At 41.7% G+C, this 72,089-nt stretch overlaps 1 protein-coding gene and 2 long non-coding RNA genes across 3 annotated transcripts in view; 2 read left to right on the top strand and 1 right to left on the bottom strand.

Moving 5' to 3' along the window:
* Positions 1 to 32,115: 32,115 nt before the first annotated feature.
* LOC118496531 lies at positions 32,116 to 51,889 on the top strand. The gene is made up of 3 exons (XR_004899097.1): positions 32,116 to 32,125; positions 37,524 to 37,528; positions 51,468 to 51,889. It is a non-coding gene; the product is annotated as an uncharacterized LOC118496531 (long non-coding RNA).
* Positions 51,890 to 60,783: 8,894 nt separating this feature from the next.
* pim1 (Pim-1 proto-oncogene, serine/threonine kinase) lies at positions 60,784 to 65,025 on the top strand. Its single transcript, XM_031286600.2, has 6 exons — positions 60,784 to 61,222; positions 61,507 to 61,613; positions 61,721 to 61,771; positions 61,916 to 62,282; positions 62,873 to 63,049; positions 63,174 to 65,025. Exons 1-6 carry the CDS (start codon positions 61,141 to 61,143, stop codon positions 63,386 to 63,388), a joined length of 999 nt encoding a protein of 332 aa, XP_031142460.1. The 5' UTR covers positions 60,784 to 61,140; the 3' UTR covers positions 63,389 to 65,025.
* Positions 65,026 to 71,682: 6,657 nt separating this feature from the next.
* Positions 71,683 to 72,089, bottom strand: part of LOC116040954 — a 19,068-nt gene continuing 18,661 nt past the window's right edge. Inside the window, exon 3 of the long non-coding RNA XR_004102802.1 lies at positions 71,683 to 71,814. This is a non-coding gene — a long non-coding RNA (uncharacterized LOC116040954). The remainder of the gene's footprint in view (positions 71,815 to 72,089) is intronic.

Below are 72,089 nucleotides of genomic sequence, written 5' to 3'. Positions count from 1 at the left end.
TTATTATATAATGAAAACAAATAAATGAAAGAGTGAAACAGTTTTGACCATATTCTGTAACCCGTGAGCTTTGTCCTCTTGGCAAAATGCATTTCATACCTCCTTTGTTGCCTCGTAGTGTACTGCAAATGAATTCTTCAGTTCTTAAAGGTTATTAACCCCCCACCCTCCTTACATTTAATTTTGATAAATTGTTTGACATGATACACAATAATAGAAAAAAAATCCTGGTGATATCGTTACATTTCTTGTTTTGTCTGACCAACCCCAAACACAGTATGCAATTGACAATGATATTCTCACATTTGAGAAGCTAGAACCAGAAAAGATTTGGCACTTTTGCTTAAAAAATACCTGAAACAAATAATCAATTATCAGAATAGTTCCAGAATACTTCTTTTTATTATCTAGCGGTTTATTAGTTTATTAATCGTGGCAGTTTTAATGTTATGCAGTCTATGTATGATAAACTGTTTTTTTATGTTTTCAGTCAGTTTGAAGTGAAACAAGGTCATCCAACAGGCCTGTATGTATCTTGAGCTGTAAATGCTGCAGAGCTTTGCATCCTCTGTTGGGGATTTCTGTGCTACCCAAGTGGATCTCTTCTGCTTACATACATGACTATACAGTACATGCCACATGTCTGACAATGTATAATTCATAGATGCATAATCAACCTTTGATCTCTGAGGACTGCAGATAGTATCAGGTCAATTTTCTGCAAGAGGATTTGAAGATGAGTTTTCCGTGTGTTTAAGTAGCAGCACTTTGATTCGCTCTCCACGGAAAGCATTTAAAAAAAGTCAAGTTGTTGATGCAAGCTGCTTGGCTTTGAACCACTTTACATGGAGAGGAGAGCCAAAGAGAGGAAAGTGAGAAGAGACCCTGGACCCAACCAAGGACTGATTGACTGACTGACATATACCGATTTTCACCAAGGGCTCAAGGGTTGAACCAGGGTTCTACATTTCTTCTTTTAAAAACATTGTTGGTAAAAGCATGAACTGACTCTGTGTTCCATCAGAGCTTGAGACTGTAGCACAGTCTCTCTATTTCTCTATTTCATCCCCTTTTTGTTGAGATATGTCAGTCAGAACCAAAGTGGTGGATCAACCGACTGTAAGTCAGTAAGTGAACACAGTAATTCAAATATCATAATAAAAGAAGTCACTTTTCTGTCTTTCTTTCGGTGTTTTTACCTTTTCGTCATTATTTGTAAAATGATAAATAAAATTAGCTGGAGCCCAGCTGCAGCCCAGTGTCATGGCAGTTCGTGAAATAGTAACGTTCCAATTTCGTGGTGACCAGCATGAAATAAAGTAGAAAATCGTTTCCCTGTACACGAATCAATAGATCAAAATAACGTCACCATTTCACGTACTGCCGTGAGACCGGGTTGCAAAATGAGCTAAACTAAAGGTGTGGAAGCACTCTGGGCCCTATCTTGCACACAGCGCAATTGACTTTGTACACCGACGCATATATCATTCCTATTTTGCACCCAAGGCACAGCGGACTTTTCCCCCCCAGACTCACGTCGGTAAATTAGGGAATGAACTTGCGCTCCCGGGGGCGGTTCAGCAAAAAGAGGAGGCGTGTTCCGGCGCAAACGTTCCCTTGTAATATTTTGCAGTTTCAGAAAACAATTCCGCCACAGACCAGGAAAAATCTAGTCTAAAGTCAGTGGCGCGTTATTCAGATGCTATTTTAAGGGCGCATGCGTGGCTGTAATGTAGAGTGTGCACACCGCGCATACTCTTTGGTTCTCTCATCTCACAGACCCAGCAGTTCCCATTTTTGCAAACCATACATAAATACAAGAAAAAATATGACCTTGTTTTACACAACATTTCCATGAATCATGGATGTGTTGATGACATAAATGAGGAAATATTAGAGGACTTAAGGAGATGTGATGTTGAACTGCATGTGCCGATGCCACTTAACCCAAATGCCCCAGCAGCAGCACGGGAGAGGAGAGACAGAAGAGCTGCATCGTCTATAGGGAGGTAATCTCGGTCTAATGTTAGTCTACATTGCAAAAATATCACCATGCATTCATAACCTTGTGATTCAGTGAGAGTGAACCCAAAACATCGGAAAGTATGTTTTTGTGACATTTCTTTATTTACATTTTGTCAAAAAGAAAAATCAATAGCAAACGTCGGTCTGCTCGGCTGTGAACCGCTCCTGGCGTGCACCCATGGATGTATTAAGAGCGTGCGCCTAGCAAATCTGCCATTATAATAGCAATCCGCCACGCTCTGATTGGTTTATTGCATGTTACGCCCAAACCACACCTATGAGTAATGTAGCTACTTCAGACCAACCCATTTTAGATTTGCGTCGGACACAAGAGTCATTTATCCCGCCGGTATAATAGCAACAGCGCCCGAGATCCACCCACAAAGCTACTTGCGTTTGGCGTTTGATACTTGCGTTTTAGATCGTTAAAATAGGGCCCTTAGTGTTATCAAAAGATATTGTCTATAGTCTTGCATTGCCAGACCTTTCTTTTCTTCACAGCGCTGTGTCAGTGCTGAAGTATGGTCTGGCTACACCACATATCTGTTCTGGGATATAGGGAAAATTGTCTGTGACAGCAAATGCAACGTAAATGCTGGCAGATGGGAAAGTGTTTATATAAAGTACATATATTCAGTCACGATCATTTAGCCTCAACTTCCTTTCTTGTGCATAATTTAATGTTTGCATGCATCAACTACAGGAAAAAGCATGCCCTGAGGATTTGCTATCCTCAACTAACCCAAGATTTATGTTTGTTTGTTTGTGTGTGTATGTTTTGTCTATTTATGTATTCACATGTGCTTATAATTGAATGACCCAACATGCCATCTGCACAAATCTGATTATAGAAATGCTGGCAATAGGCATGAACCAATAAAAGCCTGGGCATTGTCAAGAGACAAAATTGTCATTGGAACGGAAAGTAGAAACTTAGTAAAAGCCTAACCAAAAGAGATGCAATACATTTTTTCAAAAACTTTTTTCATAATTATTTTTTAGGGCTTGTATTGCCTTTTTATTAAAGCAACTGAAAAAGGGGGAGGGAGTGGATAACACGCAACATAGGGCTGTGGGTCGTATTTGAACCATAGACTGTGAAAATAAAAATAATAGAGCAAAGCTTCCTGGTATGAAAAGTAAAGCCAATGCAGAAGTGCCTTAAACCTGCATTCTATATAATGTCCAGCAGGGGGCGACTCCACTGGTTACAAAAAGAAGTCGGTCATCGCAGTTTCAGAGACTCAAACTGTATTTTTGTAACAAACCTGCTAGCTGCATCTGCATGCTAGCCCGATATGAGGCCACCTTGTTATTGTAGAGTTCAAATTCATGAACACAAGTAATGAGTTTTTTGTCAACAGTGGTCGCAACCCACCACATACACGATGTAGGAGGCACGCAAAAGCTGTTTGTGATATGCCATTAAACATGAATTTTATATACCATGGACATGCTAGGCATATAAACATGCTGTGTGGAGTTTACTGACATCATCTCAAAGGGCTCTTGTGTGTTTGAGTTCCTATGTGCTCTCATGTTTTGAGAGAGATATTGCTTTATGAAGGAAAAGATGCTTTTTCTCAATCTCTGGTCCCTTCTGTCCTGCCTGCCCCTTACTCTCCTCTCTCCTTCTCTGCACCCATCGCTCTAAAGTGTACCTTTGTCATTTCTATCAAAAGGTTCAAGCAGGATCATTCTCAATATCTTAAGCTCCGGACTTGACATGCTACCTGACATTACAGTAGGTAAAGCACATAATATTCCCAGGGCGGGTCTACATGGGTTGAGTGTGTGTGTGTGAGAGAGAGAGAGAGAGAGAGAGAGAGAGAGAGAGCGAGAGAGAGAGAGAGAGAGAGCATGATGATAAGAGTTCATAGGTTATATATCTAACATGGTTGCTTGTATTGATTTTGCAACACATAATGCAAGGTTCAAGGCTTTTATCCTGGGCTTCACAAACGTTCAGTCATTATTGGACTTTTTTTTAAGTTGAACTGAACTGCGTAAAGAACTATCTTAAAACTGCAAGCTATTGTGCACAAGTTTCCATCTCTGGAATCTGTGTGTGTGTTTGTGTATTTATGTGCATCTGTCTTTGAAATATCTCATGAACCGTTCATCCAATCTACTTCACACTTGGTTTCCTGGCTACCCAATGAACTTGAGGTTTGGAATTTGGAGCAATTTGGACAGCGTTGGATATTGAATATTAATAAACTGTGATTTAAACTAAACGACCGAACAATAAAGGTTGGGGAAAAAATGCGTTGCCATAACGCTGGCTCTACCGTACCTACTCTTCACAATAAAATCCCAGCTTAAACTCACTCAACATTTCGCTGAGAGGAAACTCAATAAAAATTAATTTTCTAATAATGACGAGACGGCACCACCGTCATTAAACACTGACTGTCTACATGTGATATTGTTGACAAAAAAGACAACTCTAAAATCTAGTTAAACAAAAACTCTCCTTATTTGCATTCTTGGGCCGCATGGGTGGCATATTGCCATGAGCCGTATTTTGTTAGTAAATCTGAATCTGCGACATTCTCTGCCAGGTAAATGTAGTACAATGTTTTCCTCTGAAGCAGAAGTACACAATAAGTCAGTAGTAGGCTATACAGTGTGGTTGCATATTAAGTGCTTTGGGGTCCTTCTGTAAGTACATTTGGGGTACAATGGTTCTGGAGCTTCTACAAGCAGCAATTACACAGGCCAAGCAATCGGCCCGTTCCAAACATGCGCATTTTGAACGGGCACTGTACTAGTCATTTTCAAAAATGATACAATGGTTTTTAATGATTTAATATAATTAAATATAAGCTTTAGGCCTCTGAGCAGCCTAACAGAGAGCACTTTTACACATTTGAGAGCCTGCGTTGCTAGGATATGCACCATCAACTTTGTGCGCTATGGAGTAGAGCATGTTGAAATTTTTTGTTACCCTTATCAGTAAGACAACATAGCACTGGTTATATACTGCTAATGATTTCAGCCATTTGTCCTTTACCACTATTAAAATCACAAGACTGAGGCTACATCCACACCGCTATGTTTTCATTTTTAAACGAAAACGATCTCCGTTCTCAGTGTTTTAGCACTGTTTCAGAATGAATCTCCCATCAGGCTTGAAAACGCATATCACAGACCATTCGTGTACACTGGTCATGCATATGCCAGTTAGGCTGATAATGCTACTGGACATGGGAATTGTTGCAAATCGCTGAAATGACATGTATGCAGTAGTAGCATTATAAAATGCAAAATGTAACCGCACTAGCTTCTGGCATTGACAACAAGGTCAGAAATGGCTGTAATTTGTTATCCATGTTAAATTAACCACAGGTAGTCAAGGCTGATGTCGTTTGTTCTCTTCCGGAAAAGGTTAATGTGATAGAGGTGTGAAAAATAACGGAAAGACACATCAGGACTGATAAGACCCAATCAGTAAGCGAATGTGTGTCTGTTTCATCATTTTTCAAAGGTCTTCGTTTCAGCTAGGGGTGTGCAAAGCAGCCGGTATTTGTATCTGTATTTGTATTTGTTGAGGGGGGAAAAGTATTTGTATTTGTATTTGTATTCGAGTAAAATTCAAAATAGGCGTAAAAATCCAGTTTTTTTTTTGCATTACACTTCTAGTTTACGTTATAGTGTAAGTATTCTTTAATTATATCCATTATTATCCATCATTGGGGGGATTTGTGCTTGTGGGGGGGTTGGCAGACAGTACCAGATGAGGATGCTTTAAGTGCATGTGATTATGCATAGCAGATGTTGACAGATGTTTGATATCTCTGCCTCTGCTGATTTGACTGTTGCACACATTACATATCACTTTGGTTTTATCTGCAGCACTGACTGTAAAATGCTTCCACACAGAACTTGAGCAAGTTTTTTTGGCTGGTGGAGGACCAAGAGATGGCTCAGCAGCAGCAGCCACACTCTTTTCTATTTGGTTGCCCAAATCCATGTGGGGAGTTTCAGCTAAGTTAATGAGTGACGGGAAGCTATGCTAAGGTTAACTAGCCTAGCCTATAGCCTACATTTTGCTGTCTGCAAAAGACTTAAACTTAAACTTAAACGTACCATATAACTCCCACAAGTGCATACAATTCGACACAACTACACAAGCATTTTTTTAACCTTTTTAACCGAACGTTAACGTTACTCTGTCAACAGCCTATTGTCTAAATGAACGAGCTAACAGAGCTAGCTACGTAAACAGAGCGAACATGAGAGCACCCAACTGCAGACGTCAATAATGCAGCATAATAGAATAATCTCACGATCAAACTCAAAGTTATAAACTGCCTCCGGAACCCAGTTAAGGTACAAAAAAATCTATTCAACAAAAATAGTGATGCAGTTAAGTGTTTTTTCGCTCAGCCGAGCCCTTTCTGTTGCTGTGTGGAGCAGCCTGTGTCAGTCACCTCTTTTAAAGAGAAGACACACCAGCCCGATAATCGGCCGTCGGACCGTCTGGCAAGGTCGGTGACTCGAGTCTGTTCGGTGTGTCCCGTGCCGTCGGCCGTCCGAGGAGCCGTCGGCCTTTATTTTGGCCGACCCGACATGTTCAGTCGGGAGACAGGGCAGTCGGGACTCACCCGGAAATGGGGAGCGGATGAGCCGCTCAAAATCTGACGAAAATCTTTTAAACTGACCTTTGTCATTCTGAAATGAAGACAGATTCAGCAACTGCGTGGCCTATTTCTCGCTTAAAATGTTTTCAGAAACACGTTTCGGTGAACTATTTTAGTACAATATGAGATCGTATTCTGAACAAGCCGCCATGACAGTCTGGCTGTGAATTTCCCAAGGGGGTAAGCCTCTCCTCGGACTGCGAACCTTGTATGGCGCCATTTTAATGCTACAAAGCGATCACCCCCCGTTAGCATTCCATTGACTGCCATTCATTTTGGCGGCACTTTGACAGCGAATAACTTTACATCTGAAGCGTTTAAAGACTCTATTTGTCCATTGTTTATTTCTAAAGAAACACGACAATGTATAAAAGGCTCCATTACCTTGTATCTCACGTTATGGCTCCGTAGCAGACGTTTTTATAAAAATAGGCTAACGATTGTGTCATAACCACTCGACTTACTGTCGCATAGTAGAGAAATTACCATATAGTACAGGAGAAGCGCGCAGGCAGTTTCGTCTCACATTAGCTGTTTAAGTGTAATTATTAATGTTAACTAGCATTTTAGTTAGCAATAATTAGCCTGTGTCTATGTTATCTCCTTACATATACCTACACTCTCCGTCTCTGCAAGATTGGGAATGATTGAGATTTCTCTTGGCACAGTTACCAGAAGACTTACAACTTTCAGACACACGTTGCTCACGGCACATTTACGGCCTTCACTGGTCTCCGTCAAGAGCAACGGGATCTGTTGGTCCATTCTTATATACAGTCTATGGAATTTCCGGAGAAAAAAGAACCACGTCACGCGTTCGTCCAATCAGCTGCCGGTTTTCATTTTCTGGGAAATAATCAGACTGTTAATGGAAACAATACAGAGCAGCGCCGCCTGCTACTATGGAGACGTATTACGTTTTGCGCACGCGCAGAGCGTACGCTCAAGTCGGCGTCGCCTCAGTGTGTTCTGAGGCATTTTTTGGACCTCGGGGACCCGACTGATCAGTCCGACTGCCTTTTCTGCCGACGGTCGGCCCGTCTGGTTGGTGTGTCAGGGCCCTTACTCTTTTCCCCTCCCCCTACTCCTGAACGTCACTCACTCACTCACTCATCCGGGCATGCACTGCGGTCTCATGAGGAAACGTAGCTTTTTGATATAAAGTTTTTCTTGTTCCCGAATACAAATATTTTTTAAAGTATTTGTTCGAAATAAGTATTCGTAAAAACCACGTTATTTGTGCCTTTCCGAATACCGTATTCGGGTTCAGCTCCACCCGTAGTTTCAGCCCATCCAGACTAAAACGCAACCACAGAGTTTTCAAACTAAAACGGGTTCAGCAGCGTTTTAGGGGCTCGGAAAGGCCGGAGTAGCGTGGACAGGAGACGTAAACGTAGCAAAATATATGCGTTTTAAAACGAAAACGGGTTTTTGGTTTGGATGTAGCCTGAGTAACTAATGTACGGATATACAGAGTAACATAGGTAGTAGTCTCGCTATGCCAGACCTGGTGCTTCGCTAATACTGAGCACTCGGTTATGTGTCAGGGGGGAAACGGGGGATGATAAGGATCTATCGGAGATTTACCACAACTTTTGGACTGCTCTCAGAATTGCACTTACTCTGTCAGTCACTGTGGCTCAAGCAGAGAGGAGCTTTTCAAAACTAAAGATGATCAAGTCATACCTGAGGTCAACCATGTCCCAGGAACGGCTCACTGGCTCACTGGCCTTTCCGTCAGTCCCTCAAAGGGGATCTCGCCTGGGGTGTAATTCAATATAGAACCGCTATTGGCGATGGGCGGCGCTAAGCGCCTTACAGTGCCACGGTGCTGCTACAAAATAGACTCAGGAAGGAACTTGTTTTGGTGGAACGTGTACGTTCAAAAGTAGTTTTAGTCATGCAACAGAAAACTCAGATTGTTCAGATAGTCTAGCTAGCTGTCTGAATTTACCCTGCAGAGATCTGATGAGCAGTTAACCATAGAATTCCAACACAAAGAAAGTTGAAGGTACCGGACATCCGGCCGAAAAGAGTGAAATCCGGTAGAATTTTCGGAGACAACGGAGCAATCCCGGAAGTGGAACGTCATGGATATAGACTTCATTGGGAGTAACAGTTATCTACATCAGCCCTTTAGCTGATTATCTATTGGTACAGAATTGATATTACATATTGCACCGATCAAATACTGACGATAAGTAGTCAGGCCCCCTAGCAAACACTAATGAATAATATGGCAGAAAAGTAAATCTTAAATTTCTTCTTTTTGGTAATAACAATTTTGAGCGAGTTGCTGAATGGGGTATTACATGCAAGTGTGTATGCATGCACAGTATATGTGTGTATGCATTTATAATTCTACATGCATGTACTGTATGATGAGCCCATGAAGCACTGCTGTTAAAAATGTAAATTCACTGCTGCCTTCCTATTCCCCCTCAAAGTGCCTCATTACCTGTGCATAGTAAATCAGCAGGCTGATTAATTCCATATATGTTTTCATGAGGAATGGCATGCACGCAGAGCTCTTAGACACTGCGTGACATAAACCACACCCTAAAATATTGATCAAAGTCTGTGCAACTTCAGATAGAAAGACACAGACAATGAATATGAATGCTTCTTAGATAGTTGCAATCGAGGGATTCAGGGTGGATTTTCCAAAATGAAGAGGCTCTATAGAGTGGATTTCGTTAATATTTAAAATTCATTATTTATTATTTATTTGATTGGATACCCATGTCTAAATTCAACCACAAGGTTACAGTTCATCCCTGTGGAATTACTGAGGGCCAGTGTAAACTTCACAGCTTATCACAGATAAAAGCAAGTAATCTGTAATGGAGAGGTAAATTAAAGCATGCAATGCCATTTTTTTGTTTTTATCATTCCCAACTGTGCATTTGCCAATGGGGTAAGTGTGTTCCTGGAGTCCACAAAAAGAAATGTGAAACCCAAGGGGGCCTTTTAGGGGTGTGATAAAACAAAGCAATCAATGCAGTGAGTTGAAATATGCATTTTCTTTCTATCCAGCCTGATATGGGCTAACCTTGCATTCACATAGAGAAAAAAATTGCATCTGGAAATTGCTCTAAAGCCATACTTGCCAACCCTCCAGATTTTCCAGTAAAGACTCACATTTTTCATTGCCCTCTCCCAGTTTCCTCCCGGAGTCACAATTCTCTCGTATTACTCCATATTTATGACACATTTCCACAGCACAAAGTATCTGAAAATCAAATATTTTTGGGGGAGGACACCCAGACCCCACTGCTTGGGTTTCAAAATCCTCCCTATTTTTGAGGTCTAAAGGTTGGAAAGTATAAATAAAGCACAGAAGTATTTAAAATGATTTCCAATGAAAGTGATTCACATGATGAAGGAAGAATATATAGTTGACACTTATCTTGCCATTTTCTTCTGTTCAAGAGAGTCTGTATGTAAGTGTGTGTATATATGTGTATCTGTCTGTCTGTCGGTCTGTGTTTGTGTGTGTGTTGTTGCTACTTGTGCATGTTGCAGTTTCTTGGAAACCAGGTCTGACTAATCTGGCCACCCAAACAGTAACAATAACAACATGGCTGAAAGATGACCTTCAACCACACTGAGTATATCACACTCACGGAGACACAGGCGCACATTTGTCTGCAGCTTCACTGTCTACCTGTCATTCACGGCCATCTGGCTCCAACATTAATGATAATATGATCACAAAGGATTTCTTATTGCTATTGGATTATCTAAAGGTCACTATGTCACATTCAGGATGTAAAATCCCCACTGCTGATATGCACAGGAGGCTCATATTTACATTTACGTTCTTTTAACATCTGCCAAAATTCCTCGAAATACATGCACGCACACACAAAATAAATATTCCTGCAAAACAGAGCAGGTCATAAACACAGCTGTGATTCTGTTTTTCTTTCGTAAAGTATCCATGTCTATTCTTGTTTTTGTAATGAACTGCAAATTGTGAAACGGGGCTACATGTACATGCATGTATTGTTTTAATAGTGAATTGAAGGTCAGGGTCGGACGTAGACAGGATTACCTGGGATTAACATAGACTATCACAAGCCAGTTAATGAAGGCCAGAGGTTTCCTCTCTTGGTCCTGCCTGTGGTGTCAGTGCCAGAGTATAAATAGCATTTGAACCTGCCACACTAATCAGTGTTACAAACAAATGTACCTAATCCATTTTCATTCATTCATACTCGGGACCAATTTGTAGTGGTTAATCTGTATGGAAGCTCATTAATGATGGTTTTACTACTCATGTAGTTGTTTAAAAAAAAAAAACAAGTAGGGGCCGGGATAACACGTGGTGTATTCCTCAGCTGTCTGGCTGCCCTTCGCAAAAAAAAAAAGAAATGTTTGCAAGAAAATCTGTACAACAGTCAGGAATAACTGCTCTTGAAAGAGCATTCTCAAGTCTGGAAAAATAACCCTGATGATGCAATAGTAATGATAGTGTTGCCATTAGGGGTATCTCAGCTTAGGCTGGACTTTTAAAAAAAAAAGCCTGCGTTGCAAACTGAAGGTGTGTGGTTTGAATTAAGTTGGCATGTAGGAGGCAGAGAGTGTCTAATGTAAGACATGCATTATGGGAAATGTAGGGTTCAGCTTTGATTTAGACTACTTATTTTTCAATCTGTCTCTTTCAGGTTCTTTAACTTCATGACAGTGCTTTTCTGAATTGTTGGTTTACCCCTAAGTAAGGTATTTGTCACATGAAATAAATATTGAAGAAAAGTGTGCATACAGTACGTTATAATTTATGCGGGCAGTTAATTAAACAGCCCCTAATTTCCACAGTCTACATTGAGGGCCAGATTTACATTTGAAAATAGCTTAAAGTTTATTTTAGGAGTATTTCCTTAACCAAAGCGAGGGTTTAACAACAGAGGGTGTTGTATGCTGTAGAGATTGTAAAGCCCCTTAAGGCAAATTCGAGATTTGTGATAGTAAGCTGTATAAATAACATTTACTTGACCTCACTGATGTACTAATGCAGCTGCTCATAAATGTATTAGCTTCATGACTAACGCTGGGTCTGCCTTCAGATGCACTCTGCGAGTGAAGTAGACCTCAGTAGGTGTAGTTCTGAGGTGGCATTTGTTAGTCATCTTTATTACAAAATATTTACTTTGGAATACTCCACCTGAGAAGAACTACTGACTTGTTGGGACACTTGAATGCAACAGAGCCATTGTTAATGTTGTTAGTAACACCTGTGCTTCTACTACCATGACAAATCAAAATGTCTGCTGGGAGAAAATTATATGCTGCATTATACTGATGTCATAAGATAATCAGTGGGCAATCAAAGAAGCAAAAAAAACCCATTTTCACAACTGATCGCTAAACTGGGTCAAAATCACAGATGTCTTTAAAACCACAATTCTCTGTGATTAGTATCCCGCCCAGCCAACCAGATGTGTAGAATTTCTTTATTACGTTTACAACTAGTGGAGAATCACCAGTACATTAACACAGAATTCAGATAGCTTGGTGTTAAGTCCTGCCCACCTTGACCTCACTTCATCCACCTACCCTTCAGACTGTATTCCCACTTGGTTTTTTAAAAGCTGTACGGTTGGTCCAGATATTTTAGCCATTATTAACTGTTCTCTGTCTCCTGGCATTTCCCCTCCGGATTTAAACATGCCATTGTTCACCCCTCCTTAAATAAGCCATCTGGATCCCTCTGTTTGGAGTGATTTTGGACCCATCTCTAAGTTGCCATTTTTATCCAAGATTTTAGAAAAACGTATCTCCATTCAATTGATTTGACCTCAGGTCAGCCTTTAACACAGTGGACCACAATGTCTTAATTAGCCCATCTGAAAAACGATGTTGGCATCAATGATGTGGCTCTGGATTGTTTAATCTCTTACAGGTCAAACATGTCCTTTTCTGTTATGCTTGGAGATACCTCCTCCTCACATGAGTCTCTCTTTTTTGGGGTCACCCAACAGTCTATGCTGGGTCCCCTGTTATTTACTATATACTTTCGACAAATCATCCATACACATAATATTGATTTGTATTGCTACGCAGATAATATGCAACTTTATGTGTCGATAAAATCTGGTACCACCAATGTATCCTGTATTGTGTCCTGCCTCACAGAAATTACATTGGAGGACCAAAAATTCCCTGCAGTTCAATGACTCCAAATCTGAAATAATTAATTTAACATTTTATCAAGATCAGGTCATTCCTTTCTTCTGCAGATCTAGAAAAAAATCTCCTCCAGAATGAAAAAAATAATGTGTTTTATGAACACTAAAGGGTGTAAACATGTTCTAGTAGAAACCCACGAACCTGGAAATGAGCATATGTTTCCTTTAAAACTAATTTTTAAACATAGTTAAAATCTTTGACTACACAGGGCACAAAAGTTTTGAAGGTGAAAAAATTATTTTTCTTAATTCATTCTTACCGATGCTAACTACTAAACTTTGGCTAGCATTAACATTTGAAAATGGATTTTGTTGGATTGTGTGTTGGGTTTAAATCCTTCAAATGTGCCATTTGGTAGATGGTTTTACTATTACTTTACTTTACTATACTTTAACAGTGTTGTGTAAGAGTTAACTCTCATGCAGACTGCACCAAGAGAAATTCAAACCATACAGTGTTGTGACTGGCGTGCTCTTCCCTCTAAACTAAAGCAGAATCAAAAGCAACTCGGACTTGCTGTCTGGGCTTTTTTCATCTTACAGAAGGTCAGCAAACATGCCATGTGGTCCTGGATGCCATCCATTGCAATTTTTCTCTTCCTGTATAAGCCTGAATGGGCAAAAAAAGCGAGAGCAACACAGGAAACAAAACCTGCACAGCTGGTGATTTAAATTTTCAATTCTGAAAAGATTTGTATCTTGTTGCAAGTTGTGTATTTACAGCTGTGTTGATTTAATTGGCTTCTCTGTGTTAAATGGTTTCACACAACATTTACATCATCCTGAGTAGCCTACACTAAGGAGATTAGAGCTGAAGTGTTTCCTCATTTCAGATGACAGTTTTGGTTCATCTTATAAAACACCCTGAATGCAAGGAGCCATCATTGCTCTTTTAAAAATATAAATAGGAAAAACATAAACTGCAACTGAAAGGGTGTCTGAATGCTGCCTCAAATGGAGAATAATAAGTTGCACAGCTGTTTACAACCACTCCTGTCATATCCCGACATATTTCTCAGGCCGAGTCACCGACAGCCTGTTTGTGCCAAGGCTTTGTAGACAGAATTTTTGTGGTTTAGAGACCAAGTAGCAACACATCATTTCCACTGCTGGTGGTGGTTTTTAAGTCTGTCTGAAAAACCACGTCTGGCCCTGTGTGTCACATCATCCTGACCTACAGTACATCCATCCCTCCTATATTTCTCCACCTCTCTCCCTCTGTCTTCATGTCTGTGAGTGTTTTCATGTGGGGCGAATGAGTTCATTCTCTGACCACGAGACAATACCTCACCCTTCCTCTCCAGGCCTCTATTTGAATCACAGGCTGAGAGGAGGTGGAAAAAAACATCTCCATCTCCCACACTCTCCTCTACAAATCTATCCAAAACAAACTGTGGCCCAGTGTGAGTGTGTGTTTTTGTGAATTAGCCAATCAGGCACATGGCTTTCTGACTAGTAGCCAGTAGCCTGCTGTCAGGTTGCCCATGCAGATATCCACCTGCAGGGAGACACAGTTATAGCTCCACTGGTGTCTCTGTGGACTGCTGGTCTGACTGGATAAATGGTTAACTGACTCACTGACTGACTGAATAACTGGCTGAACAATTGGTTTATACTCTGATTGGATTGTAGGTTAACTTGACCTAATGACTGGCCCGCCTACCAGCTAAATGACTGGCTGGATGGTTGAATCACTGAATAATAATAATAATAATAATAATAAGTCACACCTGGGGCCTGTTGCACAAAAGTAGAATGAAGAAATCCAGGATAACTGAAAAAGCGCAGCTTGACTTAGTGTGGTCCGCTCATCGCGGCTTAATCGGTTGCACGTTTGCCGAGATGAGAAGGTGAAGCTATGTCAAGCCAGGTGTAGATAGCTGGGATAAGTGCACGTCCACGGCTTTCTTAAATAGACCACAGTATCGATCACAGATTTACTGATGCAGAAATGGAAAAGACGTGTGCGGCATATGTTTCACCCACTGAGCAGCAGCTTTTAATGGAAAATTATGAGGAGGTGAAACATATAATATATTATATATACTAGGCTATATAATATGCAAAAAGGGAAATACGGCTGTTATCAAACGGAGAGAAAAAGCCCGACACACAATAGCAGACCGACTGAAACCGTATGGATTTAAAAAAATCTACTTAGTCACTCCACGTTTTTACAAAGTTGTGCACTTATGGTTGGTTTTACACTAAAGTGTCTTTGAGTAGCCTGTAAAGCACTATATCAATAAAATGTTTTATTATTTAGCCTACTTTGCCTTAAAAGTGAGCAGAGGGAATTAATGTTCCTCGGGAAATTTACCCTAAGGACCAGGCTTAATTTCCAACCCTTATTCATAATGAGAGAATATGTTTTACAACCATATGCAACAATCTCTATAAGCTGTGTCTTATTCTAAATATCTTTCTACAATTAATGTTCATACAGAACAAACATGACTGGACAAAAACTAGAAAAAGAAGTAAGTGACTTCAATACACACTGTAAGCATATCTGTAAAACAATGTAGTCTATAATTCATATTTTTTTTCTCACTCCCAAGCTCCAAGATGCGTGACAGCACCAAAATAAAATGCTTAAGAAGCTTTGTGGCATTCCAACACATTCTCACTCCCATCTGACCGACGTTTGGTCAGGTGCCATTGTCGTCGTTATTGACGCTAAAAGTCTCCTTTAGAGTCCGCTGCACGGTGTGGGAGGATCCCCACTCCAGGATTAATCTTAGCCTGGCTGTTAGCCGGCTCTGGAGCAGGCTAGCTGCAAAGAATAAATCTCCATGGTTACTTGGCTGGGTTTAACTCAACCTGCTTTTGTGCAACCAAATCAAAGCTAAATTCATCCAGGATAACCTGAATATCCCGGCTTAATCCCTTATCCTGGTTTTGTGCAACAGGCCCCTGGGCTGTTCAAATACCAAACATACAGTATTTTAACATTCAACAGTTTAGCTGTGTTCATCACAATAAAGTTCAACTTTAAACTAAGATGGCAAACATTGACTGCTAGTTATTAGCATGTTAGCATTGGCATTGTGAGCATATTTGCATGCTGATGTTTGCACCGTTGACCTCACAGAGCCCGAGCATTGCTGTAGACTCTTAGTCTTGTTAAACATTGTTTATGTAGTCAAGTCAAGTTTTCAACCCAATTTTATCGCAAATTCAAACCACATATTCTGAAAATTGTCAAAAGAAAATGCAAATTTATGCATGTTTTCGTCAGGAGTTGGTCCAGGCGGGTATCAAGAAACCGTTACAGAAGAGGCAATGAGATGACAATCAAAAGACTGCCAGTCAAAACCTCAAATGAATGAAATGAAAATCGTAAATGGTGATGAAAATATGACATTGTTTGTTTCAGTCTCCTCATCAATCCACACAGATGTGATGCATTTGTCTGCCGTCATTTTTAATCTCTCCAGTGGAGCAGAAGCTGGGGTGACAAATACATCACATGATTCATTATGTCTCGATTTATTCACTAAGTCTGTTTCCATTGCACTTTGGTGCATTCTGTTTTTATCAATACAACAATTTCTCTACCTCAGCTAAGTGTAAAAATATTTTTGTAATATTTCAAAGTTTTTTTTCCGGCATCTTACAATCTGGTCTCCCCCTCATCACCCATCATCCACAGTAATGCCAAAATAAACAACAAAACCTCTTCACATGTGTATGAGTGTTTTGAAAACAATTTTGAGAGGTTGAAATGGCGAAATGTGGATGCATTGCAAAAACTGGGAGATGCATTTATAAAGGTATCTGGAATTATGGTATTTCTTCCTTGTTACCTGCTTGCTAAATGGCTGATTGGATGGCTTACTTGTTTGCAGGCTGCTTGTTTGTATTTTTAATGATTGAATAAGTGATTTGTTGGCTGACTTGGTGACTGAAAAGCTGAGATAATTTAATCCTTGGCCAGCGCTGGAAGGAGGCGTCCACTCAGCAAGGAGTCAGAGACGTACTAGAAGAGAACAACAGGAGGGGAGAAAGGAGACTTGAAGAATTTGGGGGATGAGGGAGGATGATAAGAGGAAGACAAATGAGGTGCACAAGTGAGTGAGAGAGAGGATAGAGTACCGAGAATCCAATATTATTCTATTAGGAGTGATTAGGTTTTGAAGACGGCTCTGAGCCTTAGATCTGGTGAGATTATGAGCCGAGTCTGCGACAAACAGTCTGATTGTTTTTAATGTGCCGTTTTACAGGCAACAGCAGTTTTGGGAGAGACACCAATGGAATAAATGTGGCTAATATGAATTTTCTGTACATGTAACGACTTACACAGCCAACTGTGTACATCAGGACGCTGAAGGATGCACCAGCAGCTGCTGGTCCCAGCACGGTAATGTGGAGAATATGGTGGAGACCAGACTGCGGGGCTACACCTTAAGTCACAGATTGTGCAGAAGTGAAGAAGGAGGGAAGTGTGTGTGTGATTTGAGACTATTATTTCACCCCATTTCCTGCCAACAGTAAAACTTGGTTTCTTGTAGCCCTGTCTGTGATTTTTCACCGTGGCTTTCCCTATAACCTCAACAAAGTTTTGCCGAAACATAACCAAACCTCAACCAGCAGTAGCAGACCAGAAAACACCTATGCAAGTTATATTCATAATGGTCATATGTTTTGGAGGCACTGACAATGCCATCCTCCTGATATGGGTGCTAATAATAGTAATTATGTGTAATGTTGCTTATTTGATAGCTAAAATGCACAAACCTGTAGCCTTACAACAATACGTTATTGTCATGATTCATGTTTGATTGTTACACAGCATTGGGTTGTATGGGATCCTTTGAGCAGGTATATAATAGCAGCATCCAACCGCTAGAATGTGAAAATCTCCCAGGTTTCTCTCACAGAGAGGCTTTTGCATGAAACCAAGTGCTGGAAAATCAAAGGTATTTGCAGCAAATACTTACAACCGAGCCCAACTCTTGCTTTCAATGGCTCTGGCTCTAAGCGGAGAGCTAAATCTGTCGCCGTGGCAACAGATGCTGTACTGCTGCCATGTTGGCTTGGCTCCCACTACTACCCTTTCCTCTTCCAGGAACCATTGTGGCAAAGCCGGTACAGCAAATCAGGAGGTGTATTTAGCATTACAATTATATTGTATCCGTTTTTTTTTCAATTTAACATATCTTTCCTCAGGTTTTTCTCAGATGTTAAACATATTTAGTCATGGTTGTGTGTCTGTTTATGTTGGTGTGTGTAAGAGCTGTGCAGCCGCACCAGATCATAGTCACAAGGCCCCAAAGCCCAGAGCAGAGTCAGGAAACATGATAGCTGCTTTTACAACCTGCTGCAGTCCTTTGGACACCTTCTGTAGAGAATAACAATCTGAAGAGAAAAATACTCATAATTTGGACTTCACTTGCTTGTTTTTACACTTCGTGTGCATATACTATGCACTGCACAGTGTAACCGGCTGTGCTGTTTTCTAAGTATTTGGTTAGGATGGAGGTTATGTTTAAACAGACCTGTTTTTGTGGTGAATGGTATCATCGCTCCGATAGGTTCCTGTGTGGTTTCATAGTCACAGGGGTTAATCTGGGTGATTCTCGATGGTGGAGTCACTCATCAACTATGCAGGTCTTGAAATGCACTGTATCTGTTAAATGTCCCCAGCTATATATTATTAACCTCATCCAAACTCCAAGGCCCCATATATAAGTGAGCCAACATCCTTGTAGCTTTCAGAAAACATACACATTTAAATTAACGTGTAATGTGTACTCATCAACTATGCAGGTCTTGAAATGCATTGCATCTGTAAAATGTCTCCAGCTATATACTATTAACCTCATCCAAACTCCAAGGCCCCTTATATAAGTTAGCAGACATCCTTGTAGCTTTCAGAAAACATACACGTTTAAATTAATGTTGCTTGAATTAATTTCAAAGCGACAGGTATACATAAAAGTTAGTTTTACAGAGGAATGTATATACAGCATGGGGAAGTAACAGCAGCAAACATGGTGAAAGCCAAACACTCTGGCAGTGAGCACAAAGAGAAAGGCTTGCTATACGAAAAAAAAAATGAAGGCAAGCAGATGGTGAGATGGCAGAAGAAGAGAGAAGAGAAAGGGAGATGTAAATCCACAGAGAGAGACAGTCATTTAGGGATGGCGCGAAGAAGCAGAATGAGTGTGGAGTGGCAGACAGCGAGCAAGCAAATGAGTGTTTCAGAAAACCACTCAGCCGCTTTAGACAGCTTGAGAGAATAGACCACAGAAACCCACAGCAAGGTTCATCTCAGGTAACGGCTGCTGTATTCATCCGTACGGCTGATAATAAGACAACAGTGCAGCAGAAAGCCCGGCTCTTAGCGGTTAGTTATCTCCTTGGGAGATCATCATCTCTAAAATCACATTGTCAAATAAGGACCGTGTTGTCTCATCATCTGTTGTCATTTAGTTCAATCTCAGTTCAATCAGTCAGTTTATGACAGCAGGTTTTATATACGGTGTTTGTCTGTTCTTGCTATGTGCTGATTCCAGGAACTGATATCTTCTCATCTCACTCAGAAAGCAAATAAGTGTATTGAAAGCATTTAACTATTCTTCTTTAAATTGAATAATGAAGAAGGCACTGTAGATTCTAATAAATCACCAAGCAACGCATCTGCAAGAGACTTTCCAGCTGCTCTCTACATTGGTAAAGACGCCTGCATACTGTTTGTCAGGACACACACACACACACACACACACACACACTTACTAGAGTGAGAAACAGCAGCTGCCAGAATTTTTGCTGAGCATGGATGGTTACAAAAGTTGTTGTTGTTTTTTTTCACTTTATGACCAGAAGGAATTATTTCGAAAAAACCTGCAGTAGTAATGCAGCTAAATGTATTTCTTATGAGTTTTGTGTGTGTGTGCGTGCGTGTGTGCGTGTGTGTGTATGATGCATCCCATCAGCTCAGGAGCCTATTCTACTGGAAACTGACGCAGGCATGGAGGCCACCCAGCTCAACGTCCCGATGCCTGCACACTGACTAGCAGGATGCCCAGTTGATGTTCAATTCCTCCACACTTGCCTCGATGCCCCCTCTGATGTAGAAATGGAGATGGACGCAGAGATGGTCGTGCTTGTCCACTTAGTCGGGATCATAGCCATGGGTCATAGCTGATAGCCATCTTCACCTTTTCCTCTGTGTTTACTCTGTTTACATTTTGAAAACGGCCAGCCTAGATGAGTCTGCAGGAGACTTGTAGTCATGAGATGACCGCAGAGTGACTTGCTAGCTTGAGCTCATGTTATGCACCTTTCCTCCGGGTTTACTCTGTTTACATTTAAAAACTTGAACCAGCTGGCTAGCTAGCCCAGACTAGCAGAGTCGGCAGGAGAGTGGCAAGTTGATTGCCCGATTCTAATGTGCGACTCATAGCCACATGCCATTACCGTCAACCAAATAAAGCACAACTAATATTTGTAAAATAGACATTTCAGCATACATTTTGCAGAGCTGACGGAGAGGCGACTGGAGAGTGCCTGCACCTTCTGTCTGTGTGTGTGTGTGTGTGTGTGTGTGTGTGTGTGTGTGTGTGCATGTGCGTGTGCGTGTGCATGTGTGTGTGTGTGTGTAATGGCGTTTTTCCATTACATGGTACCTGCTCGCCTCGACTCGCCTTTTTTGTTTTTCCATTATAAAAAAGTACCTGGTACTAGCTAACAGGTACTTTTTTTAGTATCACCTCCGTCGAGGTTCCAAGCGAGCTGAGGCGATACCAAAAGGTGACGTGAAAACCTGCAGACTACTGATTGGTCAGAGGGGGTGTCCTGAACAAACCCGCCATTTTTAAATAGTTTAGCCAGCGGTGTTTTTTTGCTCAATGTGTTTAAAGTGCTCATATTATGAAAAAATCACTTTTTCTGGGATTTGGGGTGTTATGTTGTGTCTCTGGTGCTTCCACACACATACAAACTTTGAAAAAAATCCATCCATGCTATTTAGAGTGAGATACGGTTTATGAATGTGTCCTGCCTTCAGTCTCTGGGTGAGCTGTTCAAAATCTGCACGAAACAAGCAGGGTAACCACAACCATTAGCTCGTAGCGTTAGCGTTAGCATGCTGCCTCCAGCTTCTTTTGAAACAAAATTTGTCTTCTAGCTGTGGCAACAGCCACATGCCGAGAATCAAAAACAACACACCTTCGACGTTCTGTGTGTGTCACGTTAGGTCACAGCAGTTTCCTGCGGCGTCGCTATGATGACCAGCCACACTCGCCTCACGCATGAGGTGGTACTAAATCTGCAATGGAAAATGGAGCACGGGGCACCGTGGCCGAGTCAATGTGATATATGTTAAGCGCTTGGGTTGTCTAATCAATCACTGGGGAGCACAGTCAGAGTGAAAGTAAGAGCTGAATCATTTTGGCTCTCCCGCTAAAGTTTCATTGTGACTGAAAGAAAAAACAAGCAGCAAGCCTTTGATGGGAAATTCAGTCGTCCTTATAAGAAACAGCTTTCGCTTAGCTTAAGCTTTCTTTCCCATTACTGCAGCAAGTTCTGTCTCCTCAAGAAACAGCGCAAATTGGCCTAAAGTCAGTTACAGTAATGGTTCTTCATTCTATCTATTGTTATCATTAACAGTAAAATTAAATAAGGAGGTTTCCATGGAATCATAATATCTCAGCTGTGATTCAAAGGAATTTTGGTCAGGGCTGAGTCTGGACTGAGATCAGCGCCGCAGCTGTTTTCACCACCTCACTAAATTCTGGGAAGGGATGAGGGGAATCATCTGCCAGAGGTCAGCGAGTGTGTGCATGAGAGTGGGAGTGAGATAATATCAGCTGTACAGTAAAAGGAGGTCAATGAGTTGGTGGAAGGGGAGAGGCAAACTAGTGTGTCCCTGCATGTGGGTCTCTTTGTTTGTGTGCGTGCGTGTGTGTGTGTGTGTATGTGTGTGTGTGTGTGTGTGTGTGTGTGTGTGTGTGTGTGTGCGTGCGTGTGTGCATCAGCTGTGTATGGAGTCATTGAGGCCTAAGTGGAGGAGAGACAGAGCAGAACAGCAGACATGGCCATGAAACAGACCCACTGCCTTGGAGATGCCACGTCTTTCTGGAAAGAATGTGACCTGTTGTAGCAACATGCCTGGAACTGTCCATCCTGCACCAAACACCAAAGCTTCACTCTTCTTTTATGAGAATAACTGTCACCAAATTGTATGCCTTGTTTTAAGAGAGATCAATCTGGTTACACTTACTTACTAAAATGGTAGGAGTCTCAGATTTTCTCAACAACCAGCTTTCCGATCGACACACTTGGCAGGTGTATTGCTGTGGACCCAAGGAAGTGCAGTGTCGAGTGTGAGCTCTTGAGATCTACGATACATATTTATTATATTTATTTATTTAGTATTGAGCGGGGACACCTATCAACTTTAACACCCCTGAATGGCATGTTTGGTACAGCTTGCTTTCCGTCGCTCGCTACAGTACATTCAAGAACAGATAAGAAAGAGAGACCGGAGACGTTACATTGAAACAAACGCAAACATTTTAAGCATCAGCAATGTAACTTTCAGAATGAATGCTTCTGTTCCTAGATATAGCCTGGTCCCAATTAGCTAGCTGTTAGCAAACGACATCGCACGTATAGCCTACTAGGGATGCCACAGTGAGGACCCCAGGAATATAAAATTAACTTGTGACAACACCGGTGTTACGATTGCATCGGACATTTAGGCACATAGGCACTTTTGCTTTTCGCTTTGAAAATCCTCCGCCATCATCTTGTTGGTACACTCTCCTTACTCTCTATGTGACTCCTGCTACTCTGTGCCGCGATGCTAAGGAAAAAAAACAGGATAACCAACATAGCATTAATATAGGATGCATCTGGTACTGTTGACATCATAATTTATCAATGGCATGAATGCACCAACTTCAACAAAATGTCATTTACCGCAGAACATTTTTACCCTTCCACACACAACTTGCCAGTGCTCAGCCACCCATTAGGACCTAATGATGCACACCTGTTTTCACTTGCACTGATAAAGCAGCTGAAATGCCTCAACATCACAAACACCACAGTAGGGCTGACACCTTTTTACAGAACATGACCTTGTGGAACACAATTCAAACACAATTTAAACACTCTTGTGTTCTGTATAAGCTGACTTATAAATAAACAGATTAACTGAAACATTGGACAAACTTCTAATGGATTCCAGTCAAGTTTAGCATCATTGTTATATTATGTTATGTTGGTCAGGACCCCCTAAACTTTGTAAGAACTTTTCTGAGGACAGGATATAATGCACAAGTTTTTTTTTTTTTGTTTTTTTTTATCAATGTCTGTGTTCTTGTTGTGTTTAGAAACACTTCAAAAATACAAAATAAAAAGCATGTGTTTTTAGGGTGGATTTTGGCTTTATTGCTGTGAGAAGTCCTTTTAAGCTTGCTGGTGCTGCCTGGAGAATGTCTCTGAAGCCTGAGGAATGCACTGACATCATTGTTTAGCATTTTGCCAGGTCTGAAGAGTTGGGAGTAGTTAGATGTAAAAGGCTGACTGAATCTCCTCAGTGTCCTCCCCATGCAAGGTAATGACCTTCCCATGTGTTTTTTTGTAATACAGAGCACAAAGAGCAGATCATTTCCTTGGAAATCCTAATGGCTCTGGGCTGTTGATTGTTTCTTCAGTTCTTTAAGTAGAAATTATCCAGGTCCTACATCTTCCAAAGCTCTCATGAAATGGCTCAACCACCAGCTTTTTAAAGTGGATGCACATGGTTCATGTTTATCTCATGAGAAAAGAGACCATATTGTATAAATCATATGTCATAAAGCAAAATAACCCAGTTTTTTTTTGGCAAAAGCAGAGGAAAAATCCGCTTGCCTCTGTTAATATTCAAGGTGTAACTGGATGTTTTCTCACGTATGCATTATAGATGTAGCCTGTGCGACAGCTTAATAAAAAGAAATTGGCACCAGGGCTTGCAGGGGCTCATCATGTTTAATCAAGCAAACACACTAGTGGTGTGAATATGGGGGTGGCATACTCTTCCAGGAAAAGTACGCTGGCTGCAGGCCACCAGAACCAATGCTGCAATATTGTAAACAAACAGAGGAGGATGTGTAATATCAGTCACCCATTTAACCCAAACCTCCCTGTGTACACACCATTGACATAGACACAAACACACACACACACACACACACACACACATGCAGACACTCCTAATACGCAGTGTAGCACGTGCACACATAGAAAGAAAGCAAACACACACACACACAGACACACACGCGTCTCTGTTTCTGTGGAAGTGGGAGTGGGAGATAAGAATGGGAGGGGCTTCCACAGAATAGGAGGCAGCCATATTACAGCTGAGAAACAGAGAGAACGCATAGTGCATGGAGGGGAGGGGGGGGGAGGGCAAACTCCTTGAGGACCTTTTCTTAGTAAATGAGATGCAGTGTTACTTTGTTTCTGGACACATTTAACACTGTTTGCTGAGCACATACAGATGAGTTGGTGTTTGCCAGCATGTTCACTGAAGCATCTTTACAGTTTGTTTAACCTGCTCTCCGTCTCCATTATTATAAATAATAAATAAATCTGCCAATGGATTTAGTTGTATTGCAGAGGAGACAAACTATAGAATCTTCCAGAAGTAATGCCCAACAGTTTGATATTTTCCACCATCACTGACCGATGCTGATCAATAATGCCATCACTATAAATCAATTATGAATGGAACACCTTGTTTTAAAATAACTCTGTGTCATGATACACATGTACTTGTCCTTTGAGCTTTTACTAAGCAGAAAAGATAAAGTACACTTGGCTCTGCTCTGCAGGGGCAACTCATGCTTCACTTTCACAAACACATTCATACATACAGCATACCAGGCTTTTTAACCATACATTAAAGGTCCTATAGAATGAAAAATGCCTCCTCCGACAATGTAATGCCAGAAATATATCAGAAAATGCATTAATGTATTTAATCTTTGTTTTTTAAATCATTAAAGTGCATACAACAAACTTCCCACAATAAAATGTGACGAAAAGAATTTGGGACAACTGCTCCTATCACGTGAATTGGAAGTGAAGTAACGTACAGATTTGAACTCAAAAGTAAAATTATAACGCAACTGCAAACTGGAACTGTTTCACAACATAACCGACGTGTTTTAAACGCAACCATTGTGTTCTCTGGTGTAGATATGAGGACGAATGCTCGTGTGGGTATTATTTCTCGCCACTGATAGGGGCTCTAATTGATAAAACCGTCCAATAAGTCACATCTTCGGTATTGGAAATGGAAGAGTTTTCTGTGCATCCATTGCCATTCATCAAAGGCGTGATTTGGATCAGATCTAATATCACCTGAGGTGTCACAATACCTCCTCTTAGGCATCCAACATGTCAGTTAGTAGACAGCTGTGTCCGAGCACTTTCATTTTGTTATCATGGATGCACACATGAGCAGCCCCAATGCAATAGCCCCCACCATGCCTTACTCAACATGCACAAAGTCTCGAGTTTCGAGTTGCAATATCCTGTTAAAACATGAATCTGTTGTACTTAACCTGACAGCCATCTGTAGCAATCTGTTAAAGTATGTTAGACCACCAAAAAATTAACAAATTGTGATTTTAATGGGGGTTATGTGCAGGATTATTTCTTGTCTCCTCCAGGAAATTACACTGCACAGCTAAGAAATAGTCCCTTGGTGGAACCATAATGTTTTGTTGTACACTTAGGATTTCGTACAGATTATCATGTTAATTAGTGGGCTTTAGAGGTGCTGGTAGACAGAGTTTTGTTACCTTCGGACAGAGCCGGGCTAGCTGTTTCTCCTGTTCTTTGTGCTAAGCTATGCTAACAAGCTGCTGAATGTAGCTTAATATTTAATGGACAAATGTAAGAGTGGTATTAATCTAATCATCTAGCTCCCATAACGAGAAAGCAAATAAGCCAGTGGTCAAATAGCATATATATAATAAGCCATATATATATATGCTATTTGACCACTGGTTTAATTTATTCATCTTTTTCAAAAAATATGTTTGTAATAAGCCTATGTAAAATGTTTTATTTCTTAAGTTTTACATATTGCTCTCTCCATAAAAAGATATATATTTTTTTTTTGTTAGCTACCAAAGAAACTAAGAAAAAAAATAACACTAATGCATCACTTTTCTCTGGGTGGGACCATTAAAGGGGTAAAGTTCAGTGTTTGAACGACTAAAAGCCCTGACACACCAACCCGATAATCGGCCGTCGGACAGTCTGGCGAGGTCAGTGACTCGAGTCTGTTCGGTGTGTTCCGTGCCATCAGTCGGCAGTCGGACTCAATGGCCAATCTGATTGGTGGAGCGCTAACCCAGAAATGACAAGCGGGATGAGCCTGACTAACGCCTCTCAAAATCTGATGAAAATCTTTTAAACTGACCTTTGTCGATCTGAAATGAAGACAGATTCAGCAACTGCATGGCCTATTTCTCGTTTAAAATGTTTTCAGAAACACGTTCCTGTGAACTATCTTCATAAAATATGAGATTGTATTCCGAATGAAGCCGCCATTATGCCCGGTTGTAAAATCCGGGAGCAGCCAGACCCACGTGACGCGTTCGTCCAATTAGCTGCCGGTTTAAATTTTTTTGGGTGACAATACAGATTAGCGCCGCCTATTGTTATGGAAACGTATTACGTCTCGCACAGAACGTACGCTTAAGTCGGCATCGCTTCTGTGTGTTCCGAGGCACTTTTTGGACCTCGGGATGCCGACTGATCAGTCCAACTGTCTTTTCTGCCAACGGTCGGCAATCGGGTTGGTGTGTCAGGGGTTTAAAGTTCCAATAGCTTGTTTACATGGGTGGTAGTCCTCACCCAGACTGCTAGGACCCTGAGTGTGACCAGCTCTCACTCCAATGCTGCACAACATCAGAAGGATGCATCCCCTTCTAACACAGAAGGCGGCTTAGGTTCTGGTTCAGGCTCTAGTCATCTCATGTCTAGACTACTGCAACTCCCTCCTGGCTGGCCTGCCTGCAAGTGCCATCCGACCCCTGCAGCTCATTCAGAATGCTTTTTCACTGAAAATTAGGCCCTATTTTCTCACAGCCCTATGTTCCCACAGCTCTATGTTCCCACATTTCTAAGATTTTTCTTAAAATTAGGCCCTATGTTCCCATAGCCCTATGTTCCCACATTTCTAGGACATTTTCAAAATGAGGTATTTTTGTTCCTACATTTCCCTTCAATTTAAGCCCTATCCTCCCACAACATTTTTTAGGGTTAATGTTAAGGGTTATGCTTAGGGTTAGGGGGATAAAATCTGATACAAATTTATGAAAAAGGAAATGTGGGAACATAGGGCCTAATTTTGGAAAAACATCTTAGAAATGTGGGAAGATAGGGCCTAATTTTGAAAAAAATCTTAGAGATGTGGGAACACAGGGCTGTGGGAACATAGGCACCCTCCCATCAAATCCTACACCCCAGCACATCCACTCTGCTCTGCATCAGCCAATCTGCTTGCTGCCCCCTCACAGTGAAGGACACCCAATCACTCAGCGAAATCCAGACTTTGCTGTCCTGGCTCCTAAATGGTGGAACAAACTCCCCATTGACATCAGGATGGCCGAAAGCCTACACATCTTCCGCCGCAGGCTAAAAACACATATCTTCTGACTCCACCTTGGTTAATTAAAGAAACAACTTACAGTTGCACTTTCATTTGGCTCTTTGTAGTTTGGCTTATTTAAAGCTAATGTACTTGTACTTACTTCTTGTTGTCTGGAGTTTGTACCTTCAAGGTTGAAAGCATTTAATTGGAAGTCGCTTTGGATAAAAGCGTCAGCTAAATGACATGTAATGTAATACATCTGTAATGTTTAAATCAGACATATTTAAAGTACACTGGGTTTTGCCACAGCAGGATACAAAAGCTTTAATAATTATTTTACTAGCTGCATATCTTAACCTGTATGACTGTATGAATATATCCCCATAATTGATGCAGCAATACATTACAGAGGAAATAAGGTTAGGGTTATAAAATACACTCTGCAGCTGGTCTGCAGGTGGAGGAGATTGAATAGTTTTGTTTTCACACGGTAGTGTGTGTGTGAACTACAATTACGGGTAAGTAATTGCACAAAACCTTGGCCTGAAAAACCAAAGTGCATGTTTTGCCAAAAAATGTGCCACACCCTTTCTGTCCTCTTACTCCTTTTTCACACCCCACCTATCCCACAATCACAAAAACAAACACACCCCAGGTAAGTTATCCACTGAAGTAAGCCATGGCCTTTGTTTCTCTGCTCCCTTTTTGTTACGTGGCTGAATGTGGTGGATCTATTGTTAACCGGGGCTTTACTTTCACTCTCATACTGAGTCATAAACAGAGGTGTGCATGTGTGTAGCCGTTGTTTTCATACTTGTGGCTGAGTCACATGCTCTTTGTTTTAATAACTTCAAGCAGACAGTGTAGTGTTTTAGAGTGTAGTTGTGGGCATAAAAAACATGAATTTAAAGCCCCTGTGGAGATCTACTTCTCTATTCCAGGTTTTCTCAAAGTCTGGTTTCTGTTCTGCGTCTGTTTTCATTTTCTGGTCATTCTACATTTGACGCAATACCATTACATTCTTCTCTTTTAATTTAAGTCTATCTCTTTAATTGGGGAGGATAAAAGCGCATGGCATGTTCTCTCTCTCCTTACCACATCATGGGCCATTATTTCTAACTGCGCACCTCCAGGCAAAGAGGAACAGATATGATAATCTTTGACAAGGAGGTTTTTGTTCTCACAGCATCAAGCTTGTATAATGTATCTGCACTGTTTATAAGTGTATCTAAAAGTTGAGATTAGTAAATGCCAGTGAAAAAAAGTGTAAGACGCTTATATTCCTGTCCTTGGCACCTGTTTTGATGCACATTTGACCTCGTCATCAGTATCACATGTGATAATAATAACCAACTTCCTTGTTGCAGTACAGCGCACTTCATTGTTGAACAAATGGAAACTAGGTTGAAAGAAATCCCCATTGACAACTGCTTTCCAGTTCCCTTCCCGCAAATTTAGAGTCAGTTCCTCATACTGGGCCTTTTGGACGGCCAGTGGAGACAGCTGTTCCGCATTCTTCTCCTGTGTCACCACACACCTTTCCTAATGTGACGCACATGGAAACACAAGTCCATGTTTCGGATGTGTTTTATAAGTCATTTCTTATCTAATCTATTGATGCTTTAACCCTAACCCTAACCCCAATGAATCACTGCATGCTAAATTACTTAAATTTTAGGAAACCCGTTATACTGTGTTAGACTCATGTATAAGTCTAATAGAATATGGTGTATGTGTCAGAAACATACAGAAGCAGTAAGCAACTACTTAATGAAATTCTAGCTGCTATTAAGAATAGTTTATGATAACAACACATGAGATGACAGTTTTAAAATGTCAAAGGGGTCGCTCACTAGGGATCAACCTACAGAGAATTATTACCCAAACCTGCAGCTCCCCTCGGCTTTACGGACTAGCTGTCCGGCTCGCAGCTTTACTGCTGTGGTTCACTCTCTGCGCTCTCATATTGATGTTTACGACCACAGTAGCCACGTGGGTGTAGAAAAAGAAAACGAGACATTGTGCTTTAACAAGTAGCCAGTCTACAATTTTGAGGTTGTTACTGACCATCAACAGCTAGCTTAACATTGGCCTCAGTGACTGCACCCACCCTCCAACAAAACCATGTGTTCCCAAATGGGGGAGCGCCCTATGTTCCCTCAGCCCTATGTTCCCTTATTTCTATTAAATTTTCCCCGCATCAAAAGATAAGATAAGATAAAATAAGATAAGATGAGATAAGCCTTTGTCTCCTGTAGGAGAAATTCATCTTGGGCAGTCGAGAGAACAAAAATAGCGACGAATCGCACATGAACACAAAAAAAACATACAGTAAACATGCATAAAACATAAGCATACATTTTCTCATCCAAATGCGTTCAATAAACATTTGATGAACCTCACACAAGACCCCTCTACCTTCCCCCACACTCACAGAAGAAAGACAACGCACTGCACGTCCTTCTAGTCCGGCAGCCCAGAGCCTTTTGATCAAACGAAAAGAGTACCAACATTTGAGCACAGGGGCATCCAGGGGATGACTTCTCATATGTAGATATGAATGTCTGCCGGAGCCCCACTGCTGCGCTTGGCCCCTGGGGGCCTCAAAGAGGGCTGTAAAAATGTGTTCGATCAAACATTCAAAAGTACCATCTCAAACCAATCTGATATGAACAGGCAGGTCACACAGAGTACTGAATGGCCCCTGCCAGACAAATTATCCGCTGTGAAGGGCCCGGCAGACACCAAAAAAGGGCCCCTCAGATATGGCCTAGATCAAACAAAGGAGGTACCACATGAAACCACCTTGAAATGAAAAAGCACATCCCACCGAACCCAAAAATCACCATGCCAGACAAATTACTTGCTGCAAAGGGCCTGCCAGACACCCCTCAAATGTGGCCCCGATATACAATATCATACAATTGACCTAGATTAAATGTTGAGAGTACCACTTCAAACAGTTTCTGAACCAACTGTACACATCCACAAAGTACAACCATCAGCATGCCAGACACATTTTCTGCTGCTTAAGATCCACCAGACACCCCTGAAATACAATCCCCACATACTTGACCTTGGAGCAGACTGTAAATAGAGATGCAGCATCACCCATGAGATCATTGTGAGGTTCACTCATTCACACAATGCAATAAGAAGATGGTGTATTACTTCAGGTCAGCGAGGAATGCCTGTGACAGAGTTGCAGAGTCTGACAGGATTGGAGGCAGAGGAACAGCCAGCTGCACAGCTTCAGGCCAGCAGAATACAGAAAGACAGTCACCATACATGGATTTCTTGGCAACATCATCACTGCTTGCACACGCAACCGGGAGGCAGAAAGAAGACGTGTTTCGTGTAGCTAGTAGTATTAGCATAGTGTAAGTCAAAATGCCAAGGAGTTGTTGCGTGGTTAATTGTACAAACAGAGCCAGTGATGGGTGCCTGATGTTTAACATACCTAGGGGGAAGCATGCTTTTGCCAAAAACCGGCAGAGGTTATGGCTTCAAGCCATAAGAAGGGCAGATTGGGGTCATACTGAAGAGTCAGGCTCCCATTGTATCAATCAGAAAAGTTGCAGCTTGTTCAGTTGTTCAGCTAAGTGATATCTACCTGTCAGGGCTGTAGTACTCGAGTCCGGACTCGAGACAAGTTTAGACTGCTAGCTAAAGCTACGCCAATGTTTTGCTAATGTTAGCACAACAGCGTTAGCCTAGCCTGCTAGGTAAATATTACGACTACCCTCAGAGTTTCTTATATCTGCATCCACGTTGTCAACATAAGACCTGTGGCGTTAGTGCTCTTTTTGTAGCATAATTTTATTGAATGAAATATTAAGCTTCGCTCCTACAAGATGGGTGGGTTTTTGTTATGTTACACACAAAGCTAACTGGCTATAGTTAGCCTGTACGTATGCTAGTGGACATTAGCTAACGTTGCCGAGACAGCGGCAGTAGAGTTTCGGCGAGCTAACCACGACAGTGTTGTCGCCCTCTCGCCCACAATCAACCTCTGCTGCTAAAACAGTCAACCTGCAGTGATGTTTTGAAATGGAGACACACATATCGTACCTTTTCCTGGAAATCCTGGCCATTATTTTAAGGCATAAACCAACCATAGGGGTACACTCAGGGGTAACCCTGCTGCTAACATTGGCTATTACATTAGCCATATCACAGTAACACTGCAAAATTAAAGACAGACAAACAGATCCAACTAAAATCACGTTTTATTTATATACAAACAATACAAACAATAAGGAAAGCTTCAATACTTAAGGTTGTTGCAGTAGCAGACCAGTTTACCAATCTGTCTTTCTGCCTCCGGTATGTGCACGCACCCAGTAATGTTTGTAAACAGGAAACCCATGTATAGGGATGCCTTGATCAATGCAATTACAGACTCATGTGATCCCTTCTCTTCTCCAGCAATAACATCTCCATACCTCCTGAATATAGCTACGGGAAGAGCAGCATCACAGGAGACCCAGGAGTATCTGACTGGAAGCCTTTCTACTGGCCATGGACTGTGTGTGAAGTTCCAAGAGGAATGTGTGGCAGACAAGAAAAGGTTATTGAAGCCCATCCACAGAAGAAAAGTTTAAAATTTTGCAAAAGAAAACCTAAAGAGGAGGCAAACTACTACCAAGGAAAAGTCTGTGGCTGAGAGCATGAGAGATGTATTACCATGACATCCGTATCAGAGGCTCTGACTATGACATTTCCTGTAACATTTGCTGCATGGAATGCCAGGAGGGTATCAGCTTCTTTGTGCCTACTTTGGAGATGAGCTGGATATTCCACTAACATATTGAGGTCAAATTCATTAAAAGTAAGTTGAGCACAGATGCCTCCGTGAGAGACTACCAGTATCTTCTTGGCAAGGATTGGTCCATATATGTCTTTTTGCCATTCCTTAATAAGAAACATAGCCAGCTGATTTTTGAAAATGCCATTATGCAGTAGCTTCTGACAGCTCTGTTTTGGTGCTTGCTCAGGACCAGTAATGACAAAGGGACGGTCATCTGCTTTCTCTCACTCTCCTTCAGGGACCCAGTTGGTATGTGTCAAATGATACATGAATCTCATTCCGTTGACTGGCACAGACATATGTGAGGAGTTTTCTGGCAAGGACTCCATATGATGTCATCTTTCCAATGGCATATAAGAAGGAATCTAAGCCCCCCATCTATAAGTGTCACATTGATCCACGGTAAAGTTGTCTCTGTGAAACCGTCCTGTAGCATCTCAAGTTAGTTGTCTGTCTTGAGGCTTGATCCATCTGAGTGTGCAATGGACAGTGGGTACTCTGTAACTGGGAATCTCATAATATGTCTACGGTTCTGTGAAATCATTACAAGAAGGTGCTGCTTTTTTTTTATTTATCCAGGTAAGTCGATTGAGAACACCTTCTCATTTGCAACGACCACCTGTCGCATTTACACAGTTACACATTCATACCTGGAAGCTGTAACTGTGCAACCACAGTCTGATATGCTGGCCATTAAGCAGCTCCACTCGAGCCGTTGGGGTTAAGGGCCTTGCTCAAGGGCACCTCAGTGGTGGTAATGAGGGAGGGGACAGGTGCTGCTCTTTCACTTTCCCCACCCAGATTTTATCCTGTCATTGATTGAACCGGCAACCTCCCGGTCCCAAGCTCCCTTCCTTAACCCTTAGGCCACCACTGCCCCATTTCAGGGGTGTCTGGTGGACCTTAAGCAGCAGAAAATGCGTCTGGCATGCTGATGGTTGTACTTTGTGGATGTGCACAATTGGTTCAGAAACTGTTTGAAGTGGTACTCTCAACATTTAATCTAGGTCAATTGTATGATATTGTATATCGGGGCCACATTTGAGGGGTGTCTGGCAGGCCCTTTGCAGCAAGTAATTTGTCTGGCATGGTGATTTTCGGGTTCGGTGGGATGTGCTTTTTAATTTCAAGGTGGTTTCATGTGGTACCTTCTTCATTTGATCTAGGCCATATCTGAGGGGCCCTTTTTTGGTGTCTGCTGGGCCCTTCACAGCGGATAATTTGTCTGGCAGGGGCCATTTAGTACTCTGTGACCTGCCTGTTCATATCAGATTGGTTTGAGATGGTACTTTTGAATGTTTGATCGAACACATTTTTACAGACCTCTTTGAGGCCCCAAGGGGCCAAGTGCAGCAGTGGGGCTCCGGCAGACATTCATATCTGAATATGAGAGGTCATCCCCTGGATACCCCTGTGCTCAAATGTTTGTACTCTTTTCGTTTGATCAAAAGGCTCTGGGCTGCCAGACTATCCCCTCATATTGCACTTAATTCTACCCAGATTGCACATTCCCCATTAAATCATGCTGTGATCAATAACTTATGTATTGCACAATGCCCAAATGAACAATGCAAAATTAGGCTCTATGTTTCCTAAGCCCACATATCCCCCCCTTCCGTCCATATTTTATGTTTCGGATATGTAACCTTGTATTCATTGCTGCAGTAATACTGATCGTCTTGGTTTATGGGTTAGGGATAGGGCTTAGGGAACATAGGACTGAGGGAACATAGACATGCTCCCCCTGAATGTAAGCGTGTGGCTTATGTTAGCAAGCAAGCCAAGAAGACAACATGACAACTTTGGAGTTAACAGGAGTTTGCAGAGCGAACAGATCCCCATTAATCAGACAGCAAACAAGTTGACCTCCAAATTGAAAAAGAAACAGCGTTATTGGTAACAGTAACTTAAGTAACTGCCCAAAACCACAAGGCTGGTAATTGTGGAGCCTGCAATGACATAAACAAAACATACATATATTTTTATCTCAGAGTGAAATATATTCCGCACTGTTGCTTAACTTTTTCCAGGTTAATACACAATCAAACTGGTTTAAAGTCTCAGGAAATGCAAGACGCTTAGATTGTAAGAAAATAAAGCATTACTGGTACCTAGATAACTATGTGTGTTATATGTACTGTATGTTAATTATGTGTTGATGCGTGTTATAAGCATGCACACAATTTGAAGGAGTCACCCTGATTCTCAGAATCGAATTTAATCTAATCTAATCTAATTAATTCTCTCATAAGTGACAAACGATACATAATATTTATTGATCTCAGCTCTGTTTCATAATCTGTGTTCAGTTCGAGTTACAAAGTTCCATCTCAGATCCGAATATACAACTCCTCTGGTGCCGTCATTATGTGATTGCCATTAAAGTAATTGTTGTAAAAGCATCATTAATTGATGAGCTGCACAAGCGACCTGATTCCCAAGTAGTTAAATGAGCTCAGCTGGGCGCCACAGCAGCCAGTAGCACTGAGGCTTCTGCACAGACCAGCATGGAGGCATTGTGGTGCTAACTGTCTGTGATCCTCTATTGTTGCTGAATGGCCACTGTAACAATAGGTCACATTCCAGTCCTGCTAGGCCCTGTAGCCGCAGCCAGCTACTGTATCTCTGCTGGCAGATGACAAGTGTGGCCACCCGTGTGTTAGTATGTGCATGGTAGGTTTATGAGTTTGTGCAAATGCGTTGGTTCTCCTGCCTGCAGTGTGCATGTTTGTCTGTGTGTGGCCTGGCTGTGCGCTTTGACCACACGGTCACTAGAGGAGCTTGCCAGAGCTTCATCTGGGTGAACTGGCCATTGATGACACACTAATGGCCCCGTGCTGGGTAGCCCCTTCATCTGCTGCCATGCTAGTTGGCCTCCATCGACTGCCCACATAGAGAATAAAGGGGAGAGGGGGCTACCTACATGAAACAAACATCCAAGTGGTGTCAGGGAAAAGGAAAGTGTGATGTGAACAAACATGCACCTCAGCAACAGGATGCTTTTATTATTCAGTCAGTAACTCGTCATAGATTTAACCATTTATTGCAACAAATGGAAATACAGTTATACTTGGCACTGATGGCTCCGCTCTTGATAATACTCCGTGGACCAGCCAAGCAGCATGCTAAGCTGAAACAGGGAGCACCATGCAGAAACCCCCTGGGTAAAAAAAGAGTGAGCCAAAAGAAAGACATTCAAAACCATTTTAAACTTTGAGTCATGTTAGGACTCTGAACTAGGAAGGTGGAGGCTGGGGTGGTGGAGGCAAAACGTTTCCAACATCAGCAGTAGTGAGTGAAGCAGCGTCAGTGTAGCAGGGATCAGGGAGTCACATTTAAAACGCCCACCTTGATGTGAGATTGGCAGTGATTGGTGTGTGTCTGACAGGAATGATAATTCAATCAGCAGGCGTATGACTTCTGTGTCCTCTATGAACTAACGCTAAGCTTAATTTATACCAACTGTCCTAAAACAATCTCATCTTGAGATTGTTTCTAGTGTTGTTTATTAAAACCAAATTTCTCACCTGTACTACTAACATTCTTGAGATTCAAGAACCCACCCAGAAAATGCAACAGAAGTTGATAAAAGGTCATAGATTGCCTATTCTGGATCAACAGAAGTCATTTTTCTGGATAAAGCCTGACATCTGGTGCGTCAGGCTTTGCCGCATCAAAATATCTTTATACTGAAGAAACCTAATTTGGATTCTTTTGAACCAACTAACTACAGGCCTATATCTAAACTGCCTTTTTTATCTAAAATACTTGAGAAAGTGGTGGTGGGCCAGCTGACTTCATTTCTTCATGGAAAAAATTTGCTTGATAAATTTCAGTCAGGTTTTCGTAAATGTCATTCAACTGAGACTGCGCTTCTTAAAGTATCAAATGACATTCTGATGGCTGCTGACTCTGGACAGTACACTGTGTTGATTTTACTTGACCTATCGTCTGCATTTGATACATTGGACCATACAGTATTGTTGAATCGGTTACACAATGAAATGGGGTTTTCTGGGTCTGTTCTCAAATGGTTCACCTCTTACCTGAGTGATAGATCATTTTGTGTGTCTGTTAACAACATTTTGTCAGAAATGACCCCTCTGTCATACAGAGTTCCTCAGGGTTCGGTTTTAGGTCCTCTTTTGTTTCTATTGTATATTAGCCCTCTTGGTGAAATAATCCGTAATTTTAATAATGTGTCTTACCACTTTTACGCTGATAACATTCAGTTGTACTGCTCATTCAAAGAATCAGAGTTCGGTAAATTAACTGATTTATTGGAATGTCTGTCATGCATTAAGACTTGGTTATACAACAATTATTTACAATGAATACAAAAAAGACTGAAACTTTGATCATTGCTCCAGAACAAAAACTACCCCAAATTAAAGTACACCTCTGTTCCTTGGACTCCTCCTTCCAGTTGAGCCTAAGAAACCTTGGTGTTTTGTTCGACCAATCGATGTCTTTGGATGGTCATTCTAGACAGTTGGTCAGAAACTGTTTTTATCATTTGAGAAATATCTCTAAATTGAGAACAATACTGCCCAAAGTTACCATGGAGATGATCATTCATGCTTTTATTTCTTCACGGTTAGATTACTGTAATTCTCTTTTTACTTGTTTTAATAAATTTTCTCTGAGCCATCTTCAATTGGTGCAAAATGCAGCAGCCAAGCTTTTAACAGGAACAAACAGAAGGGCACACATTACCCCGATTTTGTTTCCTCTCCACTGGCTTCCAGTAAAATACAGAATTGATTATAAAAGTTTAGTTTTAACTTTTAGAGCACTACATGGACAGACGCCTAAATATATCGCAGACTTGTTGACCCCTTACTCTTCTTTCTGCATGCTTGTTCCTCAGGTCAAAATCTCCTGATGGTCCCAAAAACCCGCCTTAAAACTCGGGGAGACCGCTCCTTTCAGGCAGTTGCTCCTAAATTGTGGAATGCCCTGCCCCTGTCGCTGTGTGTGGCCGATTCTATTGTTTCTTTTACAAAACAGCTGAAGACACTCTTATTCAGACAAGCTTTCACTTGACTGAACTATCATTGTTTTTATGTTTGTATGATGTTTTTTAAATTGTTAAACTTGCTGCATGTAAAGCACTTTGTGACTCTGTCTGTGATAGGTGCTATATAAATAAAGTTTACTTACTTACTTACTTACTTACAATGGAAACAACATCCTTCGAGCTAGCAAATTGCAACTTTGGAAGAAAATTTGGATAATGCAGGCAGGCCTGGTTCTTTCTGTGAAGGATTGTAAAGATTTACAAGGAATATGTTTACGGCATTTACTATCTAACTGGGACAATTTGGAACCGATTGACGGGATTGCTGTGGACGAAGTACACACTGCGATACACTGGTAAGAGCAAATTACATTTAACCATACAGTATATCCAGTTAATTTAAATAGCTCACATTACTGTATTGTGTTAAAATGACATTTAATAGCTTATGTGGTATTTTTCTTTTGTGGGGTGCAAATGTTTCACCAAAATAATTTCCTTTACAGAAACTATTTTGCACAGCCACAATTGCTGCATCCGGAACTTAGCGCCGCCATTGACAATTTTGATTAGTTTAAAGAAAGTTACCAACCCAGAGCGTTTTTTCTCCTATCCTAGAATGTATCTGTGGTGTAGCCAGACCTTGCCCTGCTATGGTCTGGCAATGCCAGACTAGGGGAAAGGGGAGAGTTATTCAAAAACATGCACCTCAGCACCAGGATGCTCATAATACCAACTATGCTAAAGAAAAAAGATGATGAGATTGTTGCTAGTGTTGTTGAAATAAAACTACATTTCTCACCTGTACTACTAAAACATTCCTGAGTTTCAAGAACAGACCCGCGAAATGCAACAGTAGTTTATAAAGGTCATAGATTGCCTAATGCTTCGTTAAGCTCTCTCATCCTACATCTAAAATGTAGTCTCTTGCCCTGGGACCCATGCTCATTAAAACATATTACCATGAGGGGATCCATCAGTAATAGACCCACAACCTATTTAGAGTTCTGACCCACAGGAGGCAATCCATAAGGAATTTCCCCAGAGAAATGCTTCATTTCCATGAAGCAACCCCACTCTCTACTTTTTGTGACATTCTATTGATCTTTGTAAAGAAAGATGTGGTAACACTTTATGATTATGGTATGATGATGTGACTTCATGCATAAAAAAAGCATGAATTAATGTATGTAGTACCTCATGAACTATCAGTAATGTACAAGGATTAATAGTATCTCATGCATGACTTGAACAATACGTTAATTAATGCATCAATTAAGGTATTTCAGTCATCATGATTTCTGATTTATTAATGATGTTCATGTCTTCTTCATTGGTAAATCTGTAGTTAGTGACATCTTTACCATTGATAATTAACAGGAAGCAGGTTGTCTGACGTTACTCTGCGTTTGAACATTATGGATGTATAAGTTGGAAATACAGAAAACCTTTGGAGAAAGAACAATGATGCGAAAAGTAACACCAGGGATTTAGTAGCTTCAACCGACAACCAGGTGGAAATGTTACTGAAAGGTTTGTAAGCCTACCGAACCAATAAGACTGTTTCCAAAGGTCTCCCCTTCTGCCTGTCCAGACAACAAAGCAACCCCGGAGTTTTCAAACCAAAATGGGGGCAGCAGTGTTTCCAAATGTCTCCATTTTAGAGGCTCAAAAAAGTTGGAGTAGTGTGGACGCCAGGCATACACGTAGCAAAATATATCATTTTTCGACAAAAACGTAGAAATGCAGATGTAGCCTTAAGCAGAAAATAATATTTTAGCGTTCTCATTAATGATTTTTTTTCTGTTTCAGTTAAATTTTTACTGCTACAGGGCACTCGATTGTTTCAGTGAAGGCATATGTCATTTTGTAAAAACTGACCTTTCAGATTGATCCACTTTGGAGAGGATATAACTGGCACTGTGCAGATAAGACTTACTGTAACAGCAAAAACCCTACTTGACATGCTAATGTGTCTGCTGCCAGTCTAGTTCCTCCTCAGTCCTGAACATGTGAAAATCAACATTTCAAAACAGCAGAGCTTCCAGCGTCTTTCAGTGACAGCTATTTTAAATTGATTGTATGTACTGATAGACTATAGCTCTAGACTATGGCTCTGAGACGAATGTTCAGAGAGTTTTAGGAAGTGGACTTGGGATACTGTATGAGTTTCCGACAGAATCACTGCAGAATTGTCTAACACAGACATTTCTGCAGTAAAAAAGTGTGAAGGTGGTGAAACACATGATGAATTATTCCTGAAAGAACATCAGCACTTCCTCATGTGTTTCATCTGCTGACGCTGACATGCTCTGGAATAAAAGAACAATTTGTCTTTTAGTAAAGTTAACCATGCTAAATAACAGGACAACCCTGCCCTACAGGCTAGGACTGTAAGCTGCTGATTAACTATAGAAAAATCAAGATATGCTTTCACAGAAATACATATAAAGCAGTTCCAACTGCTTCAACAGTCAGAGTTAACTGATCCTGATCTTGTCATTTCATTTCTTTCATTATTTTGAGAACCAAAGGCATAATTTCTACTGGGGATTGGGGAGAGACATGTCCCCCATCACTTTCATTGGCCCAGGCTGATTTTCTTACTTAAAGACAGTATTCAGGGCTCAAAAAGCTCACCACCAAATTCGTTTTTGCACTCAAATTCATTGAATTGAATTTAATCTATAACATTATCTATCAGACAGTACCAGTTATTTCGTACAACACAGTGATTTACACACCATTTTTACTTTTTGTTATACTACCATTATTATGGGTAGCACAATAACCAATTTCATCATAATGTATCATCAAGCCCTTGTCAAGACCCACACACAAGAACAAAACAAATATCAGGCTGTTTTATAGGGTTGTAGAGCATATCTGTAGCCAAACAGTATGGCCTAAGAGCAGAAGGAAACACATTAATTTACCCTTAATACCTTTAACTGGAGCCTTCTTTTGTTTTTGTTTCTTCTGCTTTTGTGGGTATTACATCAAATCAGAATTTTTTATTTTACACAAGTATATTTTCAGCCTGGGAACCAGATAAATCTGTGAGCTCATGTTTTATGCTATGGCTTATACGTCTGGTCTCCCTTCCAGCCGACCAGGCCCTGATCGAGCCAATAACTACCATTTATTTCATATCATGCATGTTTGATTATTAGAGCTTATTATTATAGATTATTAGATGACTGACAACTTGCGGAGCCTTTGCGCATTTATGTGAAACATGTGATGACATAATTTTTTCTCACCCTCGTGCTGTGGACACTTTGGCGAGCATAAATCTATAGCTTAGTAAAGCTTGGTAAAGAGCAGCGCCGTTGAGGCATTTTTGAGAGCAACCAAGCAGGCTGCGGCTGATGTGGAACTTTCTGTTGAAGTATTTTCAAATTGTGCTGGCAACAACACTCGTTCACAGACATGTTGATGCTACACCATCACAGCTCATCTCTGCAAGTCTGTTTTCATTGTGTCTGTCGCTTAGCGCTACGTCACATTTCATTCCTCTGATTGGTTGTAGGTCTATCCAATCGCATCCAGAGGCGTTGGCTGTTGGAATGCCCTTAGGGAAAATGAACTGAGAGATTCACTTGCATTTGCGATTTGGTCTTCCGATGTCAGGCTAGTATATTTAAGCTTGCATTTGTTTTTGTTTATTTGCTCCCTGCTGTGGTGAATTTCTGAGGACTATGGTTAACTACTCCTCAGATCTCTGCAGGGTAAATTCAGACAGCTAGCTAGCTCTGTTCAATCCAAGGGCGCTGGAGAGTGCATGCCGATGGTGCTGCAGCATGGCCAAGAGGTAGTGCTGTGCACTCCTGATAGGGAGTGGAACAGTGTAAAACTATTTATTAAATTATTTATTTTTCAGCAGATGAGGTGCCTGTCAGAAAAAGTATATAAAATGTTTTAAATAATCAAATTCAATTAATTCCTTCAATCTGACATGACAGCGTCATCGCGTCACGTCAGACAGGAGTCAGTTGAGAGCTGCACCTCGAATGCGATCAATCGTTATTTTACTAATGTGTTTATCAGGAAGAACATCAACGGAAAATGGTGAGATTTATTTGTATTATCAAATAGCCTATACAAACTTGGATGGACATTATTATGTTGTGATCAAAATATGGCCGGCACCGGAGACAGAGATGGCTGCTAAAGTTACGTTACGTTACTAGGTAAGAGACTTAAGAGGTAAGTTTTGTTTTTTGTTTTTTTCGATAACGTGTAATAACAAATACCAAGCAGGGTTGACATATGTTCTATTTGGGGCTGTGTCTCCCGGGGCCATTGGGGTCTGGAATTTCTCATTTCTGTTCGCGTCCGGATCTCAGCTTTCTAATAATAAACGGGTCCAGCTGACAGGCGTTACACCAAAATCTGTGACCCATCAGAAACTGAAACTGATGCTGCTGCTGCACAAATTGTCTGCCCTTGCGTGGTCAACAACAGGGGCGAAGACGAGCGTATAAACAGAAGCGGCGTAATGTAGGCTAAACATGAATGCATTACGGTGTAACACCGGCTCGGTTCTGGGTAGCCTACTATATTGGGTCATTTAGGGTGCAGATATAATGTCTTTATATCTGAAATGGCTTCAAAGGGAGCGATGTTATTGCAATAACTGAAAAAAACCCTATGAAAAAACGAGGTAGAGATAGAGTGACCCTGCCCGGAGGAAGCCCGGGGCCCCCGTCTGGAGCCAGGCCCAGATGGAGGGCCCGTCAGCGAGCGCCTGGTGGCCGGGTTTGCCACGGAGCCCGGCCGGGCACAGCCCGAAAAAGCTACGTGGCACCTCTCTCTCCAACCCATGGGCCCACCACCTGTGGGAGGAACCGCTGGGGTCGGGTGCGCTGCCACATGGGTGGCAGTGAAGGTCAGGGGCCTCGACGGACCAGACCCGGGCAGCAGACGCTGGCTCTGGGGACGTGGAACGTCACCTCTCTGTGGGGGAAGGAGCCGGAACTTGTGCGGGAGGTGGAGCGCTACCAGTTGGATCTGGTGGGGCTTACCTCTACGCACAGTCTCGGTTCTGGAACCATACTCCTGGATAGGGGTTGGACTCTTTTCTTCTCCGGAGTTGCCCAGGGTGTGAGGCGCCGGGCGGGTGTGGGGATACTCACAAGCCCCCGGCTGAGCGCCGCTACGTTGGAGTTTACCCCGGTGGACGAGAGGGTCGCCTCCCTACGCCTGCGGGTTGTGGGGGGGAAAACTCTGACTGTTGTTTGTGCGTATGCACCAAACAAGAGCTCAGAGTATTCGGCCTTCTTGGAGACCTTGAATGGAGTCCTGTATGGGGCTCCAGTGGGGGACTCCATAGTACTGCTGGGGGACTTCAACGCGCACGTGGGAAATGATGGAGACACATGGAGAGGCGTGATTGGGAGGAACGGCCTCCCTGATCTAAACCAGAGTGGTTGTTTGTTGTTGGACTTCTGTGCTAGTCATGGATTGTCTATAACGAACACCATGTTCGAACATAGGGATGCTCATAAGTGTACTTGGTACCAGAGCACCCTAGGCCAAAGGTCAATGATCGATTTTATAATCGTTTCATCTGATCTGAGGCCGTATGTTTTGGACACTCGGGTGAAGAGAGGGGCAGAGCTGTCAACTGATCACCATCTGGTGGTGAGTTGGGTCAGAGGGTGTGGGAAGACTCTGGACAGACCTGGTAAGCCCAAACGGGTAGTGCGGGTAAATTGGGAACGTCTGGAGGAGGCCCCTGTCCGACAGACTTTCAACTCACACCTCCGGCGGAGCTTTTCGTGCATCCCTGTGGAGGCTGGGGGCATTGAACCCGAGTGGACAATGTTCAAAGTTTCCATTGCTGAAGCTGCGGCGGGGAGCTGTGGTCTTAGGGTCTTAGGTGCCTCAAGGGGCGGTAACCCACGAACACCGTGGTGGACACCGGTGGTCAGGGAAGCCGTCCGACTGAAGAAGGAGTCTTTCCGGGATATGTTATCCCAGAGGACTCCGGAGGCAGTTGCAAGGTACCGAAGGGCCCAAAGGGCTGCAGCCTCTGCCGTGAAAGAGGCAAAGCAGCGGGTGTGGGAGAAGTTCGGAGAAGACATGGAGAAGGACTTTCGGTCGGCACCAAGGTGCTTCTGGAAAACCGTTCGCCACCTCAGGAGGGGGAAGCGGGGAACCATCCAAGCTGTGTACAGTAAGGATGGGACACTGTTGACCTCAACTGAGGAGGTAATAGGGCGGTGGAAGGAGCACTTTGAGGAACTCCTAAATCCGACTAATACGCCCTCTATGGTAGAGGCAGAGCTGGAGGATGATGGGGGATTGTCGTCAATTTCCCTGGTGGAAGTTGCTGAGGTAGTTAAACAACTCCACAGTGGCAAAGCCCCAGGGATTGATGAGATCCGTCCAGAAATGCTTAAAGCTCTGGGTGTGGAGGGGTTGTCTTGGTTGACACGCCTCTTCAACATTGCGTGGAAGTCGGGGACGGTGCCTAAGGAGTGGCAGACCGGGGTGGTGGTTCCCCTTTTCAAAAAGGGGGACCAGAGGGTGTGTGCCAATTACAGGGGTATCACACTTCTCAGCCTCCCCGGTAAAGTCTACTCCAAGGTGCTGGAAAGGAGGGTTCGGTCGATAGTCGAACCTCAGGTTGAAGAGGAACAATGTGGATTCCGTCCTGGTCGTGGAACAACGGACCAGATCTTTACTCTCGCAAGGATCCTGGAGGGAGCCTGGGAGTATGCCCAACCGGTCTACATGTGCTTTGTGGATCTGGAGAAGGCGTATGACCGGGTCCCCCGGGAGATACTGTGGGAGGTGCTGCGGGAGTATGGGGTGAGGGGGTCCCTTCTCAGGGCCATCCAATCTCTGTACGACCAAAGCGAGAGCTGTGTCCGGGTTCTCGGCAGTAAGTCAGACTCGTTTCAGGTGAGAGTTGGCCTCCGCCAGGGCTGCGCTTTGTCACCAATCCTGTTTGTAGTATTTATGGACAGGATATCGAGGCGTAGTCGGGGTGGAGAGGGGTTACAGTTTGGTGAGCTGGGGATCTCATCGCTGCTTTTTGCGGATGATGTGGTCCTGATGGCATCGTCGGCCTGTGACCTTCAGCACTCACTGGATCGGTTCGCAGCCGAGTGTGAAGCGGCTGGGATGAGGATCAGCACCTCTAAATCTGAGGCCATGGTTCTCAGCAGGAAACCGATGGAGTGCCTTCTCCAGGTAGGGAATGAGTCTTTACCCCAAGTGAAGGAGTTCAAGTACCTTGGGGTATTGTTCGCGAGTGAGGGGACAATGGAGCGGGAGATTGGTCGGAGAATCGGCGCAGCGGGTGCGGTATTACACTCAATTTATCGCACCGTTGTGACAAAAAGAGAGCTGAGCCAGAAGGCAAAGCTTTCAATCTACCGGTCAGTTTTCGTTCCTACCCTCACCTATGGTCATGAAGGCTGGGTCATGACCGAAAGAACGAGATCCAGGGTACAAGCGGCCGAAATGGGTTTCCTCAGGAGGGTGGCTGGCGTCTCCCTTAGAGATAGGGTGAGAAGCTCAGTCATCCGTGAGGAGCTCGGAGTAGAGCCGCTGCTCCTTCGCGTCGAAAGGAGCCAGTTGAGGTGGTTCGGGCATCTGGTAAGGATGCCCCCTGGGCGCCTCCCTAGGGAGGTGTTCCAGGCACGTCCAGCTGGGAGGAGGCCTCGGGGAAGACCCAGGACTAGGTGGAGGGATTATATCTCCAACCTGGCCTGGGAACGCCTCGGGATCCCCCAGTCGGAGCTGGTTAATGTGGCTCGGGAAAGGGAAGTTTGGGGTCCCCTGCTGGAGCTGCTACCCCCGCGACCCGTTACCGGATAAGTGGAAGAAGATGGATGGATGGATGGATGAAAAGAAGGATATGTGCATTGGGCGCACATTTAGGCTGCAGCACCCACCAGCGAAAGTATGTTTCTGCGCGCATGGTCCAATCAGAGTTTTCTGTTGCACGATTAAAACAACTTTTGAACGAGCACATGTTCCACCAAGACAAGTTCCTTCCCGAGGCTATTTCTCAGAAGCACTGTTACTGCATCCAGCACCTAGTGCCAAGACGATTGTGATTAGTTTAAAGAAATGCCAATAAACCAGAGCATGTTTTTCTCCCATCCCGGAATGTTGTGTGGACAAGCCAGATCCTCCTCCGCAGCACTGTGGACGTAAGGCTGGCAATGCGAGACTAGCTCACTGCTGACTGTGTATAGTATTACCTCTACAATATCAGGGTCAAAATCAGGGTCAAGTCAAATGTAACTAGACCAGTAGCACTCGAGTAATAATTTGACTTCTCCTTTGATTCCTGCTGGTCACACAGACCCAGACACAACTAGGCAAGCATATTTCAGTTTGGCTCATTTGGCTCAATAATATTGCACATCAACTTATCCATTAAATACATGTAATACTCCTAAATGCCTGTCCAGAACACACTGCCCACCAACACAGATCATGTTCTTCTGTTCTATCTTTCTATCTATCGTATCCAACTATGTGTCTCTATTTCAATACTCCCCCAGTGGGAGATGGACACAATGTCCTATACAATGTAAGCTGTGTATGAACATTCTCCCTTTTATGAAGAACAACTTTGAAAAAAAACAACAGCAGAGAGTCTTTATCTAGGTTAGGCAATGATGTGTAATGTGTTACATTCTCATATTATATATTACAAAAAAAGTAAACAGTATCAATAGCAGAAGTCATGTCGTCATCTGTACATGTTATCATCTTTCTGTGTAACTTGTGTAGAAAATGTTGCATAATCGAGAATTTGAGGTGGAGAACAATCCAAATATTTGCTGTTAATTCAACTTTTCTCTTTACCATTGGAAATGAACCATGGATTCCTTTCTAAAAGCAGTCTCAACAACACTACAAGTCATTAAACCATTAAGAACGGAGTATGTTCTGCCAGGATACGAAGGCACTGCTTAATGTAACTGAATGCTGAAAAACAGAATTTTGCAGTTAAACTTTTGAAGTGAAAAATATTTGCTGATTCATAGATTATGGAATTAGCCTGGATGCCAGCCAAATCTAGCCCCGCCCACAACATTTGAGGTCGGGAAGTTTGGTCTTGACTTCATCCGTTGTGGAGCAACTGTGCTCGAACCAGAACTGTTCGGACCAATCAAAATGTCAGGGCGGGCTTTATACTATAATGGACAGATGATCAACAGTAACCAACCACGTCACAAAAGAGCGCTTGGGTTGAATTTGTTTACGACTCCGTTGCTCTGATTGGTTGTAGGTCTATCCAATTGAATGCAGAGGCATTTTCTTTCCTGGTTCGATTGAAACACGCCCCATAATCACAGCCCAATGGAGCAGTGTCAGACTCATATTCTGACTAGAATCTGAGTATGACGACGTCTGGCTATTATGGAATATGCTGTTTACATGACCTGTATCAAATTCGGAATATTGTCATATTCTGAATAATAGTGGAATATTAGTGTGCATGTAAACATACTCATTGTGTCAGATTAATGTATTGCTACTTTCACTAAGCAAAGTCCACTTGTTTATTTAATAGACGTTTCGATGCAACCGCCTCCCTCCAAAGGTTTTCTGCTTCTTTTAAAGGCCAAGAGACTTGTGTTTAATATCTTATCAATGTCTTTATTGAGCAGTGCATGTACAAACACTCCTGGCGGAGTACACCACAGGCAAACGATTTATCAATGTGATTATTCCTTGCATTTATTGTTCAGCTTGTGGCTGAAATTCCTTCTGAGATCTTCAAACTGCTGGTACAGAAGCTTTCACACACAAATCTTCTACTTCACTTGACTGTAGTTACATAACCAGAGAGATGATCAGCTCTAGGGCCTAAAGTTGTAAAAGCAGGTTGAACTAGTAGATTATTATTGGCAGAGTGTGACTACAGGTCAGGCCAAAACAGCTGTCCCCACTAGCCTGCAAGGGAGTTCCTTTATAAACCATGACATGACTAACAGGATAAGGAAGCACACAGTGAAATGTACATAATCTGACTGAGTAATAGCTCTGACAAGTGGAGAGTTTGGGTGTGGCTTATGATTAAAGTATTTTCATTGCTTAACAGCTTACCATCAGTAAAGGTTAAAGGTAAACATGGCTTTCATTGGAATGCCAGCAGCTGTCAGCATATCTTGCATTAGATGAGGCCCCTGTCACGAGAAGCTGGAGCAGTGCTGTCTGTCCACTGCGCCCCGAGGACAATACCTCCAAGCCATATCATTGATGTCCCATTTCTCATGTATACTGATGAATCTGCTGCTGCTGCTGCTGCTTCTGCAGGGCTGCGTAGGCAACGCCAAAGCGGAAAAGCAGCAAGACTGTTGCTGCTCGTCTGATGATCTAAGAGAGATGACAGATGTGAAAGGGGACAATTGAGAGGGCAAAATATAATACGTCCTTGATTCTATAATGAACTCCTTTTTTTTTTTTTACTGTTACCAACTTCATAATCATGCCACTCGAAATAACTCCAAACTCAGGCCTCCTATATGCTGAACATCTCAACTTCCATTTGGTTTAAATTACAGAGGTTCAGAGATATGGAATGCTTTGCCATCAGATTTTCAAAGCTAATACTTATTTCAATTTAAGAAAGCTGTTAAGGGTTTGTTTTTGTCTGTGCAATAGTATCCCTATGGAATGTCTTTGTAAACAACCCATGTAACTCCTAATATTATTTTATTCTGTTTTGATATTGTGTATAATTGTAGTTTGGCCTTTTTTTCTTTTCTATTTTAGGTATTTAGGTTATTTTAATTGGAGTATGCATTGGAGAGTGCCCAGTTCAATCCACTCTGAGTTGTTTTTTTTGCATCTCTACATCACATATTTTATTGATTATGTGTATACTAATCTGTAGTATTTGTATATGTGTAAACCAATAAACAAAACTAAACTAAATATGTGCCCATGTATAATAGGGCATACGCGAGAAAGGAGAATATGACAGAGATATGGAGCAGAAGTGAGAACCAAAGGGATTAAAGGGTTATTAACCAAGCTTGGATTTCAAAATGGAAATCGCTTATATCAGCGGTTGACGTCTGCCGGTGTCTCAGGTTACAGTCTTTACTTGGACTGACAGGACTTCCAGAGCACTGCTCTGCTCTGATGGCCCATATTTACTTTGCGCACCCATGCTGTATGATTTATCTCTCTCTGCTGCACAGCGGCTCTGCCTTCCCTTGTAGTATTCTCCTCTTTGATTTTGGCTTAAACTCTTAATAATGTTTTTCCTATCAGCTTATTCTCTCCATGTCTCCCCCTCTGCCTTTGTGTTTCCCTCCTCCTCTGTGTCTCGTGTTTGCTTAAGATGTAGTAGAGAATAATTCTCCCAGGTAAGTAAACAGGACTCTCCCGTATGCCACTGTTGATCCAGTGCGTCCTACAGGCTGCACTGACGTCAGGGCCGCAGAATTTAAACAAAGGCTTGGGACTCCAGGCCGAACCTCTCCCACGTTACCCTCACATTAATTGCCAGCGTTTAAAGGTTTCCCTGTGCACAAGTGGCCTTGATGGCGTGTGAGGAGCATGAAAGGAAAGTTACAAATTCCGTGCGTGTTGATAAGAGGCTGGCTGTAGAGGTTTTGCATAGCTTTTGTTTGATCTGTCCACATTCTTAAGCACTGTGAGTTTAGCAGGTAGTCATCTGTGGGAGAAGAGCAAAGATTTGACGTAAAACAAAGGACTTCCTACTAAAATAAATTAATACTTCCATCCATAGCAATGGATGCCAGAGGTGGAACATAAAGTAAATTTACTCAAGTACTTAAGTACAATTTTAGGTTACGTTATACTCCCACAACATGTATTTGACAGCTATAGTAACTAATTATTTAGCTTATTGTGCTTTTACATACAAAACATATAATCAAATAATAAAATATGACGTATGATATATTGGTACAGATTAAACTACCCAACAGTAAATTGTTTGTATACTATTTGTACGCTGCTGTATTGCTATCTTCATTTTTAAAGGTCTGAATATTTCTTCCAACACTGTAATCAACAAGTACATAAATTACAATATATAGCTCACCAATCATGCAATTGTTTTATCAGGGCATTTTCTGGCATTTTCTTTAGGTTATTGTAATTTTGGGTTAGGGGTTAGGGTTTGGGCTCAGGTTGCTGTAAGCTATCAAATGGTGGGGAAGTTACAGTTTATGATTAAAAACACAATGTTGCCATATCCCCCATCTCATGCAAGTCTAAACAAAATAAAGGTTTCGCTTCTATCATCAAAATAGCTGCTGTAAACTCACTGAGTTGCACCAGCAATTTGTGCTTCACCATGTGCTTCCTCCTCTATCATTAACTTCCACCGTGACCCTCAGGGTCACCACATCCATAAAGAGGCTGGTTAGTGGCTAAAGAAAGAAAGAAAGAAAGAAAGAAAGAAAGAAAGAATATTCACTTCCTCAACCGTTTGTATACAGAATACCGGATCTTCTTGAACATTTGCTGTAGATAAAAAGAAGACAGGACAACATGTGCAGCACTAATTAGCTAGAGATGTTTATTTACAAGATTAACATGAAGTGGGTGTTTTTTTCATTCATCTTTATCACAGAAGAAGGAGGGGTGTGTTATCTTGTGATGGCATGGAGACAGGGTGTAATCAGTAGACAGATAGAGGGCAACAAGAGAGGAGAAGAGAGAGAGTAAGAAGGAATGGGACAAGGAGCAAAGGAATTTTTGCTCTGCATTCTTCCCGCCCTTCCCTCCAGGGGTGAGCGAGGCCAGACGACTCCTCATGCTTCCTCCTGCAAGGCTACCCCCCCCCACACACACACACACACACACACACACACATACACAGCATGCGAGAGCTCTTAGCAGCATATGCTGGCTGCGTGTGTGGTGGGGCCAGCACTAGGCCATTCACCCGGCCATTCACAGGTTAATGCACTCATCAGGGATCCGAAAGGAAAACTTTAGGCACACAAACTTCACCTCTTCAATTTGAATGGGACTTAATACAATAGTTTGTAAAATACAATACAATTTACAAAGCTGGGTTGCAGCTGAAGTGGAGAGGGACACTGAATATTTAACATTCTCAACATGAATCCTGAATACCACTGATAAGATTGCAACTCTTTGAGGTTAAATGGTATTTGTTTTTGTAAGTGTTGAGTATCAGTGAGGTTTCACTCATGGAAGAATAGCATTTTAGTGTGCCGGTCAAACAGCCTTAAGAGTAAACTGCTAATCTCAAAAACATCATTAAAGAACGTTAAAATCAAACTGAAATAAAAAAAAATCATTTTTGCTAAGAAATCAGCATACATGTATTTGTTTTGACGTGTGCTGTGTGTTAACTGGTAAGTTTTAGAGCTGCTGGTATGAGGATGTTGTTAGCTGTTTCCCTGTTTCCAGTCTTTATGCTCAGCTAAGATAATTGACTGCTGGTGGTATCTTCATACTTGGCGTACAGACATGAGAGTGGTATCAATATTCTCATCTAACTCTTGACAATAAAAGCGAATTTCCCAAAATATTGAACTTTTTCTTTAAAGATTGAAATTAAATGCTGTAAAGGGAGAGGCACCTTGAACCACAAGTCATCATTGGTTGATAACCAACGCTATGTGGGCTTGTAGAAAAAGAGAAAAATGTGTCTTGTAATCAATGATTGTTTAGACTCTACAGTGGCTTACCACGGCAGTTGACAGTCAACTATTGTCATAGGAAACACCCACCCAGAGGTGGTTACAGAAATATGTCCAAAACCAGACTTTGACAAACCTTGTATTACCTTTCCATGGGAAAGCCCACCTAAAACAGGCATTCTGGTAGACTAACAAAATAATTTCCAACCAATTCAAACCAGCTGACTTGAACCTGCGAAATGTACATTTTTGTTTTGGGTATATTTAAATACATTTTTACTATTTATTCTCTTACTTGTATTTATTTATCATTTGTTTATCTTTAGAGTGTCTTGTACTTTTCCCCTATCCCTTGAAGCTACGACAGTGTGAATTTCCCCATTGTGAGATTAATAAAGGATTTTGAATCTGTAATGTAATGTAAGCTGTGGGAACTCTATTTCCTCACTGCTTGATGGCGAAGGCTTAGTGCAAATGCAGAAAAAACAGGCAGGTGTAGCCATTTTTGGTACAAATCATCTGTTTATTGTAAAACAAAGTAATATACCTTTTCCACGGCAGACATGTTGACATGTCATAGTAGGAAAAGCACAGGTGTATTCAAAACCATTAATGATGGCTGCATTCCTCTTAGGAGAGACCCTGGTATGGTGCATGCTGACTCACTGAAATAGCTTACTGGGACACTTGATGGAATTGAGCCATCGTTAAGGTTATCAATTTCAGCTGTGCTTTTCCTACTATGACAAGTCAAAATGTCTGTTTTGAAAAAGGTCCATTAAATCAGGGCAGATGAGTAGTCGAGCCCTGTTGCATGAGTTCAGCAGGTTCGTGCTGGCCGCATCAACCGGCAGGGTATGGGAACCCAATCATAAACCTCACAGTCTCTTCCAAGCTGCTCTGCTTTAACAATCAAGGAGGGGGGGAATGGTCTGGACTTCCTGATATGGGGTTTCCCAGGGAAGCAGCTTTGAGTAGTTTCTTGGCCATGACATCACCGGCAGCAACACAGAGGTGTTTTTGATATAGCCGGAAGAGAAGGGGAAGCTGGTGGGAAAACCCCTCTGCCATCACGACAACAACAATAACTGCCTACAGCGCTCTCTGGGCCACAATGCAAATCAACTGTAAACAGTGTCAGTGGGTGGGGGTGTGGGGAGAGGGAAAGAGAGGGAGGGAGTTGGGTTGGGTGGGGTGGGGGGAGAAATCGAGAGGCAGAAACAAAATAGAGCATCTGAGAAACTTTAAATGGAACGAAAAGGCAAAACTAGTGCTTCGTTAGTCATGGGGATTTTTTTTAAATGTCCCACAACTTAACTGAGGAGACATGTTTATTTGGAACAGAGCTATTTATAGGTGGAATCAGAGTAACTTGTCTCTGATGTTGTTTCTCATGTGAATAAATGGCCCATTCATACTGCTTCCGTCCCGCTCAAAACAAAAACAGACCAGCTGATTGCCAAACGTAAAGAAAGGGCAAATGCGAAAAAACCCTATTCTATCCCTGTGGGAAGTTTTAAATAATAATCCCACCACCAACATTCTTTAACAGTGACTGGCAACAGTGTCACTGGGCTGTTTGTGTGACAACAGTTTAATATGTCACTACTGTCTGTTTCCCACGTGGATAAATGTGTGCAGCCCCCACTAAACAACCCCACCCCCCCACCCCTCGTTCCTCTTACCCTCCGTGGGAAGGTGACACCAGCAGCCTTGTTCCTGGTTCAGCACATTCCTCCCCATCTCTTATTAGCGTCCCAAAGGCACATAGCTTTACTTGAACACTCTGTTCTCCGTAATAAAATCCATGTTCAAATTTGACTGCAACCTCTGCGCAAGGACTTGGGGCTGAAAACAATTAAAGAATGAAGAAAACAAATCTATGAAAATCCCTACCAGATGCCTAAGAACAACATTTAACAGGGTTGCAATAGCATCTCCGACCCCTCACCTTGCTTTATAAGCAAACTGGAGAGTTCCAGTCTGTCCTGTGTCATGGCTAAAATCTAATTTTAACAATATGTTCAAAGGTTTTCATTACAAGGGAGGCAAGGACCACGGGGTGATAATAGTGACTTTGGTGATGTGACTTTATCTACTAGAACAACAATAGCTTCCTTCCAAAGTGTAAGTACCTTCTGTTGTTCCAAAGAAGACTGAAAAATATATATATATTTTGCAAAAATGATACTTAGTTGTCCAGCACAGCTCCTTCTCCTTGAAATGGCTGAAATACTTACATACTGTGGCTGTATCAATCTACATGTTACAGCCCTCAGAGAGTTAATCATTAAAATTGTGTGCATCAAATAAAACTGTTGAAACATATTTAACTCCTCTGCCAATTCAATGTCAGACCACACCACACTTCTGTATTTATTCTGCATTCAAACCATAGATTTGATTTCTTTCCAGTCTGCACAAATGTTACCATTTTTCACCGTCCACTTTGTGTTTATACTTCAGCATTGCTAGTTTTATCTCCCTCTTAACAAACTTCTGGACCTCTCTTTTTTACGTTTTGGCCCCCGGATAAAAGGTTCTTCTGGTTAAATAGTTGTTTATGGATGTACTCATCCAAGGCCTTATTATTAGAAAGGATTGTACACATTTTGCGAGGAATAACCACATTTTCACAGAATTTAACGAGATGCTGTGTCAGTGAGTTTGTCCAAGTCTGCACAGGATTCTTTAAAAATGTCCCAGTTTGTACATTTAAAACACTGATTTAGCTCCTGAATGGAGTCCTCAGAGTCCTCTCTTCAAAGTCGACTGGAACTAACTGTATTATGATCAGAGGTGCTTGAGTAGCTTTGCAATAAGATTCATACGCTCCCCAGGTGGTCTCATCATGAAGGTCCAACACCTTACCATGTCTCGTAGGACATGTAACTTACTGAAGTAAATTACTAAGGGATTTATCGTTAGAGCAGAGATTAAAATCTGCCATAAGGTTGGGTGCATCAGGGGATATGCTCTGCAAAGGCTGCATCACACTCTAATGATATCCATGTGGTGGACAATGGATATAAATAACCACGATAAATGATTGCGAATATTCTCTTGGCAGATTAAAAGGGCACAGAGAAAGAGTTGATAACTCAATAGGAGGACTACACACAGTTTCCTAAACAGCCACAGTCTTACACCATTGGGTGTTTTTGACCAAAACCTGCGATTTCAAGATCTGAGTTAGAGTCCTGTTCTTCGATGAGATGCAGGCGTTCCTATATACTACAACAGTGTCGAAATTACTGTCTGCAGCTGACTTTTCATTATTTCCATCACTAGAAGACATGGAAATAAAGGAGGAACATTGTTCTTGTATTGCAGGGTAGATAGTTAGCCTTTGTCCTGTAATACAGTATTATAAGGGTAAAATACTGATGTTACATTGTTCCTGTTTTCAAAAAGTATGTTTCTTGTTGACAACCTGACATAACACTATCTAACACAACTAATTTGGCCGGGGTTGCTTAAGTGTAAACTTTCCCAGATCTAGTATAGGGCAGGATACATCTGCTAACGTTAGCCTAAAGTAGCATCCAGGACCGGCTCCCAGCTTTCTAACATTATTATTGTGACCCCTCCAAATAATGTAGCTTGCTAGTAAAGTAATACCACTGTAGGTTAAGGTTAGACACGCTCGCTAGTCTTCAGCTTTCATTAGAGCCAAGAAAGACACCATTTAATCCATTCCTCACACTTTTGCTCTTGTGTTCCAGAGCCTCATGGGCCTGACGTCCTATTTTCTGACTGGATAATTACTGTTTGGAGGAGGGCTTTAGTGAGCGTTAATAAATAAATATATCAATAAATATATCCAACACGCTACTTCCTCCAATACTAATGACAATCCAAAACTTCCTCATGGTCAGTGTTAATATTTACTATACAATGTTAAAGGCTTAACTACCTCATTTTTATTATTTTATTTATATCATGTAACCACTTCCGTCAACAGTGTCATTATCAACAGGAATCAGAGGGATAAACTAGGAAGTGCTTTTTCCTGTGATCTGAAACCCCATTTGGACAGGTATAAAGCTGACAACAGGCTTGTAACCACTGGCAACCTTAAAGGCATCCTGCCCTGTTTACACACAGATTATATCCTCCTCCTTAACAAGCACAACTATAGCCATAAGCAAACCTTACACCGGCCCTTAAGTAGCCAAAACCCTAATTGAGACAAGTGGGAATAATTTCCTGGAGGAACAGTCTGGGTGGCGCTGGACAGGTATGCTAATAACCTCTGACCCCGAACCAGGCCTGTGCTGACATGAAAGTTGACCTATGGTGACCCTTAGGTTCCTCTGCAGGCCCTCTGTGGTGCTTTCCCACATAGGCCTGCCTTTGATGTCCATTGGAGCCTTTTCCCATGGCCCCGCCAGCCAAGACCTCTCAGGACCTGTGGAGAGGAGGGGGTAAGAGGCTACCTGAGGAGAGGTCAGACCACACTGCCATTACCCACCACACAGCCATTCATTCTTCCTTTAAGACACCTCTAAAAATAATTCACCCTCCCTAATGCCGATGCTTTCCTTATTTGGGGAGAGTTTAAAAGCCTTGGTGACAGATAATGTTTCAGAGTTTGTGTTTATTTGTGTATGTGTGTTTAAGTGTGTATCAGCGTGGGGTGGTCGGGTTAGAGACTCAGAGTGGGCAGCTGCCAACCATAACTTTCCCCGCAGACATTTTTATGCAGTGAGATCAGTGTGCAGTCGATGAGGTAACAATCAATGACAAGACGAATGCAAATCAAGGCAACTCCCGACCAGAACAAGTTACACTGCTAGTTTCAAAACTGATATCCCTTTATCTGTACCTCTTATTTGGATCCCCATTAGCTGTTAACAATGTTGCAGCTACTCTTCCTGGGGTACACATAAAATAATCACAACATATGTACATAAACATACCATACATACAATTTTACATACATTTAAAACAAGACATAAAAAGAATATCATTGTGTACGTGTTTCGTAAATAAGTGTCAAATTGAATATCATATTCCAACAATAATAACCCATCATAGTTAGATTAACTAATGTTTAGTTTGTTTAATTGTTTTCTAAGTAGTCTTTAGTCTTTTAAAAATGGACTTACTCGGTGCCTCCACTATATTAGTTGGCAAGCTATTCCACATTGTGATGGCTCTAAACATTACAGACACTGCACACAGCATCAGTCTGGGGTTTTAGGTCTGACCTTTTTGTTTATAAGCCTGCAATAATCAATATATTCTTGACCATCAGGACTAAAGTGATAAGAAATGATGACCCTGAATGCCTCTTTGTCTGGCAACCCAATCAACACAACTTTCTATGGGTGGGCTTTGTTTGTCTGAGACCTGCTGAGCTGCAGGGCAGTGTTACGACCCTCCTCTAATTATGGGGTAATGTTTGTCAATCACTGTCAAGGCACCCAGCACACCGAGACAACTGGCTTCCTTCCATTTCTGCAGAGTGCAGAGCTCATCACATATCGAGGCTGACGGGCTGTCAGAGAAGAGCCTGCAAATGATTTTTAAGGTGCTTTGAGTGATTTAACATTAGCGCTTCAGAAGGTGATGGATTAATGGTTACATTTATACAGACACAAAAGCTTGATTTTGAAGAATGTAGCCTATTTTCTAGTTCATATTTCTATCATAAATACATGCATATATTATTACATGAGCACATTAACCCTGATGCATATATGAAGTGTAATTACTGCAATGGAATCATGCAAAAAAATGTATTTGTCATTCAAACCTATCTATTAAGACAACCTAATTTATCTGCATTGACATCATGACAGTTGAAAGGCTATTCCAGGCCATTGTAGGCTCACGCAGCTTCAAGCAATTATAATATAAAAACAACAATTTAGTTAATAACATTTACACACAGCTCTGAGGTGTATCACCTGCCTGCCTGTATGTGCTAAAGATAGGAATGAAGAAGCTGTCTGTGAAGTGTTAAAGCTTTAGTGCGTAACTTTTTGAAATTAATGAACGTCCGTTACATTCAAGCCATTGCCAAATGAGTTGCTACAAAGCTAATTAAGACTATCAGCTCCACACAACTCTCTCTGTATTTCTCAGTATGGCTATGTTCAGAAGATTGTGTCGTCCAGTGACTTTCCCGCGCAGAAACTTGAGTGAAGATAATTACCTCGTCTGAAGAATGTTTTTTTTTTTAACCCTCCGTGTCCTCCTTGGCTACTAGCAACTGCGTGGAGGAGGGGTGGGGGTGCGTGCTTGATCACGGAAGGCTTGTATCATGTGGACGCACCGACAGTGTTGTTGTCATTACTTAGAATTCCTCATGGGAGCGAGAGAAACTACGCACCATAGCTTTAAAACCATCACAGGGGAACATTTCCGATAAAGTCCATTAACCCTTGACACAGTCATCAATACGCATCTTTAAAATTAAAAAAGGACCTGTGCGCATTGACGTAAACTACCTAGAGCTGTTATCTAACAAGTACAAAGCAATACAAAATACAAAACAAGTTGAAACACAAATTAAAATCCATTAAATACAGGTTAAAACAGGAAATATAGGGAAAAACAGGTTAAACACAATTAATTCATGGGAGTGCAGAGGTCATGTTCTATCCATTATCCATTGTTCAATCCAATGGGGGGAAATCGGGAGCCATCAAACACTCTGTGCAAGCCTACACTTGTCTCGTTTACCTCCGTGATTATTTGTCCTGCCACTTACAGAGTGGCAGCAGGCGGGATCTGAGGACAGCTGGAGAGGTGAATGGATGGCAATCATGATTGATGGATGAACAAGTGTTTTGAGTGCAGACAAGGGGCTGGGCCTTTTTTTACGACATCCAAGAGAAGAGTGAAGGAGAGAGGCAGAGAGACAGAAAAGTGAGTCATCTTCTGAAAAGAAACTGTGTACTTAAGGTGGCTAATATGTTTCTAAGGAAGTGTTATGACTTTGTGATGAAGGGTGGAGGTGGAGTGTCAGGTCAAGGGTATTACTGAAGGGTCAGGTAGAGATAACATTTTATCTCTTTATGGCATTTAGTTTGCAACATCGATTAGGACACAATGTTGCACAAAAAGAAAACTAACTTACAGTATCAAGATCATCTGAAACGTGGGCTGCTTAGAGTAGATAATGTGTATGTGTCAAAATTTGTGTTCATGAAATGTGCACAAAGAGATATTACATTTTAATACCTTTTATTGCTCCAAATACATATAAAAAAAAGTTACAATTAGTGATCTCATAAACATTGTCAGTATTTCTCAATCAAATGTCAAAACATGTATTTCAAAATGAAAAACCTAATATATTCCAGTGGATTGTGCACATATTGATTAGAGTCTAACATAATTTGGTGTTGTCAACAATGTCCTGTGGGCATGGTTTCTATTTATCTAGAAAGAGGAAGTATTTCATGAAAGTATTATGTAAGCCAAATGTTCCCTTGTGACCTCCAAGGTTTCGGTGTGCATGCCGTGCAGTGCAGGCCCGAGATGTAACAGAAAAGGGGGAAAACTTGAGTGACCGTGGCAACAGCTAATCAGATATGGGGGCTGCACTATGGATCTAGTTGGTGATCACTGACATAAAAATGGTGACGTCCTGCTTTACAGGATAAGAACCTGTTGCCCTCTCCTCAGGAGATTGGACTGAGCAGCTGGCTCCAAAGCGAGTGGTGCAACTAATAATCTGTCCTTCTGACAGTTGGGGTTAGATGACTGTCATTTGAGCCCTGCTGATCATGCAGGCAGCAGGGATATCTGCAGCCCCTCAAAGATGCGCTCACTGGGGGCATTTCATAGGCCTGCAGACACTTTTGCACTCATTGCTTTGGACCTTTCCATTTTCACACACCTCTCCTATGCCTCTGACTGAGCATGAACCCAGCGCACATGCTCTCTCATGCTTTCAGGACACTATAAAACCACTCGTGCTTAAACTACTATTACTATAGTGTTACTACTGTAGCCTAACAATATCTTAGTTTCACGTATTAAGCTGTGAATTCAGAAACATGAAGAGCAATAAGACCTCCCTAAGAAGCAGAGGTGGAAAGTAACAAATTACAATTAATCACGCAACGTTACTGTAATTGAGTTGTTTTTTTTGTACTTTAACTTTTTAAAGTAGTTTTTAAAATCTGTAATTTTACTTTAACTTAGTTTTGTTTGATTTATTCAGTTCTTTGCTACATTTTAAATCACAGAAAGTAAATTAAAAAGGTCTAACATTGCGTTGGCAAAGTGTCAACAAACTGAAATGGAAAGCTCAATTTGGCTTTGTGCCCTTTTCAAATCGCAAAAGATTTAATTAAATAGGTATAATTATAAATAGGATATTAAATAAGTATTATTATAAAAAAAAGTCACCTGATTTTCGTCAAACATTTCAGAGGGATTTAAATAATTTGCCCAGGGCAAGTATGAACACCCCATGATCTCATTTTCATTCCAGTCAGCCATGATGACCTGCAAACAGTTTATGTAATATTCCACTTACTTTTTTTTTTTTACAAGTAGGCTACTTTATGACCAAGATGGTGTAGGTTTCTATTGGCCTACACTTTTGTTTTTTGTTTGCAGATCATTTCATGCACAGTGGCATGGATTACTTTTACATGCAAAGTGAGCAAAGTGATTATAAGAATGGACGATTGACAAGATTCATCTTTATTATTATTTATTAATATAGTGCAGTTGCGATAATTTTCCATCAAAATAAGTAAATTATAATTAAACATTTCTTCCTTATAAACCCCCACCTTTTTTGTGAATCCACCTTTCCTCCAGCTTGATGGAGAGACGCTGTCACATTACAAATTTGTAAAATACAATATATCATCATTATGCTTTACAACTTACCATGGAATCTCAAAGGAAAACAAAACTTAATTTAGGCAGGGGAAGGAGAGAGAGAGAGCATGCCATTCAGACAATAACATGCGCGGGAAAATGAGGGCGGAGGGAGGAGGAGCAGAGAGAGGAGGAGGGGGGGTAAATGGAAGTCTTTTATCTCTAGTTTCCCACATCCTGTGAACGGCTGCAAACGCGGCCACCCAATTTGAAAGAATGAGAGGAATGCATCTATTCTCCCCAGCGCGCTTTGATGCGCAGCCAGTTGAGAGGCATTGTCAGGCAACTCAAATAAAGCCCATAGTCCTGGACTTCACTACAACAAATAAAACTCTGTGTTTAATGTGCAAATAATCAGGTAAATGGCAGGGGGTAAGAATAGCTGGAATGCAATTGATGAACTGCTCTCAGGTTGTAGGGTATGTGTCTCGTCGTGCAACACGTCTTTATTAAGCCATGTGGAAGCTTTAGTGCAGCCAATAGTTTGTTGCTGTTCTCAAATGCAGACAAAGGTGGAGAAGAGTGAAAAATTCCAAAAACACATTAACAGAGACAGTCGATATCAAATACTCTAAATAATCTATCTTTTGAAATAGAATAGAATATGCATTCAGTTTCACTAACTTGATACATTCCTTGTGTTTTGTGAAGCCTAGTCTGGTCATTTTATTCTCTGAGTTTCCCGCGAAGGGAGAAGACAGGGGAGGGACCATGGGGGATGAATTTGTATTTCCCTTCAACTTGAATCACTACTTTACTTTAACCTCTCCCTTTTTTGTCTTTCTTTTTTTAGCGCGTTTTTATTCCCGCCACGTCCGTATGGCCCAGCCAGCCCAGCCGGTTATGAGGTTGGCTTTCTTTTCATTTGGTGATTGACGTACGTTTGGAGTGCGTATGTGCATTCCTATTGGTGCAGAGAGTGGAAAGGGGCGGTGAAACATGGACGTCAGAGCGTGTTGTAACGCCCTCTTACTACTACCTTATAACCGTCCTCCCCCCCCCCTACTAGTTGTTTCCAAGAGCCGGTGTCTGACAGAAGCATTGCTCTGTGCGCCGTCTTCTCTGTTTATATCGTATAACTGTTTACAAAACAGTGCGGGGAACAACTGTGGTTTCGCGTTAGGTTTAAATGTGAACTCAGTTAACCCGGGACGAAGTTTTTGGCTATATTTCCTTGGATCGCAAGCGCCTTTTCTTCTATCCGGATGAAAGGATCCCTACCGCATTTTTGTTTCTGCAACGTGGACTTTAAGCTCTACAGACTGGAGAGCCGTACTATCGGAATAAAAATACTGTTATAAACCAAGAAAACACGAAGAACACACACGTCGTAAGTCTGTGTTGGATATCCTCAAAGGAATGTTGCTGTCCAAGCTCAATTCTCTGGCCCACATCTCCGCTGTAGACATGCCGGCGAAAATCCAGCTCCAAGTTCATCAAGGTTAGCAGCCCCTTTTTTTCCATCGTTTCATCATGGAGGACGGGGATGCAGCAATGGCTGGCAGCCCGCTTAGCGTGGCTCAGTCCACACATACTACTAACGTTACCTGCTAATTTTCAAGGACGCATTTCGTTTAGGCATAATTTCAATTAACAACATATTATCCTTATTACTGTGTTCTGATATCTTGGTACGTTGCTGTGCTATATGTACCTGTGTTTACAGAGGGACTAGCATGGTTTCTTCCGTGGTATTCACCGGCTGTGTTTATGTTTTTTTTGCAGTGAAGGAGAAGGAGCCTTTCGAGAAGCTTTATCAGGTCGGCGCGGTGCTGGGCAGCGGCGGCTTCGGCACTGTCTACTCCGGTACAAGGATAGCCGACGGAGCTCCGGTTAGTAACGTTAATGCCTTATGTGTTATTACAATACGACATGTTGCATTTTATAACAGCTGCTTTATATGCAAGTCATTTGACGCGGTTTCTTCTTTGCTCTGTAGGTTGCTGTCAAACATGTGGCCAAGGACAGAATCTCCGACTGGGGAGAGCTGGTAAGAAACGATATATAAAACAGTGCTATACTATTATTAGCGTTAATATCGACCTAATTGTCATTATTCTATATAGCTATAATGTCGTTGGCACGTCTATATGTAATAAATACTAAATATGTATTATTATTGTTATCTTTGCAGCCTAATGGCTCCCGGGTCCCTTTGGAGATTGTACTGTTGAAGAAAGTAGGGACGGGCTTCCGTGGCGTTATCAAAATGCTAGACTGGTTCGAGCGACCAGACAGCTTCATCATCGTGATGGAGAGGCCCGAAAACGTCAAGGACCTGTTCGACTTCATCACAGAGAAAGGTGCCTTACCGGAGGAGCTCGCGCGGAGCTTTTTCCGCCAGGTGCTGGAGGCTGTGCGGCACTGCCATAACTGCGGCGTGGTGCACCGGGATATCAAAGACGAGAACATTCTCATCGACCTCCGCACTGGAGAGATGAAGCTTATTGACTTCGGATCTGGAGCCCTGCTCAAAGACACCATATACACAGACTTTGATGGTGAGTCATCAATGCTCAAAGACATGCTGTGATGTGTCATTTTTAATATCTTTATCTTTATCGGAAAACACTAGGGAGATATTTTTCACAGCCATTTCAGTAGACCAGTGAACCTCTTTAGTCTTATGATTTGTGCCCACACACCCCAACAGGAATTCCTAGGTTGTGTCATCTCCGACATCCCCCCCCCCACAGCAGCCTATTAATACTGGCTGCGCAGCATTGCCTTTGCTTTGGCGCCCCCCATAGGAGGGAAGCTGCATTTTTTACAACTCAAAGTTTGTAAACAAAGTCACATGTCCGCTCCCTCTCCCACACACACACACACACACACACATACTGCCTGTCACGCTCCCTGGCACCTGAGCTCAGATAATAGCCTCAGATACAGCTCAGCTTTACATTCGCCATTTAACCCTATCTGCATTGCTATTTTTTTTTTTTTTAAATCAATTTGACTCGAGAATACAATCAGTCATTGCTTTGATACATCAGATAGTTGTATTGATTTGTGCATTATTGTTAAATGAGGTTACAGTTTTTAAAAATGTTTTTTTTTTTTTTCTTTTTTCTTTCCTCCCACCTGACAGGCACAAGAGTGTACAGCCCACCGGAGTGGATCAAATATCATCGCTATCATGGACGCTCTGCCACAGTTTGGTCCCTGGGTGTTTTGCTGTATGACATGGTGTGTGGGGACATCCCATTCGAACATGATGAGGAGATCACAAGAGGGCAGGTCCTTTTCCGGAGGAGAATCTCCACAGGTAAATTCACATTGCAATAATACACGTTCTAGCTTTTTTTCGTGACAGCCAGGTGTGCAATATTTCATGCTCCTAGTTTATTGCTCCAGACTTATTGGTTGTCCCCCCCCCCATCCTCCTCCAGAATGCCAGCAGCTGATCAAGTGGTGTCTATCTCTGCGGCCAGCCGACCGTCCATCCTTCGAGGACATCGTCAATCACCCGTGGATGCAGAGCACATCCTCCTCTGTAGTCCCATCCACGGTGCAGACAGAGAAGACAACCACAGAGATCAGGCTGCACAGCATCAGCCACGAGCCCACAGCCTTCACACCCACCCCTGTGGCTGTTGCTCGGTGATGGAGGCAAACAGGGCTGCTCTGGTCTGAACTGGACCGCACTGACCCAAGAGGCTATTACAAAAGACTTATGTAACCAACTTGAAGCAGAGAGAAGGGGGGGGTCGGGGTCCCGAAACTGGTGAGAGCAACGCGTAAAGGACTACACACAGAGAAAAAATGCAGGTCATGACAAAACCATCATGTCTTTTTTTCAACCTGGCAGGACAGACCCTCTCCACCCCAACTACATGATTTTCCCAGCCGCTGACTCGCGTCAATGTCAGAGCATCATCCTCGCTGGATCTACACAACGGGTGTTTATCAGTCTGTAGGAGGGCATGCTCTGTACGCACAGACACCTGCGTTGAGCAAATACAGTACGCACACTCGCTGTTCTGTTGAATGAACAATCTGCGTTACGTAAGCTCCCACTGCACTGTACTCTGCTCTCTCTCCCTCTGTTCTCTCTCTGTCGCAGCAGAATGGGAAGAGCAGAGGCGTTGGCAAAGAGGAGCGTGATTCTCAACAACAACAAAAAAAGTGCCTTCTGTGAGATTGTTGGAGGACCCTGAAAATACTTGAATTTGTGAAAGCAAATAAGGCTCGTCTTCTCAGAGACATTTTTGCTCCTTACTCCGTACAAGGCTTTATATTGTTCATTGCTGTTTTTTTCCTCTCATGGGCCTAGATCAGTAAAGCCTATGTCATTTACAACCACTGCTATCACTACGTCTAGTACTCCAATGTCATTAGCAACCAGACAACCTCATAGCTCCGGCTGCTAAACCTGTGCAAACGAATCATAAAAAAGAAACACTGGACTTACCTCACTCTATTTACTACAGCATTCACCTCTACTCTACAACCTCCACTTCCTCTTCTCTTGTTGTACTGTATACAACACAAGGTTCACATCCTTCGGAATGCACACCACAATGCAAATGTAACCATACCGAAATACAACATCCTCTGCTCTTCACTTTTCAATTTTTTTTTTTTTTTTATGTTTAAACAGTGCCTCACATAGGTCTTACAATTCGGTGGGGACAAGAATTGTAAATAATAATGATATTTATTATTGCTGTGACTTCTTTCTCACACTCAATGAGCGCAGAATTTATTTATTTATTTATGAGAGAATTTCGGCTGTCTGTATTGTATTTCATTCCACAGTCACATAAGGGCCCACAGATTATTTAAAAGACAAACAAAGACGAGATTAATTTTTTTTTATTAACCATATTTATGGCTTGAAATTTGAAAAGAGCAGATGCGTTTGTGTGTATGTTTGTGTATGTAATGTACATAATGTGTAAATAGTCCCAAAAGCACTTCCATCTTAATGTATCTAAACATTGAACGTCTACTGATGGTAACTGGTTTTTGTCACGCTGTTGTCTGCTGTGTGAGCAAATGAATTTCGAATGTTGGATATGTGTGGGTGTGTGTGTGTGTGTGTGTGTGTGTGTGTGTGTGTGTGTTTGTGTGTTTGTTTGTGTGTGCGAATGTCATGTTTGTGTATGAGATGTGACAATGAGAAAACTTCTGGTTTGAATGCAGCTTGGATTGTTGTTTTTCATCCATTCAAATTAGAATTGTAAATTATGTTAGAAACTATTTTTATACGATTTCAATAAATATTTTTTTTAACAATGACACTTGACTCCTTTGTATTGTCTCAAGTAAAAGTATGTATCACGTGTCAGAGTAAAACAAATCCTGTGCTATTATAGAATTTATAAAAAAAAGTTTAAAGAACTGCACTACATACAGAATTTTAACACAAATAGAATTTACTAGGTCAGAAGGTTATACAATTCTCTAGGCAGGTTTCCTGTTTGACACTTCAGTAGAAAAGCAGCAAATACGGAGAACAGATGAAGAGATAAGAGAAGACAGGCTGGCAGAAGACAGATGGCAACGAAAAGGGGCAGGGTGCTTACATATTGAAGACAACAAGCTCAAAACATTACCAGAATTGAATTTCTACTACAAACCGATATTTAAGAATGGAAAACAGCACTGAGTTCATTATCGATAGAATAATTGTTCATTCATACAGAACTTAGACTTGTATTTGTCTGAGAGGGTACTTGATATTGAAGAGTTATTATCCTGATATAAGTTGGATCTTGTCAAGGTGATCTGACATGGCTGAAGCATTTACCCAATGAGTTATCTCAAAATATACACATGCAGGAACAGAGGACAGTGCACATGCTTATCCCACAGAGCGAAATTAGACATATCAGGGTTTCAGCTTTGACCACTGCTAAGGGGTTGAATAGAAATTTCTCAATGCTTGTCTGAAGTATTTACATATAGCTATATACTGGATGTTCCGTATTATATGCATTGATATGGGCTAAAATAACCAAGGAGCATGGCTGGATTAGCCTGTAAGAGGACCCTGGCCTGGGGCAAACATTGTTTTTTTGGCCCCTGTTGCTCCCTACCGTCATTAGATGACCTAATAATCAGTACTCCTAATGCTGCAGTATGACCTGATCCCATGTCAACACAGTGTAAACTAATGTTAAGTCTTAGATCTAGGGCCCCAAAGATAAGGCAATAATGCAGGACACCTTCATTGATATTGTACATCTTAAAGAAGTCAGTAGTACTGTAACTTAAAGTAAAGCGTAACTCTCACCAAAATGCAACCTAGGGCCTTTTTGTGAATGTACCCGAGTGAAATTTTCATTTAAAAGCATATTTAGGACGGAAACGCCACTTTTAAGATTGACCGTATTTTCGTTTTTCGGTCAAATGGCCTTTTGAATGCAAGTAATAGGGGCACTACTATGATCGCATCAAAATCGCTATTTTTAAAACGCTAAGAAGGCTCAACACAGCATGAAACTTTACTTGAAGTATCACCAGGGGCTCTACACATGAACTCGAGCATTGAGAACATTGTTTGTGTACCCAGAGTTTACTAAAAAGAGAGGTTTTGAACAACTCACTGTAGTTGTTGTTGTTTACGCTATCCGCCATCTTGTCAGTCAAAAAGTGTCGATCTCCGAATGTGAATGAAAGGACTCCATAGGAGGAAATGTCATTCTTATATGAGGCTCCTTTTCAACTACAAGGTCAATATTGTGTTTCACTAACGACAAAACAACGAATTACCCATGCATTTATATGGAACTAAGCATTAGGAGCTTTCCATCTTTACTCTCCTCCCTGTTACGTTGCATTCGGAGATCGATATATGATATGTGATATGTTGATATAGACTAGCCATACGGTAATCATCCTCTGTCAGTTCACAGCTGGAATGTGGGCCACAGCTTGTCTTCATGGGTTTAATACCTCTAACAAGCTGCAGATGCTCTCGTGAGTTAATCTAGACATCTGAGTGGCGATAATGACCGGCAGGCAGCAGCCTATCATGGATCTGCTCTCTTGCATAGATAAGAGTTGTAGGTTTAATCAGTTGTGATGCTCCTGTGGGACTCCTGGCCTCACCCCTTATCTTCCTTGAGACAGCGCTGCTGCGACCCCACCAACAGCAAAGCAAAGATTTACACAACAGCAAATTACATTGAGGCTGGAAACGCTGCTGCTGCCCGTCAGCCCCTGTCAGTGCCTGTCAGGTGAATACAATGTGTGTGTTTACCAGCTGTGAGTCGAATGGATGGGACTGAAATAAAAGGATCCCGATGGAAGACACAATGCCAGTCTTCATTCTTAGACATGTTTCAAGTCATAAATATACCAGATCAAAGTCCTGCAGTAGCCTTAATGCAAAGGTATTTTTGTATCAGATAATAATAGACATAGGCCATCAAAGGAAACCAGTCCTAAAAATAAAATGTCATCTTCAGCATGAATTCAAACTGTAGTGTCAGTCATCAGTAATCTTTCTGATCTGATGCCGGCTTTCTTCTGCAGGTACTCAAACATCAAATTTCCCTGAAGAGATTACCAGTGTGTCGGAGACCACAGGTTGTTTTCCACGAATGACATCACCATTTATTTCCTCTCTCATTCTGAGAACCACACGCCACATCAGACTCCTCAGCATGTCGGCTGGTGTTGTTATGAACGTCCTAAAATGCACCAAGACGTGCTGCTGTTCCAAATGTTCCAAAAGTATTTCAGCTGGAAAGCAGAACTTCTCCTAAAGAACCTTCTACTTCTATAGCCTTGGTTTAGTATGGCTGGCAGGTCATCATTAAACAAAAAACTAAAGATATAGTCTATATTTTTTCAGGTTAAAGAGGCAATAATTGATATTTCTTTATTAACAATGCAATAAATGACAATGTGAAAACAATGTAACGTGATGTGTAATGTTAAAAGGGGTCACTCGAAGTGACCTACAGAGAATAATCAGCTGAAACTGCATTTACAGCGAGTCTCGGCTCATTGCTCAGCTGTCCGGACCATAACTTTACTGTTTTGGTTCACTCTCACCGCTCTCATAGCGTTGTTTTCGGCTGCAGCAGGCAGCTTTTTTCAATGGATAAACTCTATCAACCCACTGTACACAACGTCAGACAAACACAGTCAGCAACTAGCTGGCCAGCAAGACGACCGCAATTAAATTATAGTTTGCTAACCAGTTCGCTATATACAGTACTTAAAATGTGATATGTCAGTGTTGTGTTCACAACTTGTTCCCCAAGTTAATTAATAATTTGAAATTTTGGAAACAAGCTTATTTGCTTTTTTGTTGGGAATAAGATGAGAAGATTGATACCATGCTCATATGTCTGTTGAAAATAAGGCTGCAGCCAGCAGCCACTTAGCTTAGCACAAGACTGAAAACAGCTTCCTTAGCCTTGTGCAAAGACAGAACAACCTGCCTTCCAGCACCTCTAAAGGTCATTATAATCTTGTTTGTTTGATCGGTGCTAAAAACCAAAGTGTAAAAAGAAGTTGTGGTTTTACGGGGAAGTCATATGCCACACTGTTTCTTGGTCAGATGAAATGACTCCCTGCAGTTACCACTTGTTGTCTGCCAACCTGATGAAAAACAATTTAGGAAGTCTTGTAAAGCTAGTCAGGCTAGCTTTCTGATCACCCCTTTTTTGTAGTCTTTATGCTAAGCTAAACTAACCGGCTGCTGGCTGTACCTTTATATTTACCTGAAACACGATGAGAGTGGTGTCTATCTTCTCATCTAACTCTTGCAAAGAAAGTAAATAAGCGTCTTTCCCAAAATGGTAAATTATTCCTGTAAATTGTAAATATAAGCATACTGTAGCGAGCTACATGGAAGAAGTCAAAGAGCCAAAGATATAGAACTCTGTGGAAGTTTATTCAACCACCACATATGCTCGATACACAGAGGTCATCAACCCACCCCAGCGTTTCAGTCATGGTAACCCAACAAATGTAAATAAACATGAACACATTATCAAGACTAAAACCTAGGTAACGTAAATGCATAACAAAAACACTAACAGAACATCATTTACACACTTAAACTGAACACTTAAACAACACTAATAACCTAGTCCCATGATCCTTTGCACTGCCGTGCAGAACAGTCAACACAAGCATCCTGCCGGCCGTTGTATCTAGACACTATAGTGATCTGTGCTGTCCTATTGCTCGTTGTTTGTTGACCCTCTGGGTTTTCCCTGCACATGTGGAAGGACTTAATATGCAAACTGTCTTTAGAGTCAAATTCCGAGTTGGGTATTTGCGTTGGTGAGTCACTCTCTCCCTCCGCACACAGTTCACTTGACTGTCTTAGTTCAACACTGAGTCATAACAAAAATAGGACACAGTCAAAAAAGTAACCAGAGACATTTTAGAACAACTCTGTCTGTTTAGCTTTCAGAAGAAAAGACACATTGATAATTCATTCGTGCCTCGTTCTCTGATGTGTGATAATGTTCAATGAGTGTCCATTTGTTTGGATCACATTACAGAGGCCGGGCTGCAACATGTTCTTCCCACCCTCAGCAGGCGTTATTGACCCGAAACTTCTCACCGCCTCATCAGTAAGAGCTGATTGGCTCATCTTTGTGTACTTCTCTTAAGTCGTGTGCTTCACCTTCTTTTCACGAGAAAGAAAAAGAGCGCCCAGCTGTTGCACAATCACTCTCTGAGCCGGAGCTGTTAGGCAATGTTGTCAGGAACTTCCTTTAAACCTTCCCCCCCAGCTCCATCTCTCTCTCTCTCTCTCTTTCTCCATCTGCCTATCTACCTGCTTGATATACACTACAGGCACATACACACACATTCTTACAGATGAATGGGAAATCATGTGTGCACTGGTTTAAGTCTGTAAATTATGATGTTGAGGAATGGGCCTACACACATGCACCATACACGTATGCATCAGTTGTGAAACATTTAGCGTTTGGCTATGCAGTAGGGAATGTGTAATAGATTAAAAAAGGTGGGACAATCATAAATTAAGACGGTTAATACCTCAATCAAAGCAAAACAGGTAGGTCTGATTAAAAGTCATTATAAAATCTTTCAAGGGCACACACTGTACTTATGAGGGCCTATAATCATTCCTGCAACGCCTGACTATAATTGAAACCTAATCCCTGGGGTGGAAAATAAGAAAGTACATTTACTTACTTACTTACTTACTTTTAAAATAGGAAATAGTTGACATATTAGCTCACAACTTATTAGAACTGGTTGCTGCTCAAAACATATGATATGGTAAAAAAATAAAATGTGAACTTGGTTCCTTGGACTGACTCTGCGCAACATCTATTAGCCTCAGTGCCAGATGGCAATAGATGTAATGCATGCACCCAATGCAATAGCACATACAAATGCAATTATAGTATTTTAGACCTGCCCAGTGGGGACTTGGATTATCTACTGTTGATGACAGAGGCAGCCAATGTAGAATTTGACATCTATACTAATGTTTTTCGCTTCTTTGTGGGTCTACACTCAATTACAGTTTTTTTTGTTTTCTCGATTGCTAAACGACAGTGGTCACAACTGAAGCCACATGTGCAAAACTCCAACCGCAGTCTGCATTACCAACAGTCTAGCTAAACAGTTCGCGTGACCTGAAAAAACTCATTCCAAGCAACACAACTCTTCACATGTCTCAAACAGGCTCAGTGCAGCGAAACACTTTGAACAATCCTCATCGAGACAACGCACGCTGTCTCTCAGAACACACTGAGAGGAAAAACACTAGCTTCAAACAATACGATACAATACAGAAATTAGAAACTTTTAATCTTTACAGTTTGAATAATTTCAGTGACTTCGCCCACATCACTGCAATATTTTCTTCAAAGAAAAGATTGAATTTCTTTCATGACACTTATTTGGTAACACACCAGTGTGTATTTTTTTTTGCTTATTTTGCTCATTTTTGCTTTGTTTGCTACACACACACACACACACACACACACACACACACACACACACACACACACACACACACACACACACATTCAGTCAGTAATGGCTGGTGGCCAGCCAGTCACTTCTTCCAGCAGAACTGAGGGTGTGATGCTCCAGTAAAGGGTCGAGCTGAACTGCCTGTGTGTGTGTGTGTGTGTGTGTATGGAGGGGGTATTCGGTCACCAGACTGTCGGGCCTCCCTGGCTGCTATGCTCAATCAAATTTAGTATTTGTCTGTTGTCAGACTGAAAAAAAATGACTTTCCACAGATCAGCTCAGAGTTTCCATCTCTTCACAGTCGAATGAGTCACACAGTGATGTAGTGGTGAAGGTGGATAAAACTATTGCCACCAGCTGCTGATCATCACAGGGAAACAGCCAATAAAAACTCAATGTACCCCTTTGTCCTTTAGCACCACAGTATAACATGATTAAGTAGCATGTTTGTTGCCAATAAAAGCAATATGATGTAGCCGGAAAACAAGCCTTTAATGCTATTTTTGAATGTTTATCTTGATAAAAACTGAACATACTATGTTACACTAAATGTATGTATATAGATATATGTATACACCTCCATGGGATATTGTAAAAGGGATACTGGTTACCTACAGACTCCTGTTTATTAATAGTCTGATCTGCACTCTGTACTGTGTGCACTTTTTTAGTAAGTTGTGGGTTTGGATAGATGTCATGATGTACTGTAAGGTCTTGTTATTATTTCTTTTTCTTGGCTTGTGATATGACCGAAAAGCTATGGATAAAATATTCAAATTACTTATAAAAGGCAAGGCAAGGCAAGGCAGCTTTATTTGTATAGCACATTTCAGCAACAGGGCAATTCAAAGTGCTTTACATAAAACATTAAAGAGCAGTTAAAACGATAAAAAAAATAAAAAATAAAAAAATAAATAAAAAAAACCAGGCAGGACCATATTTCTTTACCATCTCATCCACCACGGAACATGTGACATTGTACTCTTGTTACCCATAACAAGAGTGGAAGTACTTATCTTTACCTACAATATAGCCGTCGCTTTAAGGCTTAGTTTAATCAGGCAAACTTTGCAAAATCCTAAACAGTTCCAACTGTTTTCTCTAAATTTGATGATAAAATCTATGTCTGTAAATTCTCAGAAATATGCCCGTTATCTGTTCAAAAATACCACTAGATAAAAGACGAGAATAAAATTGACAGTGCAGTATAAGAAATTAACAATTATTTAAAGAAAGGCAACATCAAAAAGAAAGGTCTTCAGCCTTGATTTAAAAGAACTGAGAGTTGCGGCGGACCTGCAGTTTTCTGGGAGTTTGTTCCAGATATGTGGAGCATAAAAACTGAAAGCTGCTTCCCCCTGTTTAGTTCTGACTCT

Source organism: Sander lucioperca, chromosome 12 (assembly GCF_008315115.2).
Source record: "Sander lucioperca isolate FBNREF2018 chromosome 12, SLUC_FBN_1.2, whole genome shotgun sequence".
NCBI lineage: Eukaryota > Metazoa > Chordata > Actinopteri > Perciformes > Percidae > Sander > Sander lucioperca.
This window is presented reverse-complemented; position numbering and strand designations above follow the sequence as displayed.

What these genes read in the sequence shown, in the direction of transcription:
- pim1 (XM_031286600.2), top strand. Translation starts at nt 61,141, where the DNA reads ATGTTGCTGTCCAAGCTCAATTCTCTGGCCCACATCTCCGCTGTAGAC. An exon ending in GGATAGCCGACGGAGCTCCG is followed by an intron (nt 61,614 to 61,720) that starts GTTAGTAACGTT and finishes TTTGCTCTGTAG; the next exon opens with GTTGCTGTCAAACATGTGGC. An exon ending in CCGGAGGAGAATCTCCACAG is followed by an intron (nt 63,050 to 63,173) that starts GTAAATTCACAT and finishes ATCCTCCTCCAG; the next exon opens with AATGCCAGCAGCTGATCAAG.